Source organism: Melitaea cinxia, chromosome 12, assembly GCF_905220565.1.
Source record: "Melitaea cinxia chromosome 12, ilMelCinx1.1, whole genome shotgun sequence".
Lineage (NCBI taxonomy): Eukaryota > Metazoa > Arthropoda > Insecta > Lepidoptera > Nymphalidae > Melitaea > Melitaea cinxia.
The window spans coordinates 113,273-185,361 of NC_059405.1; the positions used below are offsets into that span (position 1 = coordinate 113,273).

At 35.6% G+C, this 72,089-nt stretch overlaps 5 protein-coding genes across 5 annotated transcripts; 2 read left to right on the forward strand and 3 right to left on the reverse strand.

The window, feature by feature from the left end:
* The first annotated feature begins 391 nt into the window (after nt 1-391).
* Nucleotides 392-14,169, forward strand: LOC123658600 (organic cation transporter protein-like). The gene is made up of 9 exons (XM_045593970.1): nt 392-576; nt 4,324-4,495; nt 9,493-9,593; nt 10,649-10,797; nt 11,337-11,491; nt 11,807-11,986; nt 12,645-12,942; nt 13,108-13,289; nt 13,602-14,169. Exons 1-9 carry the CDS (start codon nt 392-394, stop codon nt 13,770-13,772), a joined length of 1,593 nt encoding a protein of 530 aa, XP_045449926.1. The 3' UTR covers nt 13,773-14,169.
* A 683-nt stretch (nt 14,170-14,852) lies between these two features.
* On the reverse strand, nt 14,853-19,925 carry LOC123658601 (organic cation transporter protein-like). The gene is made up of 7 exons (XM_045593971.1): nt 19,711-19,925; nt 18,894-19,128; nt 18,504-18,759; nt 17,846-18,171; nt 17,210-17,504; nt 16,460-16,641; nt 14,853-15,208 (listed from the first exon to the last, which is right to left on the reverse strand). Exons 1-7 carry the CDS (start codon nt 19,923-19,925, stop codon nt 15,062-15,064), a joined length of 1,656 nt encoding a protein of 551 aa, XP_045449927.1. The 3' UTR covers nt 14,853-15,061.
* Nucleotides 19,926-21,631: 1,706 nt separating this feature from the next.
* On the reverse strand, nt 21,632-29,554 carry LOC123658602 (organic cation transporter protein-like). The gene is made up of 7 exons (XM_045593973.1): nt 29,331-29,554; nt 28,768-29,002; nt 27,221-27,476; nt 26,600-26,931; nt 23,578-23,872; nt 23,258-23,439; nt 21,632-21,929 (listed from the first exon to the last, which is right to left on the reverse strand). The coding sequence occupies exons 1-7, from the start codon at nt 29,552-29,554 to the stop codon at nt 21,765-21,767; spliced, it is 1,689 nt and encodes a 562-aa protein (XP_045449929.1). The 3' UTR covers nt 21,632-21,764.
* A 10,140-nt stretch (nt 29,555-39,694) lies between these two features.
* On the forward strand, nt 39,695-46,062 carry LOC123658604 (protein farnesyltransferase/geranylgeranyltransferase type-1 subunit alpha-like). The gene is made up of 6 exons (XM_045593974.1): nt 39,695-39,951; nt 40,350-40,473; nt 41,558-41,648; nt 43,647-43,786; nt 45,076-45,545; nt 46,013-46,062. The coding sequence occupies exons 1-6, from the start codon at nt 39,822-39,824 to the stop codon at nt 46,060-46,062; spliced, it is 1,005 nt and encodes a 334-aa protein (XP_045449930.1). The 5' UTR covers nt 39,695-39,821.
* A 2,157-nt stretch (nt 46,063-48,219) lies between these two features.
* LOC123658427 (asparagine synthetase [glutamine-hydrolyzing]-like) lies at nt 48,220-58,285 on the reverse strand. The gene is made up of 2 exons (XM_045593851.1): nt 58,100-58,285; nt 48,220-50,008 (listed from the first exon to the last, which is right to left on the reverse strand). The coding sequence occupies exon 2, from the start codon at nt 50,006-50,008 to the stop codon at nt 48,353-48,355; it is 1,656 nt and encodes a 551-aa protein (XP_045449807.1). The 5' UTR covers nt 58,100-58,285; the 3' UTR covers nt 48,220-48,352.
* Nucleotides 58,286-72,089: the final 13,804 nt, after the last annotated feature.

Below are 72,089 nucleotides of genomic sequence, written 5' to 3' on the forward strand. Positions count from 1 at the left end.
TTGTTGTAAATTAAGCTCTCATCATTACAGCCTATACAGCCCATTGCTGTACATAGGCCTCCACAAGTTTACGCCAAAAATAACGTGAAGTCATGTGTTTTGCCCATAGTCACCACTCTGGGCAGGCGGGTTGGTGACCGCAGGGCTGGCTTTGTCGCACCGAAGACGCTGCTGCCCGTCTTCGGCCTGTATATTTCAAAGCCAGTAGTTGGATGGTTATCCCGCTAAGTTCCAAGGTGCCAGCGGACCTGAGTTATCCCTTAGTTGCCTCTTACGACACCCACTTTATTAAATTGATTAAGCTCTCACCCTTCTCTTATGTGGGCAAAAAGGCTTATGCCTAGCTGTGGGATGCTACAGGCGGAATCAAGTATTAACTTATTGGTTCTAGATGTCGGTCCAGTCAAACATTGCGAACGAGCGTGAGGGGCAGTTCAATTTGGACGGCATTCTCAGTGAGTTGGGCAGCTTTGGCAAGTACCAGCTCCTGTTGCTGTTCCTGCTCGCCTTCAGAGACTCCTTCCTCAGCATGTGCAACTATAACTATGTCTTCACTGCCGCTGAGGTTCCGTACAGGTAAAGATCATATTAATAAGCGTTGCTTGTGAGTATGGTATGCTAGCATGTGAACTGATTGATCAAAATCCAAGTACCTTTGTTATCCACCCTATCATATATTGAATTCTTATTTCTACAAAATACGTGAATAAATAAAACAAATATAAATCAAAAAATTAATCTTTACAATTATAATCAACCTCGTACCATCGTATACATTTACATGCAGGCGATACATGTATACAAATAAATAAAACTGCAGTCTCTGTTTGTAATATTAAAATAACCGCTTTTTACTAAATGCATATGTAAATGGATGTATACACGGTACATTACTAAAATAACATTTTTTACAATTATTGTCTGTCTGTCTGTCTGTTTGTTCCGGCTAATCTTTGAAACGGCTGGACAGATTTCGACAGGACTTTCACTGTCAGATAGCTGATGTAATAAGGAGTAACTTAGGCTAATTTTATTTTAGAAATATATTTATTTTTAAATTTCACGCGGACGAAGTCGCGGGTACAACTAGTTTCTAATAATAAAATAATAAATAATATATATATGTCATTAAAAATCGTAAAAACTAGCTTCGGCTGTTACAATATTTCGTATTTAAACATTTTCTCAATTATTGAAATCATCTGTCCTATATGTGAGTGAATAATTTCCTACCAAGCATGAATAATAAGTATAACATTTAATTATCCTGAAAGTTATGAATCGATCTCACAACGACATAGTCTTTGACATATGATACTGTATCGCGTGTATAGAAGTTGCTAGAAGGAATAACAATTATAATAAATAACTATATTGCATACAATAACATATAAAAATTACATAAGAATAAAGCGTAAAGGGAAAAAAAATTACGTCGCATGGAACGGGCGGTCTTATCACTAGATATCTCTTCCAGACTACCCACAAGGAATCTCTTTTTAGAGATAAGATGCCTTTGTACATTTTAACGAACTTCAGGAAACGGAGGGGATTCTCAATTCAACTGTATGTCTTATGTATGTTACCTCAAAACATCGCATTAAAATTCTGTCGCATTTAAATTTAATCGATATCTGACAAGTACTTTTCGAGTTATATTTTTAATAATGCGTATTATCTTGACTATATTTTCGTCGACCTACGAGTACATTGTATTTTATCTCATAACTTTTCACTGGATGTACCGATTTAAATGATTTTTATTTTAATCGAAAGCTGATGCTTGTCTTATGTTCCTATTTTGGTATTAGGTAAATTTGATTGAGACGTGATGACTACTTTTTGAGTAATCTTTGATAATGCGTATTTACTTGACTATTTTTTCGTGGTAGTTCGGTAGTAATACAACGTAGGTAACGTTGTATTACTTGTCGATGTAATTAAAATCGATTATTTTTTTCGTTTGCGAGCAAACACAATTATTTTCTAAAGGTTAACTTCATATAATATAAAGTTTGAAACTTTAAATAAAATACTTATTTTCTCCACAGGTTTGTCCTATGAGCAATTTTTAATTTGCTGAATAAAACTTCATTTTATTTTTAATGTTATTTCAACGTGTATAGAATTATGAATCCATTGACAAATGTGTTTCAAACTGCAAGCTTAACCAACTGAAATGTGTATTTATTTATTTATTTAGTAGAACAACCAACAGAATTACATATTTAAAAAAAAAAACACAATCAGTTATATACCAAGACATTAAATATAAACATATAATTCATCTTAAAGGTAGTTACAGCATTTAGATAATTAATTCGTCTGTATATTAAAAAGATTTTGAACATTCAGGATTTAAACAAAAAAAAAATACATACATAATTGTGTTTGCTCGCAAACGAAAAAAAAACCGACTTCAATTACATCGACGAGTAATACAACGTAGATCGACGAAAAAATAGTCAAGTAACGACGCGTTATCAAAGATTACTCAAAAAGTAGTTATCAGATCTCAATAAAATTTATATGTCACCACATGACAAACATCAGCTTTCGATTAAATTAAAAATTATTAAAACCGGTACACCCAGTAAAAAGTTATTGCGGATTTTCAAGAAGTTCCCTCGATTTCTCTAGGATCCCATCATCAGATCCTGATTTCTTTATCATGGTACTAAACTAAGGATATCTTCTTTCCAACAAAAAAAGAATTATCAAAATCGGTATACCCAGTAAAAAGTTATTGCGGATTTTCAATAATTTCCATCAATTTCTCTGGGATTCCATCATCAGATCCTGGTTTTCTTATCATGGTACTAAGCTTGGGATATCTTCTTTCCAACAAAAAAAGAATTATCAAAATCGGTACATCCAGTAGAAAGTCATGCGGTATAATACAACGTAGGTCGACGAAAAAAGCATCAAGTAAAAACGCATTATTAGATATAGCTCGAAAAGTAGTTGTTAGATCTCAAATAAATTTAAATGGGACCAATTGGCACACACCACCTTTCGATTAAAAGAAAATTTGTCGAAATCGCTCCACCCAGTCAAAAGTTCTGATGTAACATACATAAAAAAAAAAAAAAAAAATACAGTCGAATTGAGAACCTCCTCCTTTTTTGGAAGTCGGTTAAAAATAAAGAACTAAATAACTATTACTATTATAAATTATATTTATTATTCTTGTATTTCACGTAATGAAAAAAAATAATAATCTTTTCGAGAAAGCAAACGTGTATTAACATTAAAAGATATTGCCAATAAAATGTTTACTGTTTCACTAAATAGATTTACGAACATTTACGAACAATATTAATGTACGATTGTATTATAGAACTTGCGCGGCACGTGTACGAGACAGTTAATTAATTTTCTTTTATTACGCTAAATATTAATTTATATAAACGAGTAATAAATTTCTATTTATAGCTAGATGACGCAAATGTCACGTGAAGTTTATTAATCGTTACTTATTCTGGAAATTGCAGCTTTTCTTAAGTACTAAAAGTAGAACATTTAGTGATAAATTTTACTTATATATGTAGATTATTTATCAACAAGCGTACGGCTCTCCTGATAGTAAGCGATTAGCCTACAGACCCCTGCAGTTTTACAAGCTGCGTAAGCCCGTTGCCCCACAATTCTTTTACTTAATTCCGGGGTATTTATTTTATTTTTTTTATACAACTAGATCGGCAAACAAGGCTCACTTGATGTCAAGAGATTACCGTAGCTTATCGTAGCAACACCAGAAGCATCGCAAGCGCGTTGCCGACCAAATCCCCAATCCCCCAGGAGTTCTGGTCACCTTACACACCAACAGGAACACAATACTGCTTGAAAACAGTATTATTTATCTGTGATCTTCTGTAAGGTCGACGTACTACCCCAGTCTGGCTGCTCCATATTTTCAGCAGGAAATTCCTGCTGTGCCCTACCTCAGTTAAATTTAAGCTTTCTTGTACAGTAAAAATTTATTGTCAATAGCGTTAAAAAAGTAACAGATTTATTTATTTAATTTTCTTTGTACACAAGACTACATGTAATAAGAAAAAGTTGTATAAAGACGATTTGCAATGTTTGCCAGATTGTGTTACAATGGTTGGACCAGCCATTTCATCCAATCTATTTTTTTATACTAGCTGTGGCCGCGATTTAAAGCCTAAATAGCCTATGGACCTTCTCGGTAAATGGGCTATCTAGCACAAAAATAATTTTTCAATTCGAATCAGAAGTTCCTTAGATTAGCACATTTAAATAAACAAAATTTTCAGCTTTATAATATTATCGTATATGTGTCCCGTGCGCATTTTTCAGATGCCGCATACCGGAGTGCGAGTCAACCCCGGGCTACGCGGCGCACTTCGCGACGAACGCGTCGTGTCGCCGACCCGCCTTGAACGAGACCGCGTGCGAGGCGCGCGAGACCAACGCCACGGTCGAGTGCGAGGACGTGGTCTACGAGGACTACAACAGCATTGTCGCTGAGGTACTGACACAGATATATCTGTATAGTAGGAATATTTGTTATTAAACATAATTGTATAATACCAAGATCGAGTGCGAAGACGTCGTCTATGAAGACTACAATAGCGTCGTCGCTAAGGTACTGATATACACAGATACAAACAGGTATATCTTTATATTTGTGTAGAAATTTTTGTCTTAATGCATAATAAAAATGTAAATAAATGACTTTATTCGAAAGATAGACACTGAAATAAATAGATACATTCTATATTAGAGAGGTAAATAAAACAAGAGAAAGTAAGTGTGCCAAATCATACGTCGTAACTGATTTTCTGTGACATCAGTTTTTTTTTGCTTTTCTTTCTTTGAGCGTTTTCTCGTTCTCGAGAGTAGTGAAAAGAACCTATATTTTTGCAATTTTAAAATAAAATAAATTTTAAGTATTTTGCCTATTTTTCAAAATTGAGAATGTTATCTCAATCACGCCAACCAATCTCCATCGTGTATCTCAATCATCAATGAATGAACCGTGCTCCACTGGCACAACTAAAAGCCATTAAATCAATCAATCAAAATATAGCTTATAGATTATTTATTTCTATGTCAAGTTAAACAATACTTGACGTCTGTGCAGAATTGCTATTTGTATGTTGTCTGTGAATAAATATCACAAAAAACAAATTGATGCGCTATACGTTATCTGTGTGCGTGACTATAAATACAGTTAAAAAACCGTAGTTAACAAAACCATTTACAGAAAAAATCCTGTTATTATTATTTTCTTTCTTTTAAAATAAATATATAATTCGATGTATATTAACATAAAAAGCGATAGTAACTAATTACTTGACTATTATAATAATAACATTCTCTATAATCACCTCGTTTACTCCTTGTTACTTGTTTTGAGATGATAATTTTTCTATAATTATACCTTTTATCGTCTTTTCCTTAGTATTTAATTTGGGAAAATGTGCTATTTATCTTTATATACATTACTAGCTTCTGCCCGCGACTTTTTAACTGACTTCCAAAAAAGGAGATTCTCATTCGACTGTTTTTTTTATGTATGTGACTTCAGAACTTTTGACAGGGTGGACCGATTCCGACATTTTTTTTAAATCGGAAGGTGGTGTATGTCGTTTGGTCCCATTTAAATTTATTTGAGATCTAGCTACTACTTTTCGAGTTATATCTAATAATGCGTTTTTACTTGACGCTTTTTTCGTTGACCTACGTTGTATTATACCACATAACTTTTTACTTGATGTACTGATTTTGATAATTCTTTTTTTTTATTGGAAAAGAGATATCCCTAATTTTGTACCATGATAAGGAAACCAGGATTTGATGATGGGCTCCCAGAGAAATCGACGGAAACTCTCGAAAATCCGCATAACTTTTTACTGGGTGTACCGATTTTGACAATTTTTAATTTAATCGAAATAAGCTGATGTTTATCATGTGGTCACATTTAAATTTTATCGAGATCTGATAACTACTTTTTTAGTAATCTTTGATAACGCGTAGTTACTTGACTATTTTTTCGTCGATCTACGTTGTATTACTCATCGATGTAATTAAAGTCGGTTTGTTTCGTTTGCGAGCAAACACAATTATTTTATGCGAAACTTAACTGTTTACGCAGCGCACGCAGTTGAAGCTCTCAAAAGGAAAAAAAAACCGGTTTCAAAACATGCTTCACTGGTGCTCCGCTCCTATTAGTCTTAGCGTGATGATATATAGCCTATAGCCTTCCTCGATAAATGAGCTATCTAACACTGAAAACATTTTTCAAACCAGACCAAATGGTTGCTGAGATTAGCTCGTTTAAGCAAATAAACAAACTCTTCAGCTTTGTAATATTAGTATGGATATTGGATATGAAACGTTCCAAAGTGTACCTACGATTTTATTTTTGTGTTACCCACACATTAGGAATTCTAAACATTTTTGAATATCATATCAAAAATGACCGCTCCAGCGGGGTTCGAACCCGCCTCTCCGACTGACCGTGTTGGAAAAATAAAATCGTAGGTATTAAAAATAGAATGGTGTCGTCTCCTGTCAAAGATTTTCATTGTAATATGAAACTTTGAATAGTTACGGGTTTCTGTAAAGAGCTCACTATAGCCGGCGCCACGGTTCGCTTAAACCGAATATAAAAATCATTATATCAAAAATTTCGATCTAGCGGGTACATCGTTCCATAGCTTAATTGGCTAGAGCGCCGACACGGTCAGTCGGAGACGCGGGTTCGAACCCCGCTGGAGCGGTCAATTTTTGATATTATATTCAAAAATGTTCTAAAGTGTGTCAGTGGGGTATACTAACGCCGACGTCCGCGAATTCAATCCCTGTTAGAAGCCGTCCGCAAGGTCATAAATCTAGATCGATAATAAATATCTGCGTCTTACCTGGCTGTATGCCCATATGTGTTTCTCCACCGTGCCTCAAAGAACACATAAGGCCTTGTTCAACCATAAGCATCTGTTTATAGTCAGCCAAGGGAATTATCAGTCGATCGCACTAGAGCAGCGCGGAGTGTTGATCTCCGTTTCTTCCCCTTTATGGAAACACGCTTTCACCCAAGATTAGGTCACATGATCAGCATGTGATATACTATTTCCCCCTAAAAATACTCGCATATCTAGAACCTGTATTATTATTGTCATCGAACGATTACGATTCAGGCCGTAATATCCCATTGCTGGGCATAGACCTCTTCATGTAGGAGAAGATTCAGAGCTTAATCCATCACGCTGCTCTAATGCGGATTGTCAACTAATTCTGTATCAAAATTGTAACATACTTTAAACACATTGATACGATGGTCAATTACGCAAAACTGCAAAATAATGTAAACAAGCAATGTATTAGTATCTTGTTATTGCTATTGTTCGTGATACGCGCTCGTTATCCAATCAAGATAAAATGCCCCCCGCCGCTTCATTATTGTGTACTTGCTGATACTGCTTATCATTAAAAATAGGTGTAATCAATTACTTTAACATAGATGCATAATTACGCAAGTATTTAAGTGTTTTATTTAATTTTACTTCTTTATATATTGTGTATAATGCTCTGTGGTTACGGCATCAAAGAATATGGCCACCTCCTCTCTTCCCGTGGGTGTCGTAAGAGGCGACTAAGGGATAACACAGTTCCACTACTACCTTGGATCTTAAAAAGCCGACCGATGGCGGGATAACAACCCAACTGTTGGCTTTGAAATACACCGGCCGAAGACGGGCAGCAGCGTCTTCGTTGCGAAATAGCCAGCCCTGCGGTCACCAACCCGCCTGCCCAGCGTAGTGACTATGGGCAAAACACATGAGTTCACCCCATTTTTGGCGTGAACTTGTGGAGGCCTATATCCAGCAGGGCTATTCTGTAAATAACAATTTCGATATCGAGCTTCACCTGAGTGACAGCGCTCACTTCGAAAGCGAACCCACTTCACCTTGGTTTTGAATTCTGTAAACATTCCGTACGCACAAGCGATGGGAAGTGAGTGTCGAATCGAAGAGCGGCAATTTAGAGCTGTGTTTATTTTATCGATATTCTTTTCTTATGACTTTATTTTAGAATATGTGCATGTAGTCAAGTGTCGAATCAAGTGTCGAATTGTGATGTGTGAAGCGGTAAATCCCCTTACAGAATACCGAATTCATACTATTAAATGTCTCCGTTCTCACGCAACAGGGTTCGACTCGTCGCCGCACTCACAAGTGTGGCGCTACGGGACTGTCGAGTTTTAATGAATACGAATTTGATATCTCACCGCGGATTCCGCTGTCGAGACACGAAAATGTTCTTACAGAATAGCACTACAGTAGTGGACTGCGAAAGGCTGCTGTGATGATGGTGGTGATAATATATTGTATTCCTGTGGGAAGGTAGCCAGAGCTTCTGGGTAGAATTACTGGTTGGAGCCAGTAACGCACTAGCAATGTTACAGCTTACAGTCAGGTGAGCTGTTCGATTGTTTGCCACCCTAGTGATTAAAAAAAAGTAATCACTTTTGGTAGAAAATCGTGCAGTTAAGCAAATTATGTTAATGCTTAACCTTTCTTCTTTGAAGGAGAAGATGCTTTTGCCTGGCATTGAAAAATTACCAACTAATTGTAGTTCATCATAGCATATTTTGATCTATTTTTATTTACCTACAAATTATAGATTGACAATTTAATTTTTAAACATAAATTCACATTGATCATACTTTATGTACTTATAGTCTGATATGTATTTGTTGATTTGGTAAAGTAGTACAAACATAAAAGTAATTTCAATAATTTTTAGAGATAAATAACTATTAATTTTATTGTATAGCACCTGACGTGCTCCAGCGGCTGGGGTCGACTTTTGAACTAGTTGTGAACTGCTTGAAGGGTTGAATAAATAAAACCACGATAGTATTCTGATCTACGTATCGACCACCGACGCCGAAGACCGATCGCGCGTTTATTTACATCATTAATCTTACATATTATACCGCGTAAATAGAGTTTTAGCACAAGCTATGTTGATACGCCTTTTTTCAGTTCCACTATCACCTTGGAACTTAAAAAGCCGATCGATGGCGGGATAACCATTCAACTGCTGGCTTTGAAATACACAGGCCGAAAACGGGCAGCAGTGTCTTCGGTGCGACAAAGCCAGCCCTGCGGTCACCAAACCGTCTGCCCAGCGTGGCGACTATGGGCAAAACACACGAGTTCGCGCCATTTTTGACGCGAACTTATGGAGGCCTACGTCTAGCAGTGGACTGCAATAGGCTGAAGTGAGTGAGTGAGTGATGTTGATACACACGCCATCTGTCGAGCATTGGACAACTTTTAAATGCAACGATATTGAATCATACACAATATTAGTTAGTGTTTTGAACAAGTATGTACAAAAAAAAATTACGTAATCAAAACAGTAGATATAATTACCTAACTCCTTTTGCTATTACTAAACCGATTAATTTATTTCAACACAAAAATTAACGGTAAGACGTTTGTATCTTTTCAGTTCGACTTGGGCTGTCAGCCGTGGAAGAGAACGCTGATTGGAACTGTCCACAATCTGGGACTTGTTTTTTCATTCGTAATCTCAGGATTAATTTCAGACAGGTACATTCTTTACTTTAATTTTAAATAAATTTCCAGGTTTTTCAGGCGTATGTTAGTGAGGGGAGTAGGCAGTTGTTCATAACTCTACTTTTCAATCTTATCGGCAAGTCACTTTATGGAATTTCTTTTAGGTTCCAGAACTTCTCCCAAGTGATATTGACTCTTCTTTCTACTCCTAGTTCGTGTTGTGTTCATTAAATGAAATTTGTTTACCCAGGTAAATATAGGTATCAACGTAGGATAAAGGCAGATTTTTGAGCTATACAGGAGTTTTTGTATGGTTCATCATGAATTTAGTTTTATTTAAGTTGGTTTCTTTTATTAAAGTAGGCCTCTACTTTACGACTTTCTTCTTGTAGAGAGTTAATCATCAGTTGTAGTAGTTTGTGCTTCCTGATAGCAGAACTATATCGTCAGCAAATCTAAGATGACCCAGATAAGACCCGCTTATGTTTATGCCGACTTTCTCCCAGTTTAGTTTACGGATAATGGATTCAAGCACCGCTATAAAGATTGTTGGCCTTGAATCCTTGCCTTACATCTCTTTTTATTCGTATGGGTGGCCCAGTGGTCTCCAACTTCACTCTGGTAATACTATTGTCATTAATGTTTTTTTAGGACTTGTATATAATCCAATGCCTCTTCTTGAGTGTGTAGAACTTACCAAATCGATAAGTGATGTAGAGTGTCGAAGTGATTTCTATTATTATATTTTCTTCTCTATTATGGATGAAAAAAGTTTATATAGTGAAGGTAGGCTTACCGATCTATAATTACTAATATTCTGTGGTTCTCTTTTTTTTAGACCAAAACTATTATCTACTTTGACCATTGACGTGGAGTGTATTTGCAACTCAATATTATGCTGAACAGTCAGGTTAAAGGTCTAACAAATACCCGAATCCTATTTTTATAGCCTTGTTGTTGATTCTGTCACACGTGTGTGTTGTGTGAGTGTGTATGTGTAATTGATTAAAACTGATTGTGATAACAGATTTAAAAAATATCATAATTATGTGCTTATCTTATTAATGAGCTTTGGAATTGTTCTATAGATACGGCAGAAAGGTGATAATTGTTGGCACGCCGCTAATGGTGGGCGCGGCCGGCGTGCTAAAGTCCTTTGCCTTCAATTATTGGATGTTAATAGTACTGGAGTTTCTGGAAACAGCACTGGGATACGGCAACGCGTCTATGGTATTATGTGAGTTGGAAAAAACCTCTTTATTTATTACTACAAATGCGTTAAAACCGCAATTCAAAATTATATAATTATGTTTGGTCAATTGAATCTATATTCATATTATAAAGCTGAAAAGTTGGTTAAAATATTTCTTTAAACACACTAATCTCGGGAACTACTGGCTCGAATTAAGAAATTATTTTGTGTTGGATAGCTCATTTCATCAAAGGCTATTCATATATTTTTTCCTCAAAGTAAAGCGTGTAAAACCAAGGGGCACAACGAATACTAGATAATTACCTTATCAATAACACTATCACCACGCTGGGCAGGCGGGTTGGTGACCGCAGGACTGGCTTTGTCGCACCGAAGACGCTGCTGCCCTTCTTCGGCCTGTGTGTTCTAAATGTACAACCATATTAAAACAAACACGACATGCACGTCCTTCCTACGACTTTTCGGAAGTTTCATTTATATTGTGTATTGCACACACACACACTTTTTTATTTTTAGTTTCCCCTTTTGTAAGATTTCTAGATAGCAGATATTTTGTGTTTCAGCTTTAGAATTAGTGAGTCAAGAGAACAGGGTCGCGTTTTCTTGCATATCAGACATTTTGGCCAGCTTGGGCGGCGCGTTCTTTGGACTCATAGCCTGGAAGATTCCATATTGGAGACATATGATGCGCGCAATTTACGCACCTCTTTTAATTGTGGTATTTTACTTTTATAATAATAATAATAAGATATTTATTTTTATTTATAATAAATTCATTTTAATCTGTCTAGATTATTTAGCTAGACAGGAAAATAATTGTCTTGAAGGAAATTGCATATTTATAAAACGTAAAACGATATATAGTATTTTATTTATTTTATATTTACTAACTACTTGATATAAAATAATATATGATAAAGCTTTGAAATATTATAAGATAATAAACTCATTTTCGTTTAAAATCGTTTGAAAGACTAATTTTATTATATTATTTTGTACTAATTACACTTGAAATATGAATTACTCTTTCTAGCTGTTTTACATATTTCTCGTCGACGAAGGCGTGAGATGGCTGTTAGCGCACAATAGGAAAGATGAAGCGGTTCGAGTATTAAATAAAGTAGCGAAAATTAACAATATAACGCTTTCCAATAAGGCAAAGGAAATGCTCACGAGTATCACGGAAGAGAGAAGTAAGGTTGAGAAGGTACAAGTTGAAAACCAAAAATTCCAAATAAATTATTCTAATGTAAAATTTAGTCATTTATTATTAACTAGCTGTTCCCGCGACTTCGTTCGCGTAGAATTTAATAAAATAACTATAGAACAGTTCGCAGAGTTATTAAAAAAATCTAAAATAAAAGTAGCCTAAGTTACTTCTTATTACATCGGCTATCTGCCAGTAAAAGTCCCGTCAAAATCGGTCCAACCGTTTCAGAGATTAGCCGGAACAAACAGGCAGACAGACAAATATTATAAAAAAATGATATTTTTGTATATGTAACGTATATACACACGAATTTAGTTAAAAGAGGTTATTTTAAAAATTACAAACAGACATTCCAATTTAATTTATTTGTATAGGCGACCTCTGCTCTGCCTACCTTACTTATCCCAGGAACACAATCCTATTTAAAAGCAGTATTATTTATCCGTTATTTTCTATAATTTAAGGACACAGCCCGTCTGGCGAATCGGACGAGACGTTGTAAACTTTGAGCAAGACATTTTCTACGGTGGCCAACCTCAATAAAATATTCCTATGAGACATATAGACAGGCCTGATACTATTCAAAATATCAATTGAAAATTGATTTTGAAGATTACTCAAATAAGAAACTAAATAATAATTACTTTTTCAGAACGGTCAGCCCGAAACCGAAAGACCACAAATATTTTCAGTACTCCGCTCGAAAGCCATCGTCGTTCGTATGGCGATCATGGCAGCTTGCTTTTTTTCTTGTATATTCGTGCACAGCGGGGCCATCATCTACACTACCAGCATCTCTGGCAGCAAGTATCTCAACTACTCTATCATGATGCTCGTGGATGTCCCTACGAGAATAGTCACTGCTTTTACTCTGACAAGGTTTGGTAGAAAAACGCCGATATGTGTAGCGTACTGTCTGTGTGCACTGTTCTTTATGACGTCAGCTTTTGTACACAAATGTGAGTTCCATTCTCTGTTTTTATTTACTCTGTTATCAATTAATGATATGCTACAAGTATTGTTTTGCTAATTTAATGTCTAAGCTTTTTGTGTGAAAGTTTAATTTAATAACTGGTACAATTTTAAGGACAATTATGACTTATTAATTACATATCTTTTCACAGCTGTTTGGTGGGTTTCCGTTATTTTCTACATGGCGGGCAAAATGTGCAGCAGTTATGGCAATTTCTCAGTATACGTTGTAGCGATGGAGCTGTTCCCGACCACGTCTCGTAACTCACTTACTAATATTGCCAACACTTTTGGCCGTCTCGGGTCTGTGTTGGCTCCTCAAGCACCATTGCTGGTAAGTTAATATTAGATTTTTTCCTGTTTAATTATTTATGGATTTTTTTTAATCGAAACTTAATTTTATATGTGCTATTTTAGCAACTAAATTATCAGTCATATTGTGTAAAACAAGGCTTGTAAATTCTCTTATGATTGCTGTTGCACGTTCAATCTCCACTTTTGTAAAAAACAATAATAGGTCTTATAAGCGTTTGACTTGATTTTCACATTTGTGCCTATATTATATTTTCAGATATCCAACATAGGATTTTTTTTTCTTAATACTCGTTGAGTCTATGACAAAAACTTAGAACGATTTGTTTTTCAGGAAAAATACATGTCAGGTCTACCAAGTTTGACCTTCGCATTGGCAGCCTTAGGTACAGCATTGCTGACTCTCTGTCTACCAGATACGAGCAGAACCGCGCTACCGGACAGAGTTAGTGATGCAGAACGCATCGATGCTCCAGGAGACAATAACGATGCCAGCAATGCGTGACGAAGTAACTCATACCGTTCATCAAAGATAAATACCAAGTGCCATGTTGAAACAGTAGTCACTGCAACCGGTTTGCAGGTGTCATTCTACGTGCGTTTGTGTTTTTTTAATGGCTGTGTGTTTCCGGAGCTTCGAGAAAAACTTTCACCGTACTGGAAGCAGTTGAGTGGGCGTTCATAATCAGACAGTGAAACTCTAGAGAAGAAATAGAAATGAGAGAACTATTGAAATAGACATACGTTAATTTAAATGAGTTTTTAAAAGCAAAAGTGATTTATTAATGTTACGATAGCTATAAATAATATTAATTGTAAAGTGAATGAGAAAACTGTGCCAGTTTAGTGTGTATATTTTTATAAATAGCCGTTTGAAAAGAATATATTTTGTATAGAAGTATTTTAATGAATATAGTGAGATATTTTTATTGCAATTTTATTATTTTTTACAAATGTTATAAGAATTATATGTAAAAATATTGTAAATACTTAAGATTCTGTATTATGTATGTTTATTATTATATATTGTCTATTAGTACTTTGTTCGAGTATTTTAATTCGCACACCAATCGTTTGTTTACTTCCTAACTGCAGTTTCTATTTCGTGTCCTATACCCAAAGGTAGTCTGGAAGAGATCGCTCTTTCAGCGATAAGACCGCCTTTGTACAGCTTTCATTTTATGTTTTTTTTTTGTTGTTTCTTTTAATGGTGTACAATAAAGAGTATTTTTATTATTATTATTCTGTTAATACTGACTGAGGTCGGGCATAGTGGGAAATATCTTGCTCAAACTCTGGAGCAGTCCAACTGGGGAAGTACCTCAACCTTGCAGAAGGTCACAGCTATATAATACTGCTTTTTAAGCTGTGTTGTTAATTATTTTCTTGTTGTATTTATGAATTTAGAGTTTATATCACTAAAGAAGATTAGAGAATATAGTTAAGTGAGTCAAATGGAACTGCGTAAACTGACCACAGCATATACATATATACACTGCTAGCGACCTCTGTCCATCCATATTTTTTACACGATAGCTAATCAACAATATATATACTAAAACCATTATGGTATAAGGAAAATAGATAAATTACTAATAAAATTTAATAATAACTAAGGAGTACTAAAAACATGTCTCGACAGTTTTATATTTAAAAAACAAATTAATATTCTACCTTAACTCGCTAGATCCTTATAAATATCAAAATATAGTCACGTTTCGTTGTGTTGAGATACGAATATTATATTATAATAAATTTAATCTAGAGGCGGTATCAACTCGTGTTATACACTTTTCACTTTATTTTGCCGATGGCCTCAGCTTCCGCTAAAGTATTGGGCATTTTCGAGCCCAAGGTTTCCGGCTGGGTGAGAACTAGGAGACCGGAGAGGACAGCCATACCGCCGAACATCATAGATGGAATGCCGTGCCAATAGTCCATCTACAAAAAAAATGGATGTTAGGTACAATCCTGGAACAACAAGACAAGACAAGTCTTGCAGTTTGATATTAAGAAAGATCGTTTCTCTCTGAAGAAGTAGCCTTTTAAAAATAAGATTTTTTTACTACAGCGAAATAATAGGTATTGCTTTCAAGCAGTATTGTGTTCCTGTTGATGAGTAAGGTAACCAGACCTCCTGGGGGGATTCGGGTTAGAGTTGGAAAAGCGCTTGCGATGCTTCTGGTGTTGCATAAGCTACGGTAATCGCTTGCTATCATGGGAGCCGTATGCTTGTTTACCAACCTAGCTGCATAAAAAAGTGTGTGTGTACTTATGTAAGCACGTAAGAAGTTATACTTTATAAGCTAGCTAACTTAATGTTGGTAACTTCTACTTCGTAAGCTAGCTAACTTTAACGTGTCGGCCTTTTGTGACGGTGTGCGCGCGCATCGTAACAATCAATCCTCATCTTTTTCCCTAACACGCCAATAATATATGCTTAATATTATCGTAATGCGTCAAGTGTATCAGAGATATCAAAGTATATTTAATAATTATTGATTGTTTTGTAATAATTTTTGATATAAATAAGTTAAATACTGATGCGCTATCTTTAAAGGTGACTCGGCGCGACGCGACTCTGCATGGAAACTAAATTATTACATAAGTAAAATAAGTACGTAGATGTAGGTATATATACGATACTTATATACCTTTAAAAAACATTTTAGTGGTATTAGTAGTATTCTGCTGTGTGGTTACGGCAGTAATGAATATAGCTACCCCCTCTCTTCTCGTGGGTGTCGTAAGAGGCGACTAAAGGATAACACAGTTCCACTACCACCTTGGAACTTAAAAAGCTGACCGGTGGTGGAATAACCATCCAACTGCTGACTTTGAAATACACAGGCTGAAGACGGGCAGCAGCGTCTTCGGTGCGACAAAGCCAGTACTGCGGTCACCAACACGCTTGCCCAGTGTGGTGACTATGGGCAACACACATAAGTTCACGCCATTTTTGGCGCGAACTTGTGAAGACCTATGTCCAGCAATAGACTGCGATAGGCTAAAGTGAGAGTAATATTTCATAAAAATTCGATTTTTATAACCTTTGACCTTCTATAACATACGGAATTTTATGAGACTTGAAAACTTTAAGATTGTCACTTACATTTCAGGGTAAATATTAATAATACCACCATAAACGAGACGGTGACTACTTAGTTATAAGTATTACAATTTACTACTTACAAGTACAGGAGTTAGAGGTGCCGTTATAGAGCCCATTCTGCCGACCATCGAGGAAAAGGCGAGCAGACTGTGACGGAACTCCGTCGGGTAAAGCTCTGACGTGTACAGGTATAGTGACGTCATCACAGTCGATATGGCGAACTTGCCCAGCAAGAAAATTATCAATCTCACGACGAAGTAATCTAGGAACATAAGAAATAAAAGGTAAGAGTCAAAAGTTGTTAAAATTAAAATATAATATTTAGTAAGAAACTCAGGTCGTGCTCTTATAAGGATTGCAAAAATTACTATTAATTATTTCTCAATGAGGTAACATCAGCATTGAACATAAATACCAAATAAATAAAGTAAACATAAAAGTAAGTATATAAATGTAAAACATAATTAAGTTTACAATGTATAAAATTTACTCACGAAAGAATTAATCAAATCTAAGGAAATGGAAAACTTTTTTCAAACAGTCGATAAAATGATAAAAAATATTCGTCGATACATATAATCGATATATAATCACAAACTTTTATCATAAATTAAATTGAACGCTAACACTTATTTACGAATTTTATTACTATATCAAACAAAACAAAAAATTAAAAAAATAATACTTGGCGTTTTTCAAATTCATTAAAAAAATGACTGGATGAATGACTGATGTTCATTAAATTATTTGATTCAAAGAAAACCCACGGTCATGAACAGAAAGAAACTGCGGAAAACTTAAAATAAAACAAATTCAGATCAAACACTTACCATTAGGGATAAAGGAAAAGGCGATGTTACAAGCTGCGCTAAAGAAGTACCCAACTGACAAAGTAGCCTTCCTGCCAACTCTGTCGAGTACGAAGATGGCGGTGTAAAATCCGGGGATCTCAATGGCAACAGTCAATATGTAGTTGAGGTGCATGCTCTCGGAAAGACTTGTCGAGTTGATAGACAGCCCGTAGTACACAAACGTAGTGGTGATCCACCATATTGGCGTGGTACATACTCTTCTGAGCAAGACTTTGGAACGGATTACGGTTTTTATGAGGCTGGGTTTCTCGCCCTATACAAAAAATAATTAAAAAAGCAACACCGCACAAAACACAAAGATGTAGCTGATATGATAATGGAATTAAACTATGAGAAGACCTTGTTTACGATATTATTTTTAATAAAATTGTTAATGTAGATTGTTAGACATATTTACCTACACTATATTCTGAGATATTTTGTACAAAATTTTCGAGACATACTAAGGTAAAGTCGATGATCCCCTATCATATAAACGTTAGATAGTAGTTTTTATGTTATTTAAAACTCTGATAAAAACGCTTAAATATTACTATAAATATTTTGTGTATTTCTGGAAAATTATACGATTCGAGTGACTATTATTTTACTTACATCTGAAGGAACAGACGTCTGTGGAGGAGTGAGTAGACCCGCCATAGACTTCTCACTTATTTGTTTCTTGTTAACTCTGGCTACATTTTCTAACACCTTTCTAGCTTCTTCAAACTTTTGTTTTGAGATTAGCCACCTTACACTTTCGCTTAGTAACCAGTAGTAGCTAATTATTAGGAAGCAAGGTATGTGCAGAGCTAAAATCATGTATCGCCATGGCCGAATTACCCAAGCTACGCTACCAAGTACTACTTGACCCAGGGCAAACATTGACGTCGACGTTGCGCTCGTTAGTACACGATATTTGGGCCCCACTAACTCAGCAGCTAAAATAAAAATTAAAAAGTATTTAGTTAGTTGTAGTGTAATGTTCCAACTATTTCACTTCTTCTCCTGATGAGAAAGAGCGTGGAACTTATTTATCACTGTACGTTGAGTATTGGCGATCACAATCCTAAAATTCCGTTCAAAGTATTTATGATATGTTTCGAGTTTTTAGAATAACAACAAGTAACATTCACATACAAATTTAGGACTTGACAACTCAGTAATTGACAATTCATTTGAAAATTGACCCAAGCAATTTACTCGTATTGTATACCATATGTTTTTGTAAGATAGGCCATATTATATTTATAAAAGGCTAAATGTCTCTTACCGAAAATATAGGCCGAGCTGAAGGTTCCAGCACCGAGAGTCGTTTGAACAATTTGTAAAATCAAATACATTGGGTAATTGACAGAAAATGCTCTGATGATACCGAAGATCGCCAGATTAAGGACATTTATCACAAGAGCAATTCTTCTACCAAATCGATCTGAGACGTAACCAGTGATTGGTAATACCAGCAGTGTTCCTATACTGTTTAAAGTCCCCGCTAAAGCTCGCAGCCATTCTTGGCACCCTAAGTCAAACTGCAACAACGTGTTTAATATGAATTATATATTGCCAAGACGAGGTACAAAAATTAATTAATTTAAAAACAATTAACATATGAGTAAAGATGTGTATGTATGTGTGTTGTAATTTATTATCAACGATCACTCACATCATAGACGACAGAATTGTCTCTCGCATAGACAAACCCATCACAGTCAACTGTTGAGTCTGGATCGAAGAGATCTGCTGGGCAGTTGTCCAGGGAACCATTTATACCAAGGCCGCGAGACGCGAATCTCTGGCAACTGGAAAGTCCTCTACTCGTCTCCGGTATAGCTATTCGGATCCATTCTGGTTCAAATTCTTCTAATTTTATTCTTTCCCCACATTCTGAAATCTTACATCTAAAATTTTTTTTTTTTATTATGAACGTGTTTAAATTACACAAATACATGTTTTTAATAGAGTCCTTACTGTTTAAAAATTAGACAAGATAATTTGAAAAAAAAAATTTATACATAATTTCTAGTTCTTGATTTTTTTTAATTTTGTTGATTGGTTTTTAATTAAGTACATAAAAGTATTCAGGAAATTTAGAATTTTAGAAAATAACAAATTCCGTAAAATAAAATAAATCAAACAAAATAATAATAATATTATTTTAGTTTTACAAACGTCATATTATACAGTCTTGTGAATGATATTACGTCACTTCCGTTATATATTTTTCTTACGGTTTTAGTATCACATTTTTTTCAGTTCGGTCGCCCGGCCAAATGTCAAGCCTGCCGTAAGGAACTTCGTTCCAAAAAATATTGAATATCAAAAACTAGTTTTCAATAGCAAGGTTGACCTAGTAGATTTTTTTAGATTGAACGTGTACTTCGTATGTTGTTGTTATGGATTTATTAAGGGATCAAACAAGATGATAAACGCATTTTTGCTGACATTATGTCGCATCAAATATATTTTAACGAATAAAATACCTGTGGGGTATTGCCGCTGCAGAAAAAATGTATTCACTCGCAAATGCGGACATGATGATTGGTAACGCAACCAAAAGCAAATTTCTTAGTTGAAATGGACCGAATTGTCCCAGCTCATTAGTGAGGACATCATCCAGATCTATCGGTTTTTCCGCACCATATGTATTTTTCTCAGCTGAATCCTCGATGAAGCCTTCACTCTTTATTGTATCCATAATTTCAAGTTTAAAATTCTCCTCCTCGAATTTAGACTTACAAAAGTCCCGTGCAAGCACGTGCACGGTGTCCTGGAATGTTTTATTGAAAATAGGATACGATAGATGGAGTTTTTTATCGTAGCATTGATTTATTATAATATTTTGATAAGAACATAATTACTCATGATCATCTGATACTGATGGTCACACTGTTTTGGTCTACTTCGTTTGATATCAGTCTAAACCGTTGAAAATAATACGCCCTGATAATATTATTATATGTTTTTTTTTTATTATCTTCTTTAAATTCACGTTCACATGTTCCAGCTTATTGTAAAGACTTGAAATAAAATTTTATTTTTTCTTTTACGTTAATTATCCTGCACGCTTCTGAATGTTATAACAAACAACACAAAGATATCACCACTAATTTATCTGTCACATCGCTACAGATTTATATTAGTTTGCTAATACTTAGATGACTATCACTCATATGTTGGTACAAAGATAAGATTCACACAGAATCTGTTTCGCCTGTTTTCAGTGAAATGCGAGATTTAATAAACGGTTTTATAATGTTTTCAACTGCGTGTAGCATTTTTATGTAGTTGTTAAAGATCTATCTAAAAATCAAAGGGTTCCGTCAAAGCCTTTATGTAATAAAATTATTATCTGAACTTAATAGACGTCATGATACGCAGCAACCCGATGCGTTCCGATACACTACTTGGGACTTGAATTAAGGTTATATTATACTTATACTATAGTTACTACTTATATTCGATCGAAATGGGGTCACTGCTGGGTATAAGTCTATTTCACTACGTAGGAGATGATTCAAAGCTTAATCCATCACGCTGCTCCAATGCGAATTTTTTTTTTTTTGTATTAACATATGTAAATATTAACTCCAAGTGGGAACCCGCGACGGTGTTTAGGCGCCGTTGACACGGCACACGCATCATTAAACCAGATCAGTCTGCATACATTTGCATTGGCTATAATGATACTTACCGTGGTCTGGACGTTTGTGTTTGTGTACACAGGACTAAATCCTAGCGGATGGCGTTGAGTGATAAAAATCTATATATGTATATAAAAATTAATTGCTGTTCGATAGTCTCGCTAAAACTCGAAAACGGCTAAACGGATTTATCTTATCTTGGTCTTGAAATGTTTGTGGAGGTCTAGGGAAGGTTTAAAAGATGAGAAAAATTCGAATAATTTCCGGGAAAACCCTAAAAACAGCCCTTTTTTCCATACAAACGTTTTCTAACTAAAATGTAGAGTCAATTTGAACTTTATTGCTATTCTATAAAATTCATGTTAAATAATATTTACGCATTTACGTAATGCGCAATGTGGCGCATTTTACGTAAGTTATTAATGATTAAATCGTAGACCAAATTTTAATTTAATTCACATACAGTAAAAATGGTATTAACTAGCTATTTCACATTACTTATTATATTCTCGTTAACAATGGAAAATTCCCGTTTCCAATCCCCATTAGGAGCTCTGGTCACCTCACTCACCACAGGAACACACCACTGCTCGAGAACAGTATTGTTTAGCTGTGATCTTCTGTAAAGTCGTGGTACTTCCTCAATCAGGCTGCTCTAGATTTTGAGCAGGATATTTCCTGCTGGATATTTCCTCTGCCCTAACTCAGTTAATTAATTAATATAATAATTTTTTTGTTCTTGTCAGAGTTATAAAGAAAGTTTTAATATGAATATATTCAAAGTGAGTACAAATTATAATAGCAAAAAAGGTTACAGGACAAATTAATCGTTTTACGATTACATCGCAAGCATAACATAATGATGTTTAGTATTCTGTCATCTTCTCGTCACTTCAACCACTTCTGTCTGTGTTTCTTGGTTTTCCGAGTGCTTCTGCCTCTGCCAGGGTGTCGGGCATCTTGGTGCCCAAGGTTTCTGGCTGCGTGAGGACCAGAACACCTGAGATAACTCCCATCGCGCCGAACATCAGTGAAGGAATCCCGTGCCAGTATTCCATCTACAATAAAAAGAGTAAACAATATTAATAGCAGTAATTCACATATTTATTGTACGTTTTCGTAACATTTCTGCGAATTTTTAACCGACTTCAAAAAGGAGGAGGTTCTCAATTCGGTTGGAGTTTTTTTTAACACCGACTTCATTGAGATTTTTGACCCGATTTACGTGATTTTTATTTCATTTGATGCGAAATAGTAGCCATTTCAATTCAGGTCCCATAAAAATTTTGTACCTAATATATTTGTGTTGTACATATATGTACAGTATAGTAAAAAAGTGACTTCTGCATACATAGGTAAGTCATATGATGCAATATTACAGTGGTACATTTTTAATACAAAATATGTTTTAGAATCTGAATAACGTATGTAATGTCATTTGGGTGTGATAATATTATCAATTATATAATTATTGTCAATTAGTCACTACGGAAATGTGCTTTATAGGCTTACAAACTCTGTTAGCGTTTTCGGTTATTTATTAAGAGACAAGAAGATATTTTTTTTTTGTATGTTTATTTTAACAGTTTTAACGCCAGTATGAAGCTTAGATATAGCTTAGAATAGTAAATAAATGGATGCTTAATGTGTAATTATATATTATTACATTTTCTATTCATTCCTCCCGTGACCATGTTGCTGTAAAGTATCTGAAACGTCGAGCATCTAAAAAACTTAATAAACTGCGATATAATCCGACAAAGTTATTTCATTATAATTATATATTTTTACAAATATTCCTTTCCTGTTTGGGTGTCTATTTTAATATATATAAATCTCGTGTCACAATGTTTGTCCTCAATGGACTCCTAAACTACTTAACCGATTTTAATCAAATTTGCACACCGTGTGCAGTTTGATCCAACTTAAAAGATAGGCTATATTTTATTTTGATATATTATGTTATTATTCAGAAAAGAATAAGGTGATACGAAGTTCGCCAGGTCAGCTAGTACTCTATATTTTACACTGTTCTTTAGAGAGCATGGTAAGCAGTCGGTCCCGGTTGTTATCCTAGACACTCATAGTAGGTAGTTACTCATAGTAGGGACCCTTCTCCTACATGGATAAAGAGACTTATGCCCAACATTGGCATGCCGTTATTGTAAAGGATAATTTGTAGGAAAAACGATCACTGTATGTAAAAGGCTCACGCAACGTGCGCTGTGACAACAGCTACTACCTTATCCACAGACCCTAAAGATATCTTTCTAAAATTACTAAATCATTTTTTTTTTACTTAATGTAGACAATAAAGGACAACTCATATATAGAACAGGTTGAAACATGTTGAATTAATTAATCAATCATTATTATTTTTACTTACAAGTACGGGTGTTAGTGGAGCTGTGATGGATCCAATGCGACCAATCATAGAAGAAAACGCGAGGAGGCTGTGACGACATTCAGTTGGGTACAGTTCTGAAGTGTACAAGTATAATGACGTCATCACCATGGAGATACCAAATTTCCCCAGAAGGTAAATGACTAGACGTAATACCGAAAGTTCTGGAAAAGAAGACATACGAGAGAAAGATAGTGAGAAAACTTTACACGAGTTGTTACTCAGTTTACAACAAGTCCAAAACTTATAGTTAATATTTTGTCACTAGAAATTAATCAGAGTTTGGCACGAATAAAGCTTACCATTAGGAATGAAGACAAAAACTATGTTACATATTGCGCTAAAGAAGAATCCAGAAGAAAGAGTGCCTCTCCTTCCGATTCTGTCCAGAATCAGAACTGCAGTGTAGAAGCCGGGTATTTCGACGGCGCAAGTCAAGATGTAGTTCAAATATATGGTGTCGGAGAGGCTCGTCGAGTCGATAGATAGTCCATAGTAAACAAAAACCGTCGTAATCCACCAGATAGGCGTCGTGCAGACTCGTCGGAGCAATACTGGGGAACGTAGGATTGCTGCTACTATGCTACCACTCTTCTCCTGGAAATAAATGTGATAACACTATAATAAATTTATTGGAACGAAGTTCCTTACGGCAGGCTTGACATTTGGCTGGGCGACCGAACTGAAAAAAATGTGATACTAAAACCGTAAGAAAAAGATATAACGGAAGTGACGTAATATCAGTCACAGGACTGTATAATATGACGTTTGTAAAACTAAAATATTAACAGAAAACAGGCAGCAGCGTCTTCGGTGCGACAAAGCCAATACTGCGGTCACCAACCCGCCTGCCCAGCGTAGTGACTATGGGCAAAGCACATGAGTTCACGTTATTTTTGGCGTAAACTTGTGGAGGCCTATTTCCAGCAGTGGACTGTATAAGCTGTAATGATGATGAATGATTGATGTATATTATCATTTTGTATGTATCATTCTAAAGTGGATTTTTATTCGTGGAAAAACTACTAGCCTTAATAATATATCTTTCTTTAAGTCTTTAATACGTGGAAGTCTGTGCTACATCTAGATAAAAGATTATTCTAGGACTGAGCTGTTTCACGGCAATTTTTTGAAAATATATCCCAAAAAACGGCCAGTACGTTCCAATTTCTAATTATGATTTACATGTCGTCTAAAACGCATAACTTTTGAAAATTTTTAATCCGAAAAAATCCTTCTGTTATCTAAAATTGAAAATCTAAAAGCGAAATTTTTCAAAATTGAATGTTATCTAAAAGCGGAAAATAAGAGGGCTTTATATATTTGTAAGGCAATTTTTAAAATATTTTCTTTTTAACCAAATTATAACCGCCACCACCCAAGATACAGACAGAAAGATACATAAGAAAAAATATATAAGAAAAAATATATAAGAAAAAATAATACATTTTTGGCTGTTGCATCTGCATGTACGTATATGTATATGTAATACGTATGTGATACGTGTTTGAAAATATTTTAAAAATATCTACCCCATATGTGCAGAGTTGAATCAATTACATCCTTTGGCCTTAGTCTGTCTATTGCAAACGATTTAAACAGTGTCAGACAGACACTCTGTCGCCTAGGACACTCTCCAGGAAAACCCAGAGTTGCCTAAGCTCTGCGCCACCCTCACGATGAGTCGATACGTGTGGAGCCAGTTCGGCTGCAGGAGTCTTTCGCATTTTAGAGCTATGAATGCTTGACGGAGATCCCATTCCGGGTTTGAAATGAATTTTTCCTTCTCCAGGACCCTGATGATTTTGAGCCAGGTTTATCCCTCGGTCGCCTTTTACTACCTCCACGGAAAGAAAGGGGGTGGTGCTATTCTACTCGGCCGACACCACACGGCATGCGCAACACAACGTGTTAATAAACTTCTTTCGTTCGAAGGAAGAAATCCTCGTTTCGACTTCCATATAGAGATACACGAGTTCATGGACTCATGCCACTGCCGAGGTTATACGAGAAAATAAAGCAGTAGTAATTACAGCTCATTACTACGGAACTATAAAATCGACACATTTGAAAAAATGATATAGAAAAGACATGGGTAAGGAGAAGACATGGGTAAAGATAATTAATAACTGACTTAACTATAAAATTGAGGTGACGCGCTCATTGGCACGACGCCAACGTACACACGAGGGTAATTTAATGACAGTTTAATAATGTTGCTTAAAAGTTTCGTGTCAGGATTTTGGACCGGGCTGATTTCCAAAATTACTGTACCGATTTTAATGAAATTTTGCACAGATATGTAACTTTATCCAACTTAAACTATAGACTATATTTTATTTTGATTAATCACCGCGATATTTTTAACAGCCACAACAACGCGTGGCCAGGTCTGCAAGTGTCAATATAAGTATACATGTTGCTGTCATATAATAAGCAAATAATCCTCGCAACCCCGTCATTTGTTAACTAAGTTACTAATCTTAATTATTTTTAAGCTTCCTTGGAAATAAAATATGCTAACTGCTGCGGTAGTAAATACGTATAACCAGACGTAATTATTTTTAAACAGCATAAAATAAACAAATGTTATACAAATGTTTTGTTATCTAATTTAATTATTTAAGTAGGATTTATTAAAAACAAGATAAGACAGAATTGATATAAGGAAAGCCTTGATTTATAACTTGTTATTGAAAACGTACTTGAAGGATATCAGAGTAATCAAAAACTTTTATCTACCAGTAAATATATGTATAGGTCATTCACTCGTCACGAAATCAAGTATCAAGTATCGAAAACTTCTTCACGTATAAAGATGAAGTTCGGCAGGAGGGTAGTTTATACATATCGTTAGTAGACGTCCGCTAATAACGATTTTTGGGAAAGGGCTGGGTTAAGAGGAAGTTTACTTTATGTTACTCCTAGCATATCTAATCATCTTTGTAGAAAAAAATTATTTAAAAAAAATGCGCATGAATTTTTATTAGTGCCTGAACGGTCTGCGCAAAAAATAGGTGTAAAAAAATAAAAACTATTCCAGAAACGAAACATGAATAGAATTATATATTTTATATAAGTTACTGTTCTTAATTTATAAAAAATACTAACTAACCACTAACGAGAACACGAAATAAGTAATGAGAGCATTTTTTTGAAAATTCTACATATCAAATTTTCCTTTCGTCTTTCATCCTACAAACTTAAGCGTCGTATGTTTCAATGAAATAATTTAAAAAATTAAAAATAAACTGCGTGATCCTAATTGGTTACAACCAAAAAGTGGGTTAAATTAGAACAGTAAGAAAACTGTATCTGCTTTACCTTTGCTTGATGATTGAGAGAAGCTCTTGAGTTATTTATGAGCGCTTCCAAAGATTTGTCACTTATTTGTGTCTTATTTATTCTGGCCACAGTTTCCAAGACTTTCTTCGCTTCAAGGTATTTCCTTTTGGAGAGAAGCCAGCGAACGCTCTCCGGTAGGACTGTATAGTAGGTGACCACAAGGAACCCAGGAATATGAAGAGCCATGCTCATGTACCGCCAAGGTTGGATCAGCCAGGCTACAGCACCGAGTATCACTTGTCCCGTCGCAAAGATTGAGGACAGTGTTGCGCTTGTGACTACCCGGTACTTCGGACCGACTAGCTCAGCAGCTACAATATGATGAGACGAACAAAGAAACAATAATTTCAAAGCTTACTACGTGTTCATTATTTAATTTTATGAAAAAGTATCTAGTTCGTTTCTAAAAAAAAAAAAAACTTAATGCTAACAGCATTAAAGAGTGATCACTTAATATCTTTTAGCTATCTCTTATTTTTTCTTAACTTACAAACTACGCCTTAAATATCTGTTTTGAAGCTAGCAGCTCCAATTTATCGAGATTACGTAAGACCTTGAACATTTTTTTCGTAAAAATGTGTACAAGTCATATATCCTTACCAAAAATGTAAGCAGAACTAAAAGTTCCAGCGCCAAGCGTCGTCTGGACGATTTGCAACACCATATACATGGAGTAGTTGACGGAGAACGCTCGAATGAGACCAATGAGACTCAAGTTGAAGACGTTGACGACGAGAGCGATTTTTCTCCCGAAGCGGTCTGAGATGTAGCCGGTGATCGGCATCGCCAGCAGGATACCCAAACTGTTCAGGGTTCCAGCCAAAGCTCTTAACCAGTCCTGGCACCCGAGATCAAACTGGAAAGTTTGTCAGTACCATATTAAATCTCAAGGTGTATTAAAATATATTATTATCTATCATCATCATCATCATCATTACAGCCTATACAGTCCACTGCTGGACATAGGCCTCCACAAGTTCACGCCAAAAAATAGCGCGAACTCATGTGTTTTGCCCATAGTCACCACGCTGGGCAGGCGGGTTGGTGACCGCAGGGCTGGCTTTGTCGCACCGAAGACGCTGCTGCCCGTCTTCGGCCTGTGTATTTCAAAACCAGCAGTTGGATGGCTATCCCGCCACCGATCGGCTTTTTAAGTTCCAAGGTGGTAGCGGAACTGTGTTATCCCTTAGTCGCCTCTTACGACACCCACGGGAAGAGAGGGGATGGCTATATTCTTTAGTACCGTAGCCACACAGTACATATATATTATCTATAGACTCGTATAACAGACGACCGCTCTGGTGTAAGGGTGTTTATACACATATTTATTTCCGGTCTGGTTTGGTGCCTCGGATGGCACGTTAAGCTCAGTCGGTCGGTCCCGGTTGTTATCATATACACCCGATAGCAATCGTTACTTGTAGCACGGAATATATCCGCCAACCCGCAGTGGAGCAGCGTGGTGGATTAATCTCTGATCCTTCTCCTACATGGGGAAAGAGGCCTTTCCCTAGCAGTGGAATATTTCATATAAAAAAAACTACGTAACGTCTGCCGTCTTAGCTAGTGGTAATAGTATAAATGAGTGTGAGGTATACCTGAATGGGGCTGACATGGGCTACATTTGATTTTTCAGTTTTACCAGTCCATTTTAATATGTCAATCATCAAAATGTTAACTATTTTACATCCCCAAATGCTCTTTAAGGTCATAAGTATAAAAAAAATACGCTTCAGCCTGTAATATCCCACGACTGGGCATAGGCCTCTTTCCCCATGTAGGAGAAGGATCAGAGCTTAATCCACCACGCTGCTCCAATGCGGGTTGACGGATAAAAAAATTAACAAATAATTAATTGCTATTATTTTCATACCGGCGCTTTATATTTACATAATTAATTATACTAGCCGACCTGGCAAACTTCGTACCGCCTTATTTTTTTTCTTGAATATAGTAATTAAATATATCGAAATAAAATATCTTTCAAGTTGGATCAAACTGCATACGGTGTGCTTTGATTAAATTCGGTTAAGTAGTTTAGGAGTCCATAGCGGACAAACAACGTGACGCTTAATTTATATATATTAAGATTAAGACTGACAATAGCATTGTCTATTTTACCAGTATTTGTATGAAATATCACTAACATCGTAAACCACCGAGTTGTCTTTCGAGTACACATACTCATCACAGCTCGTAATCTTCGTCTGGTTGAACAGGGCGGCCGGACAGTTGTCCAGAGAACCTTTGCTCTCGATATTCAAAAGGACATATCTTTCGCAGTTGGAAAACCCTGAACTCGTCTGCGGCAGAACGTTAACTATCCAATCGGGATCATATTTTTCAAACTTATCTTGTTCACTGCATTCCGGTATTCGACATCTACAATGATTTTGGCAAATGTACAACTACATACCTTACACGTGCTTGCAAGATAACAATGTTTATATTTTGTATTTTTCTAATTATAGGCGAAACTTTAGCATTGCCAGTAAATACGGCATTTATTATTATGTTAATTAATTTTTTTTTATTCCCATAAACGTCTGGAAATCCTTTTTGAATCTAATCACAAGAGCCACGTCAAACTATTTGATGATTTTAATAACATAAGTATTATTATTGTTTTAATTTTAAATTATTTCAAAATCATTTGGCACTATTGAAAGCCATTAACCCTAAAGAAGAAGAAGAAGGATTTCAAGTTTACCTGTGTGGTATTGCAGCTGCAGAAAAAATGTACTCACTCATAAACGCAGACATCATTATAGGTATAACGACCAGCAGAATGTTTCTCATCTGAAAACGACCGAACTGTCCCAACTCATTGACCAACACATCGTCAAGATCTAAAATCTTCTCACTGTTCACATTTTCTTCATCGTCATCCACAGTTTCGCCTTCCAACGTCTTAGGATCTTTATTTTCAGTCATCGTACTTTGTGACTCGTCAATTGTTTAGAAAACACTGTGTCTGGTCACGAGTCTTAAATGAATGAATTTGTACGCTTATATTTAGGTCAATCAACGTTTGTTAGCTGTGATACAATGCACTATTTGTGTATCATCAGCCAATTGATCTTACTTAAAAATTTAGTTAAAACGATATATTGTGCTCATGTCAGTAACTCTTTGACATTTGGTAAGTTAATTATTAACAAAAGTCTATGCTTTCATCATCATCATCATCATCACTTCAGCCTATCACAGTCCACTGCTGGACATTCACAACTTCGCGCCAAAAATGGCGTGAACTTATGTATTTTACCCATAGTCACCACGCTAGGCAGGCGGGTTTGTGACCGCAGGGCTGGTCTTGTCGCACCGAAGACGCTGCTTTACTATGTACTAATATAAGATATAATAAAAAGATAAGTCCCATGTGAGTATGAACAGTTAAAGCTCCAAATCTTTTAGTGATTATTACATTGTTAAATTAGTTTGAGAGATTAATAGTAAAAATATAATAGTTTAGCTAAAATAATTAATTACAATCATCAAAAATCTTGCAACAATTGTGATATCTAGATGCTGAAAAACAAAATAAAAAGAAAATGGAAATAAACATTCGAAAAAAAATGATGCACATCTCTTGCCTATGTATGCTTTGTTTATTTACGAATCTTTGACGCTGCAGTCAGTTCGTATACGAATCAATCTAAAGGAGGCAATTATAAGTCATTGAATACAATTCATCTGAAGGAATACGTTACAATGTTCATACCGGCACAGTTCAACACGGGCCGCGAAGAGTTGATCACTCCTATACATTATAAAGGTTGTTATAATTATTATTGATGTAAAGTCCACAATATCTTTAACCCTTAAGTCATTTTAGTTTACTTTTAAGTAAAACGGCTTATAAATATAATAATAATAACAATTTACTCTTTATTGTACACTTAAAAGAAGTTTACAATTTATACTAGCAACTAGCGACCCACCCCGGCTTCGCACGGGTAAAATGCTGATACTAAATATACTATAGAATGTCTAATTTTAAATATGTAATATTATCAAAAATATTCATTTAAATTATAAGCTGCAAAGAGTCATATTAATCTATATGAAATGCACAATAATTTTAAGGTAATGATTCCATAAGGATTAATGATATATTGTTTAAAATCGCTTCGTAAATAAGTCATTATTTCTCGTAAAAAGTAAAGGATAAAAAGTGTTTATTGTGGGTTATCCCTAAGAGATAGACATATATACCATTGGGGACTTTTTTGTATGCCTTTTGAAGGTGTACAATACTGTAGTACATTATTTTGATCTATGTCCTAGGTTCAGCCAGCGTTTGCAATACGAGTATACGCGCAAATCAATATGTTTATTTACAACATAACATTAGAAACCTCTAAAATTATCAGTCTTTCTCTACTATACTATGTATGTATTATACATATAAACCTTCATCTTCAATTAATCTATCTACTAAAAAAACCACATCAAAATCCGTCGCGTAGTTTTAAAGATCTAAACATACAGACAGCAGGAAGCGACTTTGTTTTATGCTATGTAATGATACACAAAAAGAAATGTACAACAGGCGGTCTTATCGCTAAAGAGAGATTTCTTCCAGGCAACAAGCTTGGAGGAGATAAAAAATAATAATATACATATATTCAAATAAATAAAATTGGAGTGTCTTTTTGTAATATTAAAATAACCGCTTTTTCCTAAATGCATATGTCAATGGATGTATACACGGTACATATACCAAAATAACATTTTTTACAATTTTTGTCTGTCTGTCTGTCTGTCTGTTTGTTCCGGCTAATCTCTGAAATGGGTGCATTGATTTTGACGGGACTTTCACTGGGAGATAGCTGATGTAATAAGTAGTAACTTAGGCTACTTTTTAACTGAACAATATATTTTTTAAAATTCCACGCGAACGAAGTCGCGGGCACAGCTAGTAAATAATAAATTCTTTATTGGACCAAATACCTTATAATTTCATAATCAAGGACAGATATCCAACCGGAAGAAAATCTTTGTACAAGTACATATATCCATCCCGAGCAGGAATCGAACCCGCAACAATGGTGCCTAAGCGCCGGCACAGAACGCGAATCACCTGATCGGTTGTTAATAATAATATCTTATAACATTCACACACGATCGTCTGTTCCTATGGTAAGCAACTTAATGCTTGCGTTACAGATAACAGCCGACTGTTATAACTATTTTTTTTTATAAATCATCATTCATCATTGGCCTTAGTCCGTCTATTGCAGACGATTTAGACAGTGTCAAACTGTGTCATCTAGGACACTCTTCAGGAAAACGCAGAGATGCCTAAGCTCTGCGTCACCATCTCGACCTCACTGGCTAGGCCCACAGGAACGACGAGTCGATACGTGTGGAGCCAGTTCGGCTGCAGGAGTCTTTCGCATTTTAGAGCTATGTCACGAATGCTTGACGGAGACCCCATTCCGGGTTTCAAATGAAGTTTTTCTTCTCCCGGACCCTGATGATTTTGAACCAGGTTTATCCCTCGGCCGCTCAGGCGGGAATCGTGCCCGCAACCCGCGGAACAGAAAGCAGGGTCACTACAAACTGCATAGCAGGAAATTTCCTGCTCAAAATATCAACCCGACTAGGAAAATATCTCGGCCATCACAGCCAAATAATACTGTTTTCAAGCAGTGTTGTGTTCTTGTAGTGAGTAAGGTGACCAGAGCTGCTCTCAGTTTTGGTGTAGCTGGCGTCTATAAGCTACGGTAATCGCTTACTATCAGGTGAGCCGTACGCTTGTTTGCCGACCTATAAAAAAAGAATAGAAGAATCTGGGAATGAGTATCTGGTAAAAATGAATAAAGTAGCTTAATTAAACTTGCATATTCCTAAAAGTGACTACCTTTACCAGATATTTCTCATAACGACCAATCCGGCGGATTTAATTTAACTTTCGCAACATTACATCAGAACGGTTCGACCTTAGGAATAATTAGTAACAAGTAAGTCAAGTGGTGGATCCACTCGGTTTAATCAAACAAACTAAACGCTCGCTAATTCAAACTCTATCCAACTTCGTTCTTACCACAATTATCAATCGATTCGTTTGATACATCGGATGCATTCATTTTAATTGATACTAATAATGCGTAGAACTTAGGAGTGTATTTGTCGGAAATGATCAAGAGTTCGTTTCATTTCAAAAAATATCAATCACAGTCACTGTCTGTTGACAAACTTCACCCAACTATTTGATGGATAAGCATTATTTTATACTAGCTGCTGCCCACAACATCGTCTGAGTGAACGCTATACAGCAACAAAAATACCTACGATTATACCTTTTAAAATAACATTCATTTACCTGTTTGTTCTTTACATTTCATATCTACAGAAAATTCTCATAGATGGCGCTGCTTTAAAATTGTCTTGTCTTCTTATATTCATTTAATTATGTTTATCTGCTTAGTTACTTATATTGCGTGATTTTTATAGTATGAAGTTAGCTTATATAGCATGGTTATTAACATAATAACAATAACATTCAAATATGCGTCGTTAGATTACATGTTGTTACAGAATGCGTTGAGGAAATAAAGGTTCACTGCTCGTTCCCGGTAGGTGATAGCATGATAATATGTAGCCTATATGTTGACCCGACTTCTTAATAATATTCGTGCCAAATTTGAAGTAAATCCATGCGGTACTTTTTGAGTTTATCCCGGACATACATACAGACAAACAGACAAAAATTTTAAAAACTATATTTTTGGCTTCGGTATCGATTGTAGATCACACCCCAAGTATTCTTTTAAAAAAATATTCAATGTACAGTTTTGACTCTCCTACCATTTTATTATATGTATAGATTTATTTTAGTATTTTAGAAAAAAATGGCTAAAGGGTTGGCAGAAAAATTCCCGGCCAGGCTATAGTTAATGCAAAATTGTTTTTTTTTTTTTAATTTAAAGTTGCACCTATGCGTGATATATAATTTTATACCTAGCGACAATACGAAGCCTGCAGAAAATATAAACGTTGATTTGTCTATCACTGTAGTACCGGTACGTACACGGAAAAATAATCAAGTAAATACGTATTATCAAAGATTAGTCAAAAAGTCCATAGATCTCCATCAAATTAAATGGGACGACATGACAAGCAACAGCTTTTGTTTAAAAAAAAATCTTCGAAATCGGTTCACCTAGTCAAAAGTTCTGAGATAACATACATACAAAAAGAAATACACTTATATTGAAAACCTCCTCCTTTGTTTGAGTTGGTTAAAAATGTATTCCTATCGGGTAAGCCCGGCAACATAGGCCACGTATACCTTGATTGGTACCTACCCCACCCCAGCCTGCAAAATAATGATATTTGTAATAAAAAAAATACTAATTGATAGATTTTCAATAGCTCAATTCAACTACTTTGTCCTTTTAAATTGTTCACCTTAAATTATTTAATTAAAAATCAATAAGGTCGTTGAAAAAAAAAATTCATTTATCAATACTCTCAACCTTCTATATCGTTTGATGTATACAACATTTTAAATTGCTCAAAGTACTAAAAAAACTGCTCAAGTTGCATTTATAATTGCTCAAGTACAGTTTGGAACAGCTCCACTTTCCTTAATTACTAAATAAATATAAATAGTTTGAATAAATTTAAAAATGCGGATATTTGAATTAAAAAGAAATGATGTATCGATAGATTTTCAATAGCTCAATTCAACTACGTTGTCCTTTAAATTGAGCTATTGAAAATCTATCGATTAGTATTTTTTTTTATTGCGAATATCCCATTGATTTTTATAGATAAATGGAATATCCGCATTTTTTTTTTGTTTCGCGTCATTGTCTGTGCGCATGCGCAGCGCTCACCTGTCTATTATATAGGTAAACGTTATCGTTCTGTTAAAAGCTGACAGATTTTTTTTTTAAGTATTAAAACCTTCCGTGGGCCTTAAGGAACATCAAAAATTAATTAGCCGAAAAAGTAAAGCCATTTTCGAGTTATGCGCTTAGCAACAATCATTTTTATTTATATGGATTTGTCTTTAAATAAAACGTTAAACGTCTTTCTTCTGTCACCACTTCTGAACTGCCTCCGACTCTGGTTCCGACGCCGTCTTCGATTACGATGGACGGAGGTACCGTTTCATCCCTACTCTGTGCTCTCTACAGCCTCTACCAAGTCTCTACTATTACGCAAGTCAGTTCTATTTGTTCTGTGTAGTCATAGAGCAACACGGAGGGGAGTAGCCATTGCGTTTGTTACCGATACAAAACTTTCTGTCATTTTTTGCGGGGGGAAATTACACACATGCACACTTTATCTAATTCCCACACAAAAATAATCGTCTGTCACTACGAAACTCACACATACTAAATTAAAATCACACTTACATTTTCCACACACACATAGATACATTCTGTGTCATTACAGTATAATGACACGGCGCAACTACACGGACAAGTTGCTTACAGCCGTGGTTGTAACAACTGTCGATATGCATTATCGATAAATTCAAGTACTCGGTTAGGGAAATAAGGTTTTTAAAGTGATACAAAGGTAAGATGTTATTATAAAAATAGACTTAATTTATTATATACTAAAAACCAAACATCTTCATGTAAAATAAACGATTATAAAGAGTAAAGATTTGATTGTTTGTTTGTTAGCATTGAATAGGATCCGAAACTACTGGACCGATTTAAAAAATTATTTCACCGTTGAGAAGCTACACTATCCTTGAGCGACATAGGTTATACTATATTTTCAAAAATGTTAGGGATCCTTACTAAAACTCCAATAATGTAACCCAAGAGATAAAAAAATAACCTAAAAAATTCCTTACATTGCGTGCGGTGCAAATACTAATGATAATAGAAATATATAATGTAGTAAGACTTTGTACAACACATAAATAATTATATTTGCTCGCAAACGAAAAAAAAAAAAAATACTGACTTCAATTACATCGCAAAAACAATTACATCTCAAATACACACAAGTAATACAATATACGTAATATATACGCGTTATCAAAGGTTACTCAAAAAGTTTTTATCAGATCTCGATGAAATTTGAACGCGACTAGATGATAAACATCAGCTTTCTATTAAATTAAAAATCATCAAAATCGGTCCGCCCAGTCAAAAGTTCTGAAGTAACATACATAAAAAAATACAGTCGAATTGAGAACCTCCTCCCTTTTTGGAAGTCGGTTAAAAAGTGTCGCGACAGCATATATCTAATTATTATAATTATGTCACAATACGTTTGGTGCAACGTTGTTGTGCCAAACAATGCCAGTCTACAATAAACTGGATGTACCTAAGTGCAATACCAAATTCAAACTGAATATATTTGCCGTACGCGCCTCTATACTGTGGAACAAACTCCCAGAAAGCATTCAAAAGAGTCCTTCTCTTGTTTCCTTCAAACGTAAATTAAAGGAGCACTTTATTTCTTAACTCAATTTACAATCATCTACTTAAAGAATATGTAAGTATATAATTACCTATAATACATGTAATGCATGATAATGCATTTGTATTTATGTGTGTACGTATGTGTATGTATGTATGTAAGTAGTGTGTGTGTATATGTATATGTATGATATCTATATGTATCTATGTAATCGTATGTATTTATACCTGTAAGTATGTAATATATTACAGTTCTTTAGCTATTACGTTATTATATCTTGCACTGTGTTCCCCGCTATATGACACTCTCTCTCATGACCATTGGTTGACTGGAAGAGATCTCTTCTAGATATAAGTCCACCTTTGCCATCAACTTTATGTATAATTTTTCTGTACATTATTTTTAGTGCAATAAAGTATATAATAATTGTTAATTTTCAAAGTTGATAAATCAAAGCTTCATTTCACTACCATGACTAAGGTGAAACATATCTTGATTACCTTGTACATGAGACAAATAAAAACTTACGGGACAAAAACAGTGTGGCGTTAATGTTGGTTTGGTGCCCTCGACTAATCCTTCTATTGTTCGCCAACACTTGAAAGTTAGTGGTATTGATATGATCTGAACAAATTACACTATTTTTTGTAGGCGTCCAGGTCAATCTGTTATTACAATTTTTTTTCCATGTATCCCTTAAATTTGGATTTTTAGAAATCCTGCCAAATTTTTATATAAAACATTATAGTCGAAGTTCACATTAAGTAATTTTAGTAAAATGTATTAATGCGTGTATTATATTTAATTTAATGCAATTTTATTATATAACTATGTTTATTAAAAAAAGCTAGCAATATAATATTTTAAATAAATCAAAATCTCAAAAATGTCTGTCTCCTCTTTTGCTTTTGCCGTTTTTTCGATAACCATCTACAAACAAACCGGTAACAACACTATCGCTCGGCGACAGTGACTTCTCGGAAATGGACTCCGATCAGTCGCTCGACCGATCCGCATATTGTATGAGGGCGAGCGGCCTGTGTTGGTAAACAAATCGAGTCAACACGACCGATAATATTTGTAATTTTTAAGTTTAAAAAAGGTTTAAAAGAAGTATACAAGTAATAATGTGATTAAAAAATACTTACGTATGAAAGGTAACGCCATGTTTTAGTAAATTTGACGTGGCAGATCTTTTTTGCAGCAAAAAATAGAACAATTTGGCATTTTTTGAAGGACGTTGATTCAACGGCGCAATTAGATTTAGTCTAGTAATCAGTGCGGCTGCAACTAGTTTTATTGTACGCATATGGCCATTTGATCTTATACCTTGACAGAGGGGAACGCCTGTACATGGCTACACCCCTCCGTGTTGCTCTTTGTGTGTAGTACGTCATTAATACATTGACAATATTTGACAATTATAATTACAGTTTTTTTATGACAAGTTATGTCAATTGAGGATGAGCGGGAAACTTGAACGCGCGCGATTGTGTTTTTTCTTGCTACTATTAAAATTACTTTAAATATAGTTCAGAACAGGTGTAAAGTGTATATATTTTGTTATTTAGTTTTAGTTTTGTATTTAATTTGTTTTTCTTCTATTTTTGGTAAGTGTATGTAAATACATATTTAGAATGAACGAACCTCCGGACCCGGGTGGCGCGAATGATTTTAATTCACAATGTATTCCGCAACCTAGCCATTTCGTTACTATAGATTACGATGAATCGAGTATGGAAACTAACCACTCTATGACTAAAAAGCCACTTAAGAGATCTCGTCTTCATAAAATTTGTAATAAGAAAAATATTGTAATAAGAAAGTTAGAAAAAACGCGGGAAACCAAAAAGTTGGTTGTCATTGTTCGGAGTCTGAGAAATCAGATGAGACTAATAAAAATGAAAATAATAAAAATGTCCCCGTTTCAGTACCACAATCACAGCTCCAACCTGATAACACTATCTCTAAATATCCCATAGGCAGAAATATTTATAATGAAAATGACGTGTCTCCATATTTAGTTCATGTTCAAAAAATTACAAAAGGTGATAACGATGGAACGATTTTACACCCAATCACATTCGGAGATTTCCTCATGAAAAATAAGTTCTATAATATTATTAATGGCAGCTTGAAAAAGATAGGACGAAACAGAATTTCTGTAGCATTTAATAATTTTAAAGATGCGAACTCATTTTTAAATAATAGCCTGCTTCTTGAAAATGGTTATCACGCTTTTATACCATCTTTTAACGTAATCAGAATCGGTATCGTTAGGGGTGTGCCAATAGAATGGTCCCCAGAAGAAATTATAAAAAATATTTCTACACCTATTGGTTGTGGTAAAGTTGTAAAGGTTAGACGTTTAAATTACAAAACTGTTGTTGAAGGCGCTACTGTGGAAGCCCACACAATCAGTAGTAATTTATTTTGATGACAACCATATGGCAAATAGTAAAGCGTGCCCTGAATTCAATAGGCAAAAATCTATTAAATTACATATGGCTGAACAGTGATGTGTATCATATGCAGAAGCTAATAAAGAGATACCAACGTCATATAAATCTTATTCAGAAGTTAGTAAAGAAGTAAATATTAGCCAAAATCCTAATAAATCATACAAAAAACATTTATATCTAGACCTCGGAATCCTGAGGCTCGTCAAAATATAATAAAAGAATTTTCATTCAATGAATTTGAAAAAAAATTTAACTCTGATAATTGGTATTAACTCTAAAAATGATTTTACCAAAATTTCAGATGTGCTTTCACTATTACAGAGTTATTTACGAAACAACAAAAGTTTACCTTCCATCGTTGCCCCTTTAATACAGTGTATCCTAAATATAATTCAAAATGAATAGTTCCCAGATAATAATACAGTGGAACGCCAGAAGTGTAATTAATAAAAAAAAACGACATAATTTATTTGTTAAATAATTATAAACCTTGTTTATTCTTTATCTCAGAAACTTGGCTTAGGCCAAGTAATAATTTTAGGTTTTGAAATTATAATACAATCAGAGAAAATAGGCTAGATGGTTTTGGCGGTGTAGCCTTTCTCATTGAGAAAAACTTCTCTTTTAATTTAATTAATATTCCTGTACATAGTTCTGAACTTTCTATTTTAGCTATACGTGTACACATCATATATTTTGTGTCTGTATATATTTCTCATATTTCTACTAATATTTTAAACGAAATAAATATGATATATATAAAACTGTATCGGTTTATATTTTTCTTAATAATATAGACATTTAATATATTGTATATGTTTTTTATGTATTTTTTATTTTCCTTTTCATCATAAAATATATTATTTTGTTTCTTCCTATCCTGTTCTGAATCCTGTCATAAATTCCTCTTGTCCGTTATCCACAATTTTTAACCATTTTCCTTAATTCCTGCTCGTCATTGGCAATGCACCATAGCAATGCACCAAAGAGTAAAATAACTTGCTTAAACAGCAATGCACTAACGTGCAGTCCATAAAAAAAAGTTATGTCAATTTGCTTGTTGTCATCTTGTTATATTTTGACATTTGGCAGGCAAAACTGAAAGTGAAAGCCATTAACTTTGTTATTTGTATGATAATTACCGGTACCTACTACCTGTATTTTATCAAATATGAATAAATCCAGATGCAAATAAATTAAGACCGTCAGTCTAGGTAGTGTATATTTACGGCTCACGTAACCTTGTTTTAAATATTAGCAGTTAATAGCTTACTAAATTGATAAAAGCTAAGAAACTAAATAGGTTTCTTAGAATATTCATTTTCAAGAAGAAAATTATGTCGGAAAGCGGAGATACCGAAGTATCTTGGGTTTTCTATAAAGATAGACCCGATTGGAGTGATGTTACACCAGTACCTGAAGACTTCGGTCCGACTCCAGTGGTTGTGATAGCTTACTCCGAAAAATGTAAGTGCTTTTTAGTTGATTAATCTATTCATTTATTAAATAAATTGTACTGTTTTTTTATTTTTTCACCAAAATAGTAAGCCTTATTCATGTAATGAATATTATCAATTAAGAAATATATTTCGTGTCGAACCTGTATTCAACGCATTATTATTTTATATTTATGAAAGTTGGTATTAATACCATGATCTTTGTCATTGCCCATGTGACAGAAAATAACAATGCCGAGATCTTAATATAAATTGAGTCAGCCTTGATATTTTCCAAAGTACTCTTTTTGTTTATAGGGATTGAAGACAATAATTTAGACATTGTCTGTAACATGATCTATGAAAAAATAAAACCCATACATATATTAAGTCATACATGTATATAAGAATTACTACTTTTAATTTCAGTTCAAGATGTATATGATTACTTCAGAGCCGTGTTAAAGTCGAAGGAACTGTCAGAAAGGGCACTACATCTTACTAAGGACGCTCTTGAGCTCAACCCTGCAAACTATACTGTTTGGCAATACAGGTATTATTTTATTTAATTACACATAACTATTGCAATAAAAAACTTACAGCCATTGGACTCAAACTTATAACACTTCTCTTGGCGTTGGGTATTAACTAAAAGACTAGTATTGGCTAAATTTATTAAGATTAAAATGTTACATTATTACGTTATTCACTCTTAAAGAAATTATTTGTCACTATTCATCGTCCCAATTTTTCATCTATGTACCGTTTATTACAAATATTCCTCATGATGTATTGAATTGCAGATTTAGATAGCTGTCGTTATATAAATTTTACCTTTAGTCAGAAAATATTTCAGTAATGAAAGGTCATAATATCCGCCAACCTGCAGTGGAGCACTGCGGTTGATTGAGCTTGAATACATGTAGGTACTGAGGTAGGGCACAGCAGGAATTTCCGGTTCAAAATATGGAGCAGCCCGACTGGGGTAGTACCTCGACCTTACAGAAGATCACAGCAAAATAATACTGTTTTCAAGCAGTATTGTTTCCTGTTGGTGAGTAAGGTGACCAGAGCTCCTGGGGGGATTGGGTCGGTAACGCGCTTGCGATGCTTCTGGTGTTGCAGGCGTCTATAAGCTATGGTAATCGCTTACTATCAGGTGAGCCGTACGCTTGTTTGCCGACCTAGTGACATAAAAAAAAAAGAAAAAAAAGGAAGAGGCCTATTGTAATCGTGATATTATAATATTACCTTGACAATAATATATTTCAATAATACTTTTTTTATTATTTTAAAAATACTATATCAGTTATTAATGTTACAACATACAAATAATATTGCCCTCAAGCAGTGTTGTGATCCTGTTGGTGAGTAAGGTGACCAGAGCTCCTGGGGGGAATTATGGGTAGGGTCGGTAACGTGCTTGCAACGCTTGTGGTGTTACAAGTGTATAGTTATAGGCTACGCTTACCGCCTACTATCAAGTGAGTGGTACGCTTGTGTGTCGATCTAGTTGTATAAAAGATAATACAATACATGTCTTTACCTTTTTTTTATTCATTCCAAATGAATTCTCTTTTACAACATTCTCATTTTATTTATATATTTTTTTTTAATAATAACAATATATTTTTCAGAAGAGATCTGCTTCAAGCGTTAGGCACAGACTTACAGTCGGAATTGGAATATGTTGCTTCTGTTATCAAAGCGTCACCAAAGAATTATCAAGTAAGTTATTATATAAATATAATGCAAAACACAATATTAACTATAAGTTCTGCTATAATTAAATATTTGATTGTGTGAATTTTTTAATTAATCTACATTATTATATTATTTTTTTTTTAACCGACTTCCAAAAAAGGAGGAGGTTCTCAATTCGACTGTATTTTTTTTTTTTTTTTTTTTTTTTTTTATGTATGTTACATCAGAACTTTTGACCAGGTAGACCGATTTCGACAAATTTTGTTTTAATCGAAAGGTGGTGTGTGCCGATTGGTCCCATTTAAATTTATTTGAGATCTAACAACTACTTTTCGAATTATATCTAATAATGCGTTTTTACTTGACGCTTTTTTCGTCGACCTACGTTGTATTATACCACATAACTTTCTACTGGGTGTACCGATTTTGATAATTCTTTTTTTGTTGGAAAGGGGATATCCCTAGTTTGGTACCATGATAAGGAAACCAGGATCTGATGATGGGATCCCAGAGAAATCGAGAGAAACTCTTGAAAATCCGCAATAACTTTTTACTGGGTGTATCGATTTTGATAATTTTTACTTTAATCGAAAGCTGATGTTTATCATGTGGTCACATATAAATTTTATCGAGATCTGATAACTACTTTTTGATTAATCTTTGATAACGCGTATTTACTTGACATTATTTTCGTCACCTTACGTTGTATTATACCTCATAACTTTTTACTGGGTGCACCGATTTTGACGTTTCTTATATAAATTAAAAGCTACTATTCGTCACGTGGTCCCATTCAAATTTAATTGAGATTTGATTCGTAATTTGTGAGTTATATCTAATATTGCGTATTTACTTGACGGTTTTTTCGTCACCCTACGTTGTATTATACGTTATATCTTTTTACTGGGTGCACTGATTTTGATCTTTTTTGTATAAATCAAAAGCTAATACTTGTCATGTCGTCCGTTTTAAATATGATTGAGATATAATGAGCAATTTTTGAGTAATCTTTGATGACACGTATTTACATGACGATGTTAAGACGACTGTGGTCATGTTCAATACTTTGCCACAACGCCATCTATCAAAATGTAATGAAATTACTTCGTTCACTATCGATCAAATTACAATATTCCACTAGAGTAGAGAGTAGCAGTTTATTCGTTATAAATATATTTGAGCTTTTAATTTTTGAGTTATCGCTAATACTGGGTATTTACTTGGCTATTTTACGTCGACCAACGTTATATTAACCTCATTACTATTTTACTGGGTGGACCGATATCGATGATTCTTTTTTTAATCGATAGGTGGTGCTTGTCATGTGGTCCCATTTAAATATAATTGAGATTTGACTCGAACTTTTTGAGCTATATCTGATATGGCGTATTTACTTGACTGTTTTTGGAGTTTTCTCCTTAAGAATCTATTTTCATTTAAGGCCCCGGAATGAAAAAATTGAACAGTAAAATCTACTGAACGAATGACCTTGTTAGAGATGGCGTTCAGACGTTTTCTAATAACGCAATTAGGTTCCGATAGATGGCGTTATTGCATTCATTTATTTACAATTTGATATAGTAATAATATATTTCTTAGACTAGTAAGCCTTTTTGTGTCTATTTAGACAGTTGATCTGAAGGGGTAAACTCCAGTCGTGCATCGGAGCTGTGTGAAAACATGAACATTACATATTTTTAATAAAAAAGACATAAACCGTAATTCAATATAAATCCGCTTCAACTAAAAAACCCGCCGTAATAAGCGATGTCAGCGCTTCGCGCGAATCGACGACGGGCCTTTTGAAACTTCTGCCTACAATCGCTAACAAAATGTTAGAAATAACAGTAGAACATTATATAATTCTACAATTGTTATGTCGCGTTATATGGAATACGAACAAAGTATTACTATTTTTTCGTCGATCTACGTTGTATTACTCTTCGATGTAATTGAAGTCGGTTTTTTTTTCGTTTGCGAGCAAACACAATTATTAGTTAATTAAAATAATACATTTTATAGGTATGGAATCACAGGAGAGTTTTAATCGAATGGCTACAAGATCCTTCGTTGGAGCTAGAAGTTACTGGTAATGCTCTACAACAAGATCCTAAGAACTATCACGCCTGGCAACATAGACAATGGGCTATCAAGACATTCGGGTGTGTCTTCATCAATGCAATCACTAGATAACAATAATCGTACACAATTTACTATAACATAAATGTTTTATCAATTAAAATTCACAATATAAATAGTAATTTGGCGTAAAACGTATCATGTACAAACAGTTATTTTAGAATTTTAAATGTGTACTGTTACATAATTGAGCATACAAATAGAGCATAAAATACTGAACGTTATACACAGAATGACATGATAGGAAATAAGAAAACTGAAAACAAAAGGATTAAAAGCATACATATGTTTCGTAGTTCTGTTTTGAATAATTATCGCATTCGCCTTCAGCCTGTAATATCCCACTATTGGGCATAGTTGTTTATCTCCATGTAGGAGTGGGATTGGAGCTTAATCCACCACGCTGCTTCACTGAGGGTTGGCAAATATGTATTCTATCAATAGCAATCGCTATCAGGTATTTATGATAACAACATCGACCGACAGTTTAACATGCTCTCCGCGAAACTCTGGGGAGACCCACGAGGACAGACATGCAAACCACTAAGAAATATTTGTACAAATACACATATCATTATTTTTGGCGACTACTTGCATCACTACAACAGAGAATAGTTTATAGTATCTTCAAAAATTTAGTTACGGCTTATCAAAACGGTTCTTATAGAATGGTAAAACTAAATAAGATAGTTTTTAATTAATTTTGATACAGAATGTGTCTTTGGAGTTATAAAAATAACATATTTTAAATCATGTACTCTTTGCTTGGGGGTCTTGGTTGTCATAGATGATGTTTGGTTTGGGCTATCTTTTTTTGTAACAAAACTAGGTCGGCAAACAAGCATAGGGCTCACCTGATGGTAAACGATTACCGTAGCTTATAGCCTGCAACGCCAGAAGAATCACAAACGCGTTGTCGACCCTATCCCCAATCCCCCAGGAGCTCTAGTCGCCTTAATCAACACGGGAACACAACATTGCTTAAAAGCAGTATTATTTTGCTGTGATCTTCTGTAAGGTCGAGGTACTTCCCCAATCAGACTGCTCCGGATTTTGAGCAGGATACTTTCTGCCGTGCCCTGCCTCGTTAAATCTTCAGTGAATCTTTATCTGCAGTATTAGTTACTTAGTCCCTGTTTCTCCATTTGTCACAGTTTCGAGTATTTCGCTCACACTTCACGAAAGCAATTAAAAATTGAAAAACTCATATAATCCTTTAAAAAATTATGATTTTTTAATTTTATTACCAATATTCCTCTTTTATACTCCAATTAGTATTTCTTATTTAAAATATATTTCTTTTATATTTCAGACTCTTCGATAAGGAGATGGATTTTGTTGAACATTTGATCAATGAAGACGTTCGCAACAATTCTGCGTGGAACCAGCGCTACTTCGTTATGAATAATCACGTCGGCTGGTCAGACTTTAACGTTCAGCGGGAAATCTGTTACGCTTTGGAAAAGATTAAGCTCGTGAAGAATAATGAAAGCGCTTGGAACTATTTACGAGGTGTCCTGCTCCATGATAAGTTGGGAGTCAGTGGAAATGCAGTTGTGACATCGTTTTGTGAAGATCTTTATAACACTAGTTGTCGTTCCCCATACTTGCTTGCATTCATTATAGATATTTGTGAAGAAAGTCTTAGAAAGGGAAACGCCAGCAGTCTGTATAACAGTGAGAGGGCGATAGACCTTTGTCAAGAGCTCGCCACCAAATATGACAAAATCAGATCAAAATACTGGAACTTTTTTAGTCAAAAAATTAAAATTTTACAAAATAATATGAAAAATTATCAGGAAAATAACATTGTTTAATAATTTTACTGAACATTATGAAGTATGACAAATTAATTTGAAAAAGGTCTTAAATGAGCATTGACTACTGTATCTTCAATAAAGATATTGAAATGTTTCTTTCGGTATGATTCTGCACTAGCATTGTACAGTTGTATAATGGCATAACAACAAACAACACAATTGTTATAGATTTTTATATAAATTTTGTAGTTGGCTACAACTATATCACTATATATACTTAGAACAGGGTGTTCCTCAGCCACCCTTGCAAAGGGAGGATCCTCCGACCAGACGTGTGTTGTGTCTGGTGAGCTACTGCCCCAACGGCAGTGTTGCCGTTAGGACAATTTAGTTTGTGGCTACATCAAAGAAAAAAGTTGCCAGTTTTGTAAATAAATCACTTTCGAAATTCCGCTAGAAGTGGCTAAAGTGTGACTTTTCCAATTACAGAGAATAATGTGACTCAGTGGAGCACAATGCTAAATTGTGCTGATGCTTAATTGGAACTTGAATTCGTTTTGAAATACACCTAAAAAACTACGACGACTTTACTTTACTTTGAATTACTAATTATATATACCAGCTGAGCCCCGCGGTTTCACCCGCTTTAATTTAAAAAAAAGCGAATGCGTAAACAATAACAACATTGCGCTCCGTTTGACATTTTGACATGAGTAGTATTAACGTTATGTAAAACAAATTAGGCTCAACAGCAATAGCAGTACGGTCCATTTTCATTCGATCGAACCTAAATTACGTTAAAGATAAACATTCATTCGGGAATCCCCCTGTCATAATGAGGACATTATTGGTGCTGCCTAAAATTAACTATGTATTTTAGTTTGGTAGTATTGGTACCGTATGGTGGTGGTAAGTATTAGTCGGTGGACTTTTTATAGTAATAAAAATATGTATGCAGTAAAAATCTGAAAAGCAGCCAGAAGTAGCTAGATTTATTTCGGTGGCTAAAATGGATTGTTTTTTGGCTAAAACCGTTGAAAATCCGCTAGATCTAGCCACAAAATGGCTAAAACGGCAACACTGCCCAACGGTTGTCGGGTTCTTGTATATATTGTTCAATCGCTCTGATAACTTTGATGTCAGTTTTTAAGTTCACAGATAGATGTCGCTACGATTGAGAAAAATCTGAACACAACGGAGATTGGAGGTGTAGCTTAAAGTTTCCCATTTTTACCCTTAATTCCATTCATTCTCTAATCAACTAAGCATTTGTGGATCTTCTGGTGTTACAATTATAATTTTTTACTGGCGATAATCAACACGCAGTGCAATTTAATTTATAATACTTTATTTTTTTCCAAATAAAAAGATTTAAATTTGTTACAAAGCGCTTCAGCCTGTAATATCCCACTACTGGGCATAGGCCTCTTTCCCCATGTAGGAGAAGGATCAGAGCTTAATCCACCACGCTGCTCCAATGCGGGTTGGCGGATATATTCCTTACTATGAGTAACGATCGCTATCAGGTGTACATGATAACAACCGGGACCGACGGCTTAACGTGCTCTCCGAGGCACGGTGGGGAGACCCACAAAGACTGCTGTTATAAAGCAATTTCACAGTAATTATATTTAGGATGCCTCTGCCGGCGTACTAGGAAAACCTGTGTTTAATGTGATATTCTTTATTGTACACCAAAATACAAGCAATTTCCTTAATTTCCTGCGAAAACGGTGACACGGTCACACGGTATTTGCGAAGTGCAAATATGAACCGTATCTATACAGAAACTTTGGAAGTGCTTGAGCTTGTTTAAATTGTTTGTATAAATTGTTTTTTAATGTATATATTGTTTTATAATGTAAAATTGTTTTTTAATGTATAAATTGTTTTTTAATGTATAAATTGTTTTTTAATGTATATATTGTTTTATATGTATAAATTGTTTTTAATGTATATATTGTTTTACTGTATGATACCGGCAACATCAATACTTAATTAGGTGCATAAGTTGTACAATAAGCTGTTTAAGTATTTAAACTGTTTTTAACTATCCCACGGGGACTCTTTAATTTTTCGGGATCAAAAGTATTCTGTATGTTGACCAGCGATATAAGCTACCACCATACAAGATTTCATTTAAATCAAACCAGTCATTTCAGAGATTAGCCTGTACAAACAGACAAACAAAAAAACAAAAAAAAATTTTAAAAAATCTAAATTCTGTCACGTCTCCCTGGGTCGGTTCTTAGAATTATTATTATTATTTTTATTATACAGAAATGCGACCTCTACAATTTTATTATATGTATAGATTTTTTATAATAAAAAAAAAAAAATCATTAAAATCTATGTTAGACGTCACTGAAAATATAGTTACCGTTTTCAAAAAATCGGAGAGAATTAAAAAATTAATTCATAAAACTAAATTCAACAATTGATGAATTTGATATAACGCTGTAATTGATGATCAAAAAATAATGAATAAGACTGAAACTTCTTCACAGTTTCGAGAAGGAACACTAGGAACGAAGCATGTTTATAGTAATTGTCTATGTATGACGAATATTATCAACTGTAAGACCACCCCTAACAAATTATTATATTTAGTATATATATTCTTAATTGATGTAATTATGTGTATTCTTAATATTTCGAAATCATATATAGGTATTTAGCAATATTAAATAAAAATTATATTAAATAATTTATTTAATGTTTGTATTCATTTCTTAAAAACATTTTTATGTTAGGCAACACAATTCATGAAAGGCTTCGCAGAAACAATAAAAAACTTAAAAACCCCATAACCATAACGATTTTTTATTGTTACGAGGCGGTATAATGTTTGATGAACCTTGCTGATGGATCTGAAACTTGGACCCATTTAGGCATCCAGTAATATGGCGTAAAGTTATGTTGACCCGGAAAGAATTTTTCAAATATATATCTGTAATATTTAGATTCGTCGGTGTTCGGTTGTACCCCAGGATATTGATCGATTGTTTGCGGTAGGCGTTCTTTGATTACCTCACCGATCGTATTGAATAATGACTTTTTGACAGAAGCGACGCCGTCACTGAAAGCTTCTTTATGTCTGAATAAGATTTCTTCTGGTAATAAGCCACTTTTGGCAAAACTATTGCGTAGTAGATGCTTCTCCAAGCCGTTTTGAGGTTGCCGTAAGGAAGGCTCTAAACTAAGATAGTGGCTAGTAAATTGGATATCTAAAAATGGTACTCGAAGCTCTAAGCTAAAGGCACTTGTCGTTCGATCTGCTCTCAATCCGTCGTATAAATAAATATCTGAAAGAAGTCTTATACTTTCTTCGTGAGCAGCTTTTGAATCGGGGGCGTCTCTGAAATATATATATCCCTGTGCAAGTTCATCTGCACCTTCGCCGCTAAAAACGACAGTGGTGTCTGTATTTTCTTTAATGTACTTCGAAAGAAGGTACATTGGTAAGCTGGCGCGTATTGTTGTTATGTCATAGGACTCTAAATGATATATAACGTTATCTAATTCTCGTTTAATATCGCTCTCATCAAATACGACTTCATGGTAGTCGGTTCCGAGGTATTCGGCTACTGTGCGCGCTGCTTTGAGATCGGGGGAATCTCCCATACCAATTGCAAATGTTTGTATTTTATATGGCAGTTTGTGTAACTTTGCTATCTTCACTACTAAAGAGGTTATAAGTGAAGAATCTAAGCCTCCACTAAGAAGACAGCCAATTCGCCTGTCAGACATCAATCTTTTCTTACATGCTGCTTCTAAAAGATAAACAGTTTTTTCGTAAAGATTCATTTCTGATATTTCCTCTTCTGTTACGAATGGCGTAAAATGAGGAAGTACACCTGGCGTAAAATATTTTTCGGTATAGTTACGTTTAACTTTACCTCCATCTAAAATATCCCATTCCTCTAAATGGCCAGGTGGAAATTGACCTAAACTCGCTGTTTTACTATCTTTTTGTTTCAATCCTATTAACCCCTTGGCTTCTGAACAGATAGCCATATATCCATTTTCTTCATCTTGTAATTTAAATAAAGGTCTAACTCCGTATGGATCTCTGGCGATATAAATTTTTCTTTTTTCTCCATCGATTAGACAAAATGCGAAAACACCATCGAGGTTTCTGACAGTATCACTGATACCAAAATTCTTGTAACAATGAATAATGGCCTCTACATCGCAACGTGTTTCGTAGTGGAAGTTATATTGGTGGCGGAGTCGTTCGCAGTTGTATATTTCGCCGTTACAAATGAGAGATACCCGTGGATATAGGTGTAATCGCATGGGTTGCATTCCGTGCAGACCGTCCACAATGGCAAGTCTTTGGAAACCTAGTACGGCGAGTGGTTCTCTTGCATCTTGTTCTATACGCCATGCGTCTGGCCCGCGATGTACTATGGCGGAAAAGCACTTGACGCATGCCCCACTTAGTCCCCCATCGATTCCAAACGTTGCCCAAATTCCACACATCTAAAACAAAAAGATTAAATTGATTATTATTATTTTTTATTTTTTTTTATCACGAGAATAATACATGTGAGAGTTTAAGGATTTATCGAGAGATATTTAACAATCTTCCACTGCTATTATTTATAACAATAAGCATAACAAACAGATGCGACTTTATTACATTAATATACAATTAAAACCTCTTTTTAATAACCTCTTTCTAAGATATAAGCGACATAGCTTGTATATTGTTATGTTTTATTTAAAAGAATCACCATCTAACATCCCACAGCTGGTTATGGACCTCTTTCTCCAAATGAGAGAAGGATATTATTGATAACGTAATTTGAAAATAATTTATATTTCGTTCGTTTGGTAGCAATTATTTCTGTCCTGATTTAATAATAAATATTACGCTTTACAGACTGTTTATTGAAGTCAAAGTCAAAAACAGCTTTATTCAAATATTTCCGCCCCAAGAGCACTTTCGAATCGTCATTTTACAAATGAAAACTTAAAAATAAATTATTATTTTTGTAAAAGTAAAGCTACCACCGATTCGGAATGTAGATTCTGCAGAGAAGAATCGGCAAGAAACTCCGCAGTTACTCTTTTGAAAATAATATATAAACTGTGTTTTAGTACAAAATTAGTAACATGTTGTATAAAATACAGCGTCACTAAGTCCACACATCTTTATCAATTATGTGATCCTGCACCGAATAATAAGCTTTATCTATTATTTTTTAGATGCCTATATGCTAAATATCGGGTAATATAATATAAAGGACAAAATAGCTTGGATAGTGTTGTAGACAATTTAAATGTTTTTATTATTTGCTTTTGAGCCAAAATCCCAAAAAAGCTCCAGGCCCAGACGGGTTGACGTCGGATATATGCGCGGCGGCAATAAACTGCGACAGGGAGTTATTCCTAGCTTTGGCGAACAAATGCCTATTGCTATCCTACTTCCCCAAGCAGTGGAAGGTCGCCCACGTATGCATCCTCCGCAAACCAGCCAAAGAGGACTATACTCACCCGAAGTCCTATAGACCTATCGGACTCCTGTCGATCCTAGGAAAGACAGTTGAGAAAATGATGGTAGGTAGACTTCAGTGGAGGCTCTTCCCTACGCTGCACCGAAGCCAGTACGGATTCATGCCACAGAGGGGAACGGAAGACGCCCTCTACGATCTCGTCAAGCATATCAGGCAGGAAATGGACTCTAAGAAGATAGTACTTCTGGTATCGCTTGACATAGAGGGCGCTTTCGATAATGCATGGTGGCCGGCTCTCAAAAAACAGCTGGTGGACAAGCATTGCCCGAGAAACCTATTTACTATGGTCGCCTCATACCTCCAGGATCGAAAGGTCATTGTTAACTACGCCAGAGCGACCAGTGAGAAGGAGACCACGAAGGGTTGCGTCCAAGGATCCATTGGCGGGCCAACCTTTTGGAACCTCATACTGGATTCGCTGCTGAGAAAGATCAGCGATATGGGAGTGTATTGCCAGGCCTTTGCGGACGACGTGGTCCTCGTCTTCTCCAGCCAAAAATCCGGCAACCTACAGACCTCAGCCGAAACCACCTTAGCTGCCGTACAAGAGTGGGGTATACATAACAAACTGAGCTTCGCCGCGCATAAGACCAACGCGATGGTGCTCACTAAAAAGCTGAAATACGATACCCCCATAATCCATATGTCCGGCACCCGACTGAGGCTTGTAGATCAAATAAAACTGCTGGGGCTCATTTTGGACTCGAAGCTCACTTTCAACGCGCACGTATCCGCCGTATGCAAAAAAGCTGCGGACATTTATAAACAGCTTGCGCGCGCGGCGAGAGTAACTTGGGGTCTGAATGGAGAGATCGTACGGACCATATATGTGGCGGTAATAGAGCCCATTGTTCTGTACGCAGCGAGCGTATGGTCCTCTGCAGCAGAGAAGTTAACCATACGAAAGCAACTAAACTCCCTGCAGAGAGGATTTGCACTGAAAATGTGCAGGGCGTACAGAACGGTGTCGCTTACATCGGCACTAGTCCTCACAGGCTTACTCCCGTTAGACCTTCGCGTTCGAGAGGCGGCCTTACTTTTTGAGACAAAAAAAGGTTACAGCACGGACCTTCTTCCACCGGGAAGAGAACTGGAGCGCAGGGTGGGACCAATGCAAAACCCCCACCCTTCTCTACTCATGCCAACAGAGTACGAGCGCTTAGAGAGTCTGAACCCCGAAGTCCTTGAGGAACACAGCATCGTCGGACCTCTCATCTTTACCGACGGAAGCAAAATAGAGGGTAAAGTAGGAGCTGCCCTCACATGCTGGGATCAAGACAGGGAAGTAAGATACTCCACTTTCCGGTTAGAGCCGCACAACACTGTCTTTCAATCCGAGATGTACGCACTCTTCAGAGCAGTGGAAATGGCAAAAACCTCAAAGTCACGCTCCATCAACATCCTGAGCGACTCGAGGTCATCTTTAGATCTGATGAGGAGCCCCTCAGTAACTCACCCTCTGGCCGTGGAAATGAAGAGTCAAATCAGACAGCTCCGGGAGGAGAATAAGACAGTACGGTTCTTTTGGTTGAGGGCCCATGTTGGAACACCGGGCAATGAGAGAGCGGACGAACTAGCCAAAAGGGCGGCTTTAACGAAAAAGACGGCACCTGACTACGACAGAGTACCACTCTCGTATGTCAAAAGGCAGATACGGGAAGCGTCTGCCAGGGTGTGGCAAGACAGATACAATTCTTCGGAGACTGGCTCGGTCACGAAAATATTCTTACCGGATGTAAAGACCGCTCGCAGACTGGTAAGGAAATCGGCACCAACATCTGTCGACACACAAATTCTGACCGGCCACGGAGGATTTGCGGCGTATCTTCACAGATTCCACATCACTGACAGTCCTTCGTGCGTCTGCGACCCGAATTGTGAGGAGACAGTTCTGCATATTATACTGAGCTGCCCGAGGTTCAGTAAGGAAAGGCTGGATCTGGAACTCAAACTCCAGATTAAATTAGACCAGCCATCGCTCCATACCATCCTGGAGAGCGAGACTAGCAGAACGTCCTTCCTCACATTCGCGAGAAAGGCCGTCAATACAGCCGCAAAGAGGAACAGCACGCTTTCTCCACCACTGGCTTTAACACCTACGCAGAATGCCAACACCGTCGTTCTTACAACACACACTCAGACACACAACACACAAACACAAATAGAACAAAACCGTGTCCAACAAGTAACTCAGCAGGACAACATCACGGCTCCGCGGATGTCTCCTGGCCGCACCCTTCTGGGCCAAATAACTAGGACCATGTCTTCCTCACTGCAGAACCTGTTCAGGAATAGAGCCAACCAAAACGCACCTCCGCAACCGACTCAGAGCAGGATGACACAATCCTCGCCCAGTGAAGTGAACGGAAGTGGAGAAGTTGGTATTAGGACCAGATGCGTGGCTCTATTCATGGACAGCGAAACGGAGAGGATGGGGATAAGCTTCTGTCGCTCTGAAGAACGCAATCAGCTGGCGATTTCGCCGGGGCTCGCCTTACTGATAAACGGTAGCACCCAAAAGACAAGCATAAAGCGCACAAAAATCACAGCGCTAGCGCAAGAGCAGGAGGGCGACCCGACCTATCGTTTATTGCGGTTGAAAAACAAAGAGATCGCACTTTTCGAATGGGGAGAGACGTCCGCCTTCGTGCAGTCCAGCTTGTGGCTACAGCGCTTGGGCGAGATCCCCGGGGGAATCCCCGGAAGAATCAGTGTCGATTCGATGAGAGTCGGTTATGATAGAGGCAACGTATCGGATAGGTACGGTTGCCTAATGGCTTCTAAGAACAGTGAGGTCATTGTTTACGAAGACAGGGGGGAGGATCTTGGTTACTTAAGACCGAAATCCAAAACACCTTCATCCCCTGCATTGCCGACTGTCAGCGAACCCGCACCTAGTGGCTCGGAGCGCCTACAACAAAAGATCGAGAACCAGAAGGTTGAACAACGCAAAGCAAGGGCCGCACCTGAGTCTAAGCCGAGCTCGATGTCATTGGCGACCTTTATCCAGGCAACCATCTCCCCGAAACAAGGTAAGCTCCCGCATCACCCCTCTCCCAAAAAGGCTGGACAGGGAGAGCGACTATCGGGGGCGCTGAGCGGGTTCACCAAAGACGACAGTCCGAGGCACCCGGAGGCGTCACTCGCCGCTCGAACTAGGGCCGATATGGGACAAGTAGAACCACCAAGACTTCGACCTGCGTCCACACCGTTTCAACATGCAGAGAACGCCCTAATCGAGTTCCTGGCCATAATAAAGGCAAACCGCGAGGTAAGCCTGGCCACCTGCAAAAAGATCATGCAGGCTTACCAGTACGATCACCAAAGGCTACTGGAGGTGGAACTCGAGGAAGCCGAAGCAGCCATATACAACAGCAAAACCCGACAAATACTCAAGGGCAAGATGTCGGGTAGGTATATGGCTGCATATAACACCACAGCAGGTTTTGTGAGCGCGGTCGAGTCTGAGGGGAGTGACGAGGAGTCTCAAACCTTCGACACACCTGAAGGGGACCCGGTGGTGGTAGTGGCCAGATGCACGAAAGTAATGCTGGGCGACCGGATGCTGCGGATGGCGAAAACCATCTCGGGCGACCGGGAAGCCGGTTTACCGTCCGTGACCTGGGGGCTACCATCGCTGGAGTGGATAAACGGTGTACCGGGATGCGGTAAGACAACTCGCATAGTCAGGGACTTCGATGAGGACACGGAGGTCGTGATTACGACCACAGTCGAGGCGGCCAAAGACCTAAAGGAAAAACTGGCGCACCGCTATGGCAACAAGGCCAAGCAAAAGGTGCGCACTATGGCATCCGTGCTGGTAAATGGTTTCCGTGAGGGCTCAAAAATCAAACGCCTAACGGTGGACGAAGCCCTCATGAACCATTTCGGAGCCATAGTAATGGCCGCCCGACTATCGGGAGCAGAGAAGGTAGTCCTCATTGGAGATATAAATCAGCTGCCGTACATCGACAGGGACAACCTGTTCGAAATGCGGTACCGCAGACCAAACCTGTTAACAACCATCTCATGTGAGTTGTCATGCACGCATCGTAACCCCAAAGACGTCGCCTTTGCCATCAGTGAGGTTTACAAGACCGTGTACAGCTCAAGCACAAAGATCCGATCTTTGCGAGTGGAGAGCCTCACGGGCGCGCGCATTCCTGTAGGAAGGGACCGGACCTTGTACCTGGTCTTTACGCAAGAGGAGAAGAGATTGCTGACTGACCAGGGATACGGGTCTGGTGAGGGATCGCGCGTCTTAACCATCCATGAGGCGCAGGGCCAGACCTATGAGGACGTCGTTGTCCTCCAGACGAAGACAAGGAGGCTCAAGATTCACGACAGCGTCTCGCACGCTGTAGTCGCGGTGACTAGGCATACCAACACCTGTGTCTATTACACCGACGACCGTGACGACGCAATTGGTCGCTTTGTGACGAAGGCAGCGGAAACTTCTGAAAAAGACATCCTCGAGCACAGCCTCAGGATGGCGATTCACCACAGGGATGCCGCCGTCATTGAGGGTGTGCTCGAAATGTTAAAATTGTAGCACACCTTACTTGTAGGAATAAATTGTATAAGGAAAAAACTTAGGAGTAAGAAAAAAAAAAAAAAAAAAAAAAAAAAAAAAAAAAAAAAAAAAAAAAAAAAAAAAAATTACTAATAATAACATAGGTTAAGTGTATATTGTAAGTAGGCCAAGTAGGCCATAAGTGTACATATACGTTAGCTAGACAATAAGTGTACATATATTATAGATAGCAAGTAAGTGTATATATAAACATAGATAATAATAATTATTATAATAGTGACAACAATAATTAAAGTAAGGCGCAATATAATTCTATGTCTTTTTGCATGTAAGATATCAATTAAGTTTAGCATAATTTTGGTCGGTGGACTCACGTCTGCATTAGGGATACTAAGATAGAATAATTAGGTCTCTTAGTGTAAGCTGCAGTAGTGTAACAAGTAAACGATCAGTAATAAAACTAAAAATCGGAATAACAAAAGCATGGGCACTTTAAGCCTGTGGACATAACTTTATTTAAAAAAAAAAAAAAAAATGTTTTTAATAACGTCAATGTAAAAATAGTTTTATTATATCCCTTGGGAAATCAAATAACAAGTCTCAATACGGTAAACGCCAACTAAAAATATTACTGCGTAATTTTTATTGACTAGCTCGTTGGCGCAGTTTGTAGTGGCCCACGGCCTGTGGCCCTGCTTTCTGCTCCACGGGTTGCGGGTTCGATTCCCATCTAAGTCTGGGTGTAATATTTGTATTTATATATTTAAATGTGTAATATTTCTATGTAACTATATCATCATTACAGCTTATACAGTCCACTGCTGGACATAGGCCTCCACAAGTTTACGCCAAAAATAATGTGAACTCATTTGCTTTGCCCATAGTCACCACGCTGGGCAGGTAAAAATAAAATATTTAGCTATATCAGCCGGCTGTTACCTATAACACAAACATTAAGTTGCTTACCGTAGGAATATTCGACCGTATGTGTATGTTATATGATATTTATTTATTTATTGACGTCCCGTTGACGCAGCGGTCAAAGAGCTGTGTGTTGCGCTAGCGGTCGCGAGTTCGATTGCATGATAAACATTTTTATTGGAAATACAGATGTTGGACGTGATCTGGGCATTTGTTCTCGTGTACTGTGTATATTTCCGGACCCAGGAAAGAATTCTACCGGGAGCCATTGAATGCGATACATTTATTTATTTATTTTATCCTTTCATTTAGGTAGAGCCCAGCGGGATATATTAAGCCAAAAAAAAATTGTCACATGAAAATGTAAATAAACTAAACACAATGGTTTTGTAGGCGCAATTGTGTTTATTACACTTACGTCTACTGAGTCTCAGGGTCAATTTCACTGATCTTTGATATGGTTTAAACAGTTATCATATTTGTATTAAAATAGTCTACAAAAGATAAAAATTTCGCGACCCGTGATTCTAATGGTTCAAGTTTATTATTTACTGTAAAAGAGGGTCTCTTTGAGGGGCCTATTTAACCATATGCCGACGCAGTCTGCGATAGCATATCAGTAGCTGATGTGCGAGAAAATCTTTAACTGTAATCGGAAAAATTGGCCCTGTGCGTAATATTTACAACCTACAGTCGATGACGTTGACGATCAAAAGATGTTGTATTTTCTTTGCAAAGCAGATTAAGGAATGTTCAAATAAACAAATAGAAAAAAAAACTTAACCTTGCAAAGTTAATTATTTCGTTTTATTATTTCATTCGTGTATGACTAATTACGCTTCAGCCTGTAATATCCCACTACTGGGCATAAGCCTCTTTCCCCATGTAGGAGAAAGATCAGAGCTTAATCCACCACGCTGCTCCAATGCGGGTTGGCGGATATATTCCCTACTATGAGTAACGATCGCTATCAGGTGTACATGATAACAACCGGGACCGACCGCTTAACGTGCTCTCCGAAGCACGGTGGGGAGACCCACAAAGACTGCACAAACACCCAGACCACGACAAACACCTGTATGGCCAATACAAATGTTTGTCATGTGCGGGGATCGAACCCGCAACCGCCAGCGCAACAGGTACAATCCACGGCTGTAACCGTTGTGCCAACGCGGCGTCTTTCATGTCAATTACAATAGTTTATTTTTGAAAATTAAATTCATCAAAAAAAATTGATTTTTTATCAAAAAGGATTTTATTAGCCAGATTATTACCAATTTAAATTAAATTAAACTCAAAAATATTTTAAACATATTCAAATCGTTGTTTTACAAATTAAAATTTTAGTTATTACTACCGGTTCGGAATGCAGATTCTGCGGATTTTTTTTTTTGCAATCGTTCGATTCGTCTTACTAAATTAACTAACTCTCTAATACAGTTATAATTTTTAAACTTATAAAATATAATACACAAAATGTCTAAATAATTTAGAATAATTATGAGCTATTACAACATTTAAAGTAAACAAATAGTTTGACATGATTGATAATATATTTTAAAAACATTAAGTACTATAATTTTGCATTAATTTATTTACCTTAGGAAATAGTTGTATAGGCGAAGACACGTGGATTAACACTGAAACCGTTTACACGCAGGTAAAGTATACAATATGTACTCTCTACGTCTATTAAAGCCGTAGACAGAGTAAACTAGTTTACTCTGTCTACGATTAAAGCCGTCTGTTTCTATACGAATTCTACGATCTGTATAAAAATCGAAGTGAAATGGACTCAGTATTGCCATTACAAAATGTGGGAAATATTAGCCCGAAATTGAAAATTTAAGACGCATTGTGTAGAAAATATATCTTTCATAATAATGATATAAATATTAATACCTCCTTTAATTTTTTTACGCACGGTTAATTTGTTTAGTGAATATTTTTTCCTAAATATTTTACTGTTAACAATAATAAATCTTACATTAATTATTAAAATTTCATTGATTCTCAGGTCAAATTTAACAATCATTATATAATAATGTAGCTAAAAAGGTAGTTTTTTTTTTTAATTTGTTGATAAACAAACAATTTATTCATAGAATAGACGTCATAAGTCTACTACGCCTTTTATTTCCTTTTAGGATTTTCTTTTTCAGCTAAGACATATATCGTGCTATATGGCAATAGTTCAAAGTTTTTACCGCAGCTTTTACTGATTACTATAAAATTAGACAAATATTGTGGTAGTTAAATATACTGGCAATATTACTTTTAGTCGACACCCGAGCATTGGCGAGCACATAACGTGATGAGTGCGATAGAAATATTCGAGTGAAAAGAACAGCTGTAGTCAATATAAAATACTTGTTCAAACTTCAACCGAAATGATGATGCAAGAGACGAATAATCTTACAGCTCATATTGCATCATTTTCACTGGGGTTGATGTTACTAAAATGTTTAGAAATTGCTACAAAAAAATTACTTACATGTAATTTTATATATAGTTATTATTTAGCTTTATTATTGTCTTTTATTCAATATATTTTCTTAGGAATATTTATAAAAAAGATAAATAAAAATATTTAAAAATATAATAATAGTAGTCCTCCGGTGGCTGGTTGGGGCCGAGGCCGCCGGTGGTTAAGGCTCCAGGCCATTGATCTATAAAAATGCTCCAGGCTGAGGAACCACCTCATAATGCGGGCCATTTCAAGCAACACTGCCTTTTGAATCCGACCCTTGATCCAACAATCAGGCGAGTTGGTCGAAACTCTTCCTAATAGACCATTGACCGACACAACAATAGGAACATCTTTCTTTTTTAATTTTTTGATTATTATTATTTGTGTGTGTACGTGTGTGTGTTGGGTGTCTGTGTCTGTGTGTTTTATTCATAATCGTCGTATGCTCTATAATTCAATATTAAAAGTATTATGTGTGATGCTAATTAACATGCTGTATAAGCGATTCTGTTTCCACAAAAATAGGTGTTGGTCAGCAACTGTAATTTTCAGCATGCATAATATAACACAGGGTATATAAAATAAATAATACATTAAATAATGTATTATATATTTTATTATACAAAAAACGTGAACGTGGCTCATATTGGATGCTATCAAATAAAGTTCTATTGTTTGGGGCATGTGCTATTATATATTTCTTACTTTTATTTTATAAATGTAAGTCATCCTACATCACCACCACCTTTGCAACTTGATATGCTGCGATACACCTGTGTAAATATAATATAGGTACGTACGGAAAAATTTGTTTGTTAAATGAAGTTAAAAAATTATTAAGCGAACTCTATGTAGTAAAGCTTCTTATAACATCAATGAAAAGGGCATGGGATTGAATAACGCTCGACCATGCTATGTTTATGACCCGCCCTGTAAAAAATAAATACAGTTACAAATATTGTGAGCTGACATGTGGTAAATTCGGCACACGCGATTGACTCCCTCGTGTTTGTTCTAATCATTTCATGGCCATACTTTTGCGTTTTATGTTTTGTAATATATTATTTTAAATTCTAAAAGAATACCGAGAGTTTTTTTCCTCCGGTTTTTTTTCTTTCCATTATCCCGCTATTACAAAAAAAAAAATTAACTAATGACAGATTTCTTTGGTATCCAGCCTACAATTTCTTTTGTTAACTAAACAACCTGGGGTGTGTCCATACTGGGGTTGGCAGTAAAATTAAATTGTAAAGTAACTTTTATTGACAATGACATTAAGACCTCGTGATCGTTTTTGTGCATTTAACTATAATGTCTATAACACTGTATAGCTATGAATTTAGCGCTTTTCAGTTGAGAGTTATAGACGTTTGTTAACGATTAGTTGTGTTTTTTTTTTTACAAAAAAAGTGATATATCCACAGGCTTATTATGCCCGTGCTTTTGTTATTCCATATATTATTATTTTTTTTTTAATATGCATCGGTACTTCACCGCAACTTTAGAATCCTAGAAGCCTCAATAACTAGTCTTAAAATTTCTAAAAGTCGACGCGAGTCTACTGATCAAGACTACTCTACATATTGCTTTTTTATATTTTTATATAGTAATTATTTTTATTATATTTACACTTATTTGTATGATATAGGTAGATACTAGATAGATATTAATCTACGTGAAGCGAAAACTTTGTACCCCTTTTTACGAAAATTGAGCACAGAGTACAGTAAGTATACCGAGCGGAGGAGTATGAAATTTCGCAGACTTATAGTTTATGTAGAGAAGGAGTGCAGAATTCTAATGTTTTATTTAAATGATGCCTCATCATCATCATCATCATCATTTCAGCCTATTGCAGTCCACTGCTGGACATAGGCCTCTACAAGTGTGTTGCCCATAGTCACCACGCTGGGCAGGCGGATTGGTGACCGCAGGGCTGGCTTTGTCGCACCGAAGACGCTCCTGCCCGTCGTCGGCCTGTGTATTTCAAAGCCAGCAGTTAGATGGTTATCCCGCCATCGGTCACCTTTATAAGTTCCAAAGTGGTAGTGGAACTATGCTATCCCTTAGTCGCCTCTTACGACACCCATGGGAAGAGAGGGGTGGCTATATTCTTTGATGCCGTAGCCATAAGGCATGCCTATGCATTTGCATATGCATTGATGTTTTTAGGAAATTTTTGCCATTTGAATAAAAAAACATTACACATACTACTATGTATCAGACACACACGCATATATGCTCTTTTGTTTATTGTTATAGAATACGAGTATATAGAAGTATAGTATTTACCAACTGAACCTTAATAATTAAAAAAAATTTAATTTAAATTGATCATGGTTGAATGACGACCATTGGGCGACAACTACGACACATTTTTTGAAATATTTAACAGATACGGACACTTGGAATAAAAAAAACACTTTACTGGAATGCTGAAATGCCTGAAATTAAGTTTGGTGTCATAAGATAAAGGACCTTCGGAAGTGTTATCGATTGTTGATATGTTACAAAATACTAGCTTACATTATCAGTTCTTACCATTACACTTGACGTAGATCGTAAAACTAATCTTTGAACGAAGTACCTCAGAACTTTTGTCTGGGTTTATTTCTTTTTTTTTTTTCGAAAGGTGTTTCTTGTCATGGGACCACCATTTGAATTTGATCGAGATTTTACTATTTTTTGAGTTAATTCTAATAATGACCACTTATTGTTTTCTAATGTTTACGCGAATTTCACTCCTTTAAATGAAACAACTTTTTCAATCCTCCCGTGACCATGGTTGCTGTAAAGTATCCTAAATTATAGAAATAGTATTAGAAATAGTGTTAGAAATTATAGAAATAGTATTAGAAATAGTGTTAGAAATTATAGAAATAGTATTAGAAATAGAGTTAGAAATTATAGAAATAGTATTAGAAATAGTGTTAGAAATTATATAAATAGTCAAGAAAAACAGTTCTATCAAAAATGAAATGGTAGAATTACATGCGCAGCTCCAGGAGATTCGTGAGGAACGTGACCGCCTTAAACGGCAATCCAGGGAATTCGACAAGTGCTATGACGAGTACGATAATAATTTAAAAACTATAGCCCTGTTCCGTTCACAACTCGCGAGTGCCCTGGAGCGTGTAGAAAATTTAGAACAAGAGGCCTTTCAGGCCAGATTCCAATGTACGCAAAATTTATTCGCCGATTTACTAAATGTATCCGGTACTCTTTCTCCGTAATTCGTCACGTCGTTAAATTTAAAAATTAGCAATTTAAATCATAATCTTAGCGAAATGACTGAAAAATACATCTCTGCTAGAAGGGAGATTAGTGAACATGAATTGGCTTTGGATGAACTCATACAACTATCCAAATATAATGAAGATCAATTCTCAATTCTCTAAGCTTCAATTCTCTAGTAAAGCATGACTATCAATGCTCAAACACAGTTCATACAGGGCCTTCGTGTGAAATAAGATAAGGAAATCATGTCAGCTCCGTAGTTACTACGCCTGTATCCAAAAGTAAAGTATTGATGTATAGCGATGAACATACAACAGGGCCAAAACATACAGGGCCTTTTGGGAAAGAAACTTGAATTAGAACTTTTCTTAAATAAATATAATATTAATAAAATTTGTATTACTGAACACTGGCTTAAAGAATACCAGCTTGTTTTTAACTTTGATAAGCACCAAGTTGCCAGTTCGTTCTGTAGGAAGACAGCCATACATGGTGGCTCATTGATCATAGTAAATAAAAACCTAAAATTTAAGGTACGTAGAGATATTGTAAGCCTTTCCATTGAACGAACTATAGAGACAGCCTGTATCGAGCTAGCGCAATATGTAATAGTCAGTATCTATAGACCACCCACTACATGTTACGAACAATTTGAAGCAGTATTAGAAGAATTATTAACAAAGCTGACTGTTAGACGTAACAAAGATATTATAGTGTGTGGTGACTTTAATATCAATTTATTGGATGATACTTTACTCAGTAAAAGAATTTTATCGTTGTTCAAATGTTGTGATCTTACTAACCTCTTCCTGGAACCTACTCGAAAAACTAACTCTACAGCCACATGCATTGATAACATCTTTACAGATGGGACTCCGTCCTTCTCAGCTATAATAAATAAATTACATTCTGATCACTGTGGCCAATTAATCAGCTTCAATTATAATACGGAAAAGCAGGTTGGTAAGAGGAAAGTGGTTGTTCCAGTGAATGTTAAACGTGTGGAGAGATTTAGGAACACTATAAAAAATCAAATCAAATGTACTGTGTGGCTACGGTACTAAAGAATATAGCCATCCCCTCTCTTCCCGTGGGTGTCGTAAGAGGCGACTAAGGGATAACATAGTTCCGCTACCACCTTGGAACTTGAAAAGCCGACCGATGGCGGGATAACTATCCAACTGCTGGCTTTGAAATATACAGGCCGAAGACGGGCAGCAGCGCCTTCGGTGTGACAAAGCCAGCCCTGCGGTCACCAACCCGCCTGCCCAGCGTGGTGACTATGGGCAAAACACATGAGTTCACGCTATTTTTCGCGCAAACTTGTGGAGGCCTATGTCCAGTAGTGGACTGTAAAGGCTGTAATGATGATAAAAAATCAAATTGATATGCCATCAATAGGTGGTGTTAATGATAAATATGGAGTTTTATGCGGTCATTTAAACAGTGTGTTCAAAACTGTATTTATACCAAAAAAATCTCTCCTGAGTATTGTAAGTCACACAATGATTGGGCGAGTCCGGGAATCTATAAAAGTAGGCAAAAATTATATAATCTCTTACACGAGAAATCGTATAATACAAACATTGTTTTTTTGTAATTTTAACAAAAATTATTGAAAAGATTTTAAACTTGTTTGTGCCGCGGCTTAGTCAATATTCATTAGAAATAAAATTAAGTCTAGTAAAAACTAAATTAAAATAACTTGGAATGTTATAAATGCCGAAACTGGAAAATTAAAAGAACGTAATGGTGTCAGTGAACTGATCATTGACAATCACTCTATTAAAGCGGTTAATCAGGTGGCAACAGCTTTGGCAAAACACTTTGCTGACATTCCACTTTCGATAACTAAGGCGCTTATATCATCGCCTGAAGTCGCTGAATCGTTGCTTAAACAAAAATGTAAATGCGTGGAAAGGTGATTTTATTTTTAAACCCATATATGCTAATGAAATTGTTAAAACATTTAAAACTTTAGAAATTAAAAACACCGCTGACCTTGGGGTATATCTGTTAAAATTATTGGTACAATTGTTGATATCATAGCACCCCACTTAGCGATTATATTTAATGAATGTATTATAAGTGGTGAGTTTCCTGATCTTATGAAGCATAGTAAAGTTAGGTATACCTTTGTTTAAATCCGGTTGTCATACAGATCCAACAAATTACAGGCACATTTCTATTCTACCTGCCTGTAGTAAAATATTTGAAAAAGTGATTCTGTCAGCTTTTAAATCATTTGTCAACAAATAATCTTTTACATAACAAGCAGTTCGGTTTCACTAAAGGACGCTCAACAACTAATGCCGGTGTCGAGCTTTTTACTTCGATAGTCAATGCTTGGGAGGAGTCGCGTGATGCTTTAGGTGTATTTTGTGATTTATCTAAGGCATTTGACTGTGTTCATCATAACACATCTGGGCGTGGTCACTGTGGCATTAAAAATACCGCACTATTACTTCTGAGTTCTTATCTTAGTGACAGAACTCAAAGGGTTGAAGTGAATAATTCTAAGTCCTCTGGGTCTCATATACAGATGGGGGTCCCACAAGGCTCAATTCTTGGTTCATTTTTGTTCTTAATATACATAAACGACATACTGTATTAAGTAGAGAAGAAGCATGAGATTGTATTGTTTGCTGATGATACTTCATTAATATTTAAATTACGTAGACAAGAAACCAACTATGACGATGTAAACAATGCTCTCTCTGAACTGGTGCACTGGTTTAGTGTGAATAACTTACTTCTCAATAGTAAAAAAACTAATTGTATCAAATTTTCTGCTCTAAATGTAAAACAAATTGATATGCAACCAAAACTCAATGGTGATAAATTGAACTTAGTTAAATCAACCGTTTTTCTAGGAATCACCAATGATTCAAAGTTGCAGTGGGGACCCTGTCAATTGACGGATAGACTGAGTTCTGCAGCGTACGCGGTTAAAAAAATAAGGTTATTAACAGATGTCGATACAGCTAGATTAGTTTACTTCAGCTACTTCCATAGTATAATGTCTTATGGCATTTTGCTATGGGGCAATGCGGCTGATATTAATGTCATTTTTATCCTACAGAAAAGGGCTATCCGTTATATTTTTAAAATGGGATGTAAAGAATATCTGAAAGAGAAATTTAAAGAGATCAACATTCTGACCTTTGCATCGCAGTATATTTATGAAAATCTAATGTACATACAGAAAATATAGGCATTTATTTGTTAGCCGTAGTGATCGACATGCCTCACATGATGTAACACTCAGGAACGACCACAAATTAATATTTCCTAAATGCCGGCTCAGAAAAAAATAGTTCCTTTATAGGAATGTCTATCTTATTATACAATAAGATTCCGGCTGCGCTTCAATCTCTGCCTTTACTGAAGTTTAAAAAAATTACTAAGCGAACTTTATGTAGTAAAGCTTATTATAACATCAATGAATATCTTAATGATGAAAAGGCATGGGATTGAATAAAGTTCGACTAGGCTATGTCTTTGAACTCAATCTGTAAATAGATATAGTTAAAATATTGTGAGCAGGTGACGTGTGGTGGTTTCGACGCACACGATTAGCTGTCTCGTGTTTGTCCTGATCATTTCATGGTCATAGTGTTACTTTTTGTCTTGTATATGACTTTTAATTTTTAAAAGAGTACCGAGAGTTTTTTTCCCTCGGCTTTCTTTTCTCTCGGCCTACACTAGGGACATTAGTTTATCTTATTTATTGTAATATTTAATAAAGCCGAGGACATAATAGGAAGGTAATGTCTACCGAGACATTAGAAATTTAAATTAACTTAATAATTTTATTATTTCGACTAAGTTAATGTTACAAATAACACTGGATATATTACCTAAGTTTGTAATGTACCCAATGTTAAAACATAAATTTTTATTTTATTGTCTGATTTTTTTGCTGCCTTAACTTTCTTTTATTATTGTGGAGTTTTTTTTTTTAATTTATTTGTATTTTTTTTGTAAATGACATTATTTTGACTTTCGTTAAGTGTGTATATCATGACGAAATATAATTATGTCTTCATTTCATTTCAGAAACGTCGGGAATCTAAAAAGTTAATAACCGCGATAAAAACCGAAAAAGTTGTTTCATTTAAATAACCACTTAGTTCACTATTTTTATATCTACGTTGTATTTCCGGTCCATGTAATTGAAATGGTTTTTTTTTTCGTTTGCAAGCAAACAATTATTTCAGATAGATAACGGTCTATCGAGAACTATATACTATATTTAGTCACTCTATTAATAATAATACTATGAGGAATAGCGGTCAAACCCACTTATTGCTTATCATTTTATTCTGTGAAGACGTAATTATGACGTATTTTGCGGTAATTGTATTTATATAATTTACATTATTCTTATATGCAATAGATAATACCAACTGAAAAGTTTACACTTCCTTAAGTTATGACCACATATTTTCTAACCAAGAAATCCATGGGTTTTTTAATGACGTGGAAACCAATGATTATTGGGATCAGTGGGTTCTCAAGAGGGAAAACAAGTAAATTTGAAATGATTTAAATACAGGAATGCGAAACTAACAGGAGCATTCACAGAGGCATTGCGTTACAGTCGAGTCTTTGAATTTGAAAAGAAATATCCAGAAAAATGAAATTTTCAATAGTTATCGTGATGTTAATGGCGGTGTTAACGGTCTTCGTTGGACAGAGCAGCGCCGCACCTAAAATTAATCTAAATGCGTTAAGAAAAGGAGGCAGAGCACTCGTAAGTTGATTAATATATTATTACTTTTAACCGACTTCCAAAAAAAACGAGGTTCTCGATTTGATTGTTTTTTTTTTTAATGAATGTTAGCTCTGAACTTTTGACTGGGTAGACCGATTTTGATGATTTCCGTTCCAATCAAAAGGCAGTGCGTGTCATGTGGTCCCATTTAAATTTAATTGAGATCTAACAAGTACTTTTCTAGTTATACCTAATAACGCGTATTTCCTTTACTACTTTTTCGTCGACCTGCATTGTATTTATTATACCTCATAACTCATGAACCGATTTTGATGATTCTTGTTTTAATCGAAAGCTGATTGTCGTGTAATTCTATTTTAATTTCATCGAGATCTCACGACTACTTTTTGAGTAATCTTTGATAATGCGCTTGATTATTTTGTCGTCTACTTACGTCGTATGTAGGTATTACTTGTCGATGTAATCGAAATCGGGTTTCTTTTTCGTTTGCGTGTAGAGACAATTCTAATGAATAAGACTGAATAAACGACGTTACTGAGTATTAGTAAATATAAGAAATTATTGTCGTTGTTTATATCTCCAAAATTAAAATTAAAAAAAAAAATGCGTGCGTACAAAGTACACATGTCAGAAGTGAAACTTCTCTGGCAAACTAATTTTTAAGTCTCGTTTATATTTATACAAATCTAAAGCTTTAGATTTCTGTTCCAGCGCCATCTAGTTAGTTTGCAATGTAATACTATCGATATTAATGTAGTATTCTTCCTTTGTAGTTTCTGTAGTACACGCTAGGTGGCTCTGTTTTGCAACAAAAACATTGCATGTCTTCGTGATGCTAGTATTATTATAAGGACCTGGGTGACCGAGCTTAGCTCGGTATTTTTAGTAAATCGTGTTTTTTGAAAATCATATTTAAATACGAATTACATATTGATAAAATATGAATAATATTTTTCGATTTTATTTTTTTTAGAAAAAAAAAAGAAAAAAAACGATAATCGATCTAGATTACGTGAGGATTCGAACCATGATCTTTTCGGCCGAGCGCGATCGGCCGATTTCCCCTGAGCTATTACAACTTTATTGACAGATGCGAAATTTACCTTCTTATTCTAACGATATTGTAGCCATTTTTTCATTGCCTAAAAACAGGGATAAAACGACATTTTCTAAAAATGAATCCTAGCTAGATTTATTTATCTCCCCCGTAATCCCCTGTATACTAAATTTCATGAAAATCGTTGGAGCCGTTTCCGAGATTCAGATTATATATATATATACAAGAATTGCTCGTTTAATAGTATAAGATTGTGTTTCATCCGTAAATAAATTACCCTCATGCACCTAAAAAACTTTCACTTTAAAAATACATATAATTATATATTTTACTGAATTTATGGTTATTGACTAAATTTTTATTTTCAGAAAAAAGGACTGGGAATTCTGGGTGCAGCGGGAACGGCACATGAAATATACAACCAAATTCGCAACAGAAAACATCACTAATAATATAATCATATAGTTTAATAGATTTATTTATTTTAACTGTTCTTATAATAAATATTTATAGTCTAAGATCTGAACTAGGTGTGATCTTCACCTATTTGCTTGATGGATAAAAACTATTTTGTGTTATTTTTTTTCTAATATACTAAACTGAATAAAAATAATTTTCATTCATAAAGCAGACGGGTGAAGTTCGTCTCTGGTTCGGTCTCCATTGTACGAGTACAAAAGTTTTAATTTTTGAATAAATAAAAATACTCATTATTTTATATTTTTTATTCGTTTCTATTTAATCCTTTTTGTTATAATAATATTAAATTTTCTCTAAGTAAGCGCGGGTTCAACACACATGACAAATATTTGAATAGACCATAAAGATGAAACTTCATCTTTCATATTTACGCCAATAAGATATTGATCTTGCAGGTTTATTTGACAATGCCTGTTGAGAAAATTATAGAAGCTGTAAATACCTTAAATTTTAACCTTAAAAATAAATACCAACTGGAGTCGGTCGTTTCAACTGTGTGCCAATTTCTGCAAGTCACGACTCCACTCACTCACGACTCACGTCTCCATTTTAGTAACCTCTAAGAAGCTGTCACAAAAACACTTGCGATAAGATATATTATTGTTTAGTACAGATTATATTATAAAATATTTATACTGGGCTGTAAGAATAACATAAAAACCTTAAATTTTAACTCCTGTTAAAAATAATTAGCTAATATGTGTTTTTGCAATTAAAATATAATGCTATTATTATCTATCAGGAAAATTTACAGAGTTTGATTTAAGAAATATATTGCAAAACTACTTAGTTAAGATTATTCTACATTTATAAATCATAATATATTGAATATCATCATAATATATTGAAGTGCTGTGTGGCTACGGCACTAAAGAATTTAGCCACCCCCTCTCTTCCCGTGGGTGTCGTAAGAGGCGACTAAGGGATAACAAGGTTCCACAACCACCTTGGAACTTAAGAAGCCGACCGATGGCGGGATAACCATCCAACTGCTGGCTTTGAAATACACAGACCGAAGACGGGCAGCAGCGTCTTCGGTGCGACAAAACCAGTACTGCGGTCACCAACCCGCCTGCCCAGCGTGGTGACTATGGGCAAAACACATGAGTTCACGTTATTTTTGGCGTCAACTTGTGGAGGCCTATGTCCAGCAGTGGACTGTATAGGCTGTAATGTAAAACACTAAGCTATAACTCATAAGAGCCATCTAGATATTAATACGTGAAGCAAAAACCTTGTAATTAGGTACTTATTTTTACGAAAATTGCGCGGATGTAAGAGTATGAAATTTCGCACACTTATAGTTTATACATATAAATAAGGAATGCAGAACGCTATTTTTTTTTAAATTACGCATAAAAATACATTAAATCAATAAAAAAAAGTATTTGAAACACACACACACACACATATACTACCTATTCTTTTGTTTATTTTTAAAGTCCGTGGTTAAATTACGGTTGAATTCCGACCACTGGGCGAGCACTAGTAATATTAGATAGTCAACGCTAGCATGCAAATGCAGTCGGAGACATGCACAAAGAGAGAATGATTTGACTTATCATTCAATTTCATGCCTCCGACTGCATATTATCTATGACGTTGCATAAAGTTTCGAAGGCTACCGTATTAATATATTTTAAATGTACAAAATGTTTGATATTGTTTCTAGTTATTTCGCTGACTTTGTGCATATTGAATTTTTATCTTGTTGCAGATTTTTCAGTTGATTTTCTATTAGTTGTTCTGCACGCAGGCGGGTTTTTTTTTTTTTTAATTATTATTTTATTTATGTCTTTTTAGTCAGACAAATTACGTAATCGGTTCAATTCATTAAAACAGTTTACATCATGTGGTTGATTAAGTAATTTTTTAGGGTCAAGAGAACTGATAGCAAGCCCGGAGAAAGATCTCACTCTGCTCAAAGCAACGTAAGCCTGACCTTTAGCAAATAGGTGACTGCTTAAGTCAACAACTATTAGCTTTAATATAATGAAATTATTATTAAAATTATTTGTTTGTATTTGGTATTATGTACCTATTTGTTATTGATTTTATTAACGTAATTGTAAATTGGTGTGACATTTATTAATTTTTATTTGTAATTTTAATTGTATATTTTTTTTAACCATTGTATTTTATTAGAAAGGCTACACCCCGAAGTTGATCGTCGCCTAGGAGGCGAGTTTGGCATGGCATAGGCGTGGGAAAGAGCAAAGTCCACATTTTTTAAACTTTAATATTGTATTTGTTTATTAGTATTACGGTAATAATAATCATGATATACCTTTTTAAAATCCTTGTATTGTGCCCTTCAATTTGACACCCATGTTGTAGTATTCGAGAAAAATTTTTTTTTCATTAACTACAATGGTAACTACAATACAATGATAACTCTCTTCCCGTGGGTGTCGTAAGAGGCGACTAAGGGATAACGAGGTTCCACAACCACCTTGGAACTTAAGAAGCCGACCGATGGCGGGAAAACCATCCAACTGCTGGCTTTGAAATACACAGGCCGAAGACGGGCAGCAGCGTCTTCGGTGCGACAAAGCCAGTACTGCGGTCACCAACCCGCCTGCCCAGCGTGGTGACTATGAGCAAAACACATGAGTTCACGTTATTTTTGGCGTAAACTTGTGGAGGCCTATGTCCAGCAGTGGACTGTATAGACTGTAATGATGAACTACAATGGCTTCGCGCAGCCGCCATGTTTGATTTTCGTTATTGTCACCTATCTACGAACACTTGGGCAGCTAAGACGAACCTAATGATACCTCAATTATGTAAATCCGTTCAGTGGTTCTGGAAATATGAGCTAGTAAAGAATATTACATACATACATACAAGATACGCGCGAAAAACATAACCCTTCCTTGGCAGTCGGGTAAATATGTATAATATTTTCTGATTTTACCGACATAATAATAAAAAATATGAACTGGTTAGTTAAATAAAAATCGTGGATGCATTTAAAAAAAATAAGAAAAAATAATCGATCTGGAGACATGAGGATTCTAACCGTAGTCTTCTCGGTCCATTTACCTTCGTATTCTAACGGTATTGGTGCCATTTTTTCATTGCTTAAAAACAGGGATAAAACGAAATTTTCTAAAAATGAACCCTAACTATATCGATTTATCGCCTCCGAAATCCCCTGCATACTAAATTTCATAAAAAACGTTGGTGCCGTTTCCGAGATTCAGATTATATATATACAAGAATTGCTCCTTTAATTAGATAACCTATAATTCCTTCAATAAAACGCTAAAATGCTTTAAGAAAAACTTCCCAAAAAGATGAAAGACATGAAATATTTGTAAACTTATAATTTTTTTATTAAATTTAAATTATTATTATTATATTGTGTTATAAGTAGTTTTAAATAAACATATAGTAAATATTTTATAAAGACGATGCTTGAAATAAATAAGTTTTAATTTGATCAATATCTCTCAGTACAGAAATAAGCTTAGAATTAGTTCAGTTCAGTCTAATACAGTCCACTGCTGGACATAGGCCTCCACAAGTTCACACCAAAAATGGAGTGATTCATGTGTTTTGCCCATAGTCACCACGCTGGGTAGGTGGGTTAGTGACAGGCTAT

Excerpts from the sequence above, each read along its gene's own strand:
- LOC123658600 (XM_045593970.1), top strand. The coding sequence starts at position 392 with ATGTCGGTCCAGTCAAACATTGCGAACGAGCGTGAGGGGCAGTTCAAT. Across the intron at positions 10,798-11,336 it reads CAACGCGTCTATGGTATTAT|CTTTAGAATTAGTGAGTCAA; the intron begins GTGAGTTGGAAA and ends TTTGTGTTTCAG. Across the intron at positions 11,492-11,806 it reads ACGCACCTCTTTTAATTGTG|CTGTTTTACATATTTCTCGT; the intron begins GTATTTTACTTT and ends TACTCTTTCTAG.
- LOC123658601 (XM_045593971.1), bottom strand. The coding sequence starts at position 19,925 with ATGGATACAATAAAGAGTGAAGGCTTCATCGAGGATTCAGCTGAGAAA. Across the intron at positions 16,642-17,209 it reads CTTTTCCTTTATCCCTAATG|ATTACTTCGTCGTGAGATTG; the intron begins GTAAGTGTTTGA and ends TTATGTTCCTAG. Across the intron at positions 15,209-16,459 it reads CACCTCTAACTCCTGTACTT|ATGGACTATTGGCACGGCAT; the intron begins GTAAGTAGTAAA and ends TTTTTTTTGTAG.
- LOC123658602 (XM_045593973.1), bottom strand. The coding sequence starts at position 29,554 with ATGACTGAAAATAAAGATCCTAAGACGTTGGAAGGCGAAACTGTGGAT. Across the intron at positions 26,932-27,220 it reads TAGTTCTGCTTACATTTTTG|CTGCTGAGCTAGTCGGTCCG; the intron begins GTAAGGATATAT and ends ATCATATTGTAG. Across the intron at positions 21,930-23,257 it reads CTCCACTAACACCCGTACTT|ATGGAATACTGGCACGGGAT; the intron begins GTAAGTAAAAAT and ends TTTTTATTGTAG.
- LOC123658604 (XM_045593974.1), top strand. The coding sequence starts at position 39,822 with ATGTCGGAAAGCGGAGATACCGAAGTATCTTGGGTTTTCTATAAAGAT. Across the intron at positions 41,649-43,646 it reads CGTCACCAAAGAATTATCAA|GTATGGAATCACAGGAGAGT; the intron begins GTAAGTTATTAT and ends TACATTTTATAG. Across the intron at positions 43,787-45,075 it reads TGGGCTATCAAGACATTCGG|ACTCTTCGATAAGGAGATGG; the intron begins GTGTGTCTTCAT and ends TTTATATTTCAG.
- LOC123658427 (XM_045593851.1), bottom strand. The coding sequence starts at position 50,008 with ATGTGTGGAATTTGGGCAACGTTTGGAATCGATGGGGGACTAAGTGGG.